General features: G+C 41.1%; 1 protein-coding gene across 4 annotated transcripts; it reads left to right on the forward strand.

Annotated features, from left to right (window-relative positions):
• Positions 1–25,199: 25,199 nt before the first annotated feature.
• LOC140765172 (uncharacterized) lies at positions 25,200–57,762 on the forward strand. Of its 4 annotated transcripts, none has more exons than XM_073104119.1 (5): positions 25,200–25,385; positions 26,126–26,217; positions 55,534–56,166; positions 56,280–56,435; positions 57,279–57,762. In XM_073104119.1, exons 3-5 carry the CDS (start codon positions 55,753–55,755, stop codon positions 57,489–57,491), a joined length of 783 nt encoding a protein of 260 aa, XP_072960220.1. In that variant the 5' UTR covers positions 25,200–25,385; positions 26,126–26,217; positions 55,534–55,752; the 3' UTR covers positions 57,492–57,762. The 4 variants fall into 4 exon arrangements, with proteins under 4 accessions (XP_072960220.1, XP_072960219.1, XP_072960217.1 ...); XM_073104118.1 differs by having other exon boundaries at positions 25,201–25,385; positions 26,126–26,227; positions 56,268–56,435; XM_073104116.1 differs by having other exon boundaries at positions 25,201–25,385; positions 55,516–56,166; positions 56,268–56,435.
• Positions 57,763–66,718: the final 8,956 nt, after the last annotated feature.

Consider the following 66,718-nt stretch of genomic DNA (forward strand, 5'->3'; position numbering starts at 1 on the left):
TTTGCTCATGCACGAGAAGGGGTTGGAGAAGGCTGGCTGGTCAAGTCGAATTTGCTTTGGCTCGTTGGTAGACTTCACATGTGCGGATGTAGTTCCGCACATCTTTCTTCGTGTGTTATGGACCGACTAGAGATGATCTGCAATAAGGAAGTGTAGGCATTGATTAGGGTGAATGAAGGTAGATGGAGAGGGTGCATGGAGGGATGATGGCGATGGTGATGGTGTGGAAGATGATGGGCAGCGATGGTGGTGATGAAGAGAGATTAATTTAAGTCTATTCTTAGGTTATCTTACTTTGACTCCTAAGATAAACTCATGGCTAGAATACTTTGCTATCGTTATCCTCGGACTTGATGACAATCACACGAGGGATGGCAGCAAGAGTAACCGGTGAGACTTCTACGGCTGGGGATCCACCACCGGCAACGACTACTCGACTACATGAGAGCACAAATCCACCACCGGAACCACCGACCCCACCGCCCTCAACATCTCAGCCAGAGGTGCTTCAATCTTTGTAATCAATACAAGCATTCATGGCTGAGATGGTGTCCGCTATTCGCTAACTCTGTGATGAATGGACTTCACGAGCACAAATAGAGAGGATTGTTGCGGCTCCCGAACCTATGAACGCGGAACCGATTGAAGAGGAGGATGTCGTAGGGTTTGGGGTGGACCCATCCCTTGGGCGTGCACACCAATGGACGAACCCACCAGGGTTACGCGCACGAGATGGAGTTCAGCGCATTGTAACTCTACCCCATCCAGCGGCTAGGGCTTGGTCTGACCCCACGGTGCCTAGGGCTTGGCTCAAACCACCTGAGCCTAGGGCTTAGACCGAGCCACCCGCAGCTAGGGTCTGGCCCAAAATAGAGTAGGGTAGACCCTAGCATGAACCGACTACACCAAGACCAGGGCTTGAGCAACTTGCGGCCAAAGATTGGCCCGAGCCACCTATGGCTAAGGCAAGCAATGGTCCAAACGAATGGGTCATGGAGCCGATGCGACGGTGTAGCCCCCCTCGACATGGTAGAAGGGACCCACGTGGGGAACAAGGACATGCCATCCATGAAGACGAGCCATTTGTAGGGGCTCAATTTCGAACCATATGACTCGATTTCCCCAAGTTCGTGGGAGGCGATCCACTAGACTGGCTCTATCAAGCGGATCAGTTCTTCACCTACCAAGGGACCCCAGACCATCGGAAGGTCCTAATAGCCTCATTCCACTTAGAGGATGTCGCGACCAAATGGTTCCAAGCGGCACAACGAACTCAACCATTTTTGTCTTGGGATGAGTTTGCATTCGCCCTATGTACTCAGTTTGGTCTGATTGAGTATGCAGACTTCCAAACAATCTTGACTAAGCTAACTCAATGGACCACAATCCGAGCTTATCAAGAATAGTTTGAGAGAATTTGCAACCGCGTACCTGATTGGCCAAACTCAACCCTCTGCAGCACCTTCATTAGTGGACTCAGGTCCGACATACAAGCGGAGGTCAAGGCCGTGAGGCCTAGGACATTGTTGGAGGCCTTTTCTACAGCGGTCATGATTGAGGAGAAGGTCAAGGAGCTATGAAGAAGCTCGAAGATGCCATGGAGCCCTACTGACTAGAGAGGATCCCGGCTGATTCCATCAAGCAATGCTAGATTTGGTCCTCCCACTTGGCCTCAAAGGGGAAGTCCCTACCACCTAGTGCTCCTCTCACCGACTTCAGAGGGCAATGGAACAGATTCTCCCAACGGCTAACCTCAGCACAAATCGAGGAAAGGAGGGCCAAGGGTTTGTGCTTCTACTGCGATGAAAAGTTTGCTATAGGCCACAAGTGTGGAAAACAACCTGCGATGATTATATTCCTTAGAGGGGATGAGGAGGGCGAAATGTAGCCATGGGACGATGAAGAGGAGGTAGCAGATATGGAGGCCGGGTACCACAAGGATGAGGTGCATGCCGAGTTGAGCTTACATACCTATTCGGGCTCACGAGCACCCCGAACCCTATGGGTAAAGGGTTCGATCAAGAAGCACCGAGTTGAGATACTAATTGACACAAGCAGCACACATAATTTCATGGATGAGAAGTTGGCGCGACAAATTGAGTTAGGGGTAACTCCAACCGTTGGATTCGATGTAGCCATCGGAGATGGCACACTCTTGCGGACCAATAGTAGGTGCGATAGAGTTGAGGTGCAGATCCAAGGTGAAATGTTTTGGTTGGACCTGCACCCGTTGGCGCTCAACGGGTTGGTCCTAGGAGTATTGGGCTTCAGGGCTTAGGCCCAATCATAGTTGATTTTGGCATGTGCTGATGGACTTCGAGTATGAGGGGAGACCAATTTGACTCGAAGGGTTGCGCCAAAACCCTAGGGCTAGCCTTCAAGCCCTAACTAGGTTACCACAAGCCGGCTGCCATGGCTTGTTGATGCAGTTGGTCTCAACCACGAAGGAACCGAACATAGGTTACACAATAGCCACCGATTTGGACTCACTTCTCCAAGGGTTTATCAAGTCTTCAAAGAGCCGCATGGACTACCGTCGATCCGATACCACGATCATCGGATCGAGATCACACCGGGAGCCAGACCAGCAAACGTGAAGCCTTACCGGTATCCACATGCCCAAAAGGATGAGGTCACACAGCTAGTACGAGAAATGTTGGACCAAGGCACCATCCAACCAAGCCATAGTGCTTACTTTTTGCCGATGCTACTAGTGCGGAAGAAAGACAACACATGGCGACTCTGCGTGGATAACCGAGCACTAAATGCCATCACCATCAAGGACCAATATCCAATACCGATTATCGAGGAATTATTGCACGAGTTAACTGGTGCCACCATCTTCACCAAGCTAGATTTGCAAGTCGGCTATCACCAGATTAGGGTCCAGGCATCTGACGTTCACAAGACAGCCTTTCGAACCCATGATGGGCATTACGAGTTCCTTGTAATGCCCTTTGGCCTGACTAATGCCCCGGCAAGTTTTCAAGGGCTGATGAGCGAGATGTATTTCGCCCACTCCTTCAACGGTATGTTTTGGTATTTTTTAATGGCATCCTCTTTTATAGTTGATTAAGAGAGGAGCACCTACACCACCTACGAACAGTCATGGAGATATTACAGGCACACATGCTGAAGGTGAAGAAAAGCAAGTGCCTTTGGGTGTAGCCACGAGTTGAGTACCTAGGGCACTTCATCTCTTTCGTAGGTGTGGAGGCCGATCCTGCGAAGGTGGCTGTGTGCTGGCCACGGTCGAAGACGCCCTAGGAGCTCCGAGGCTTCCTCGGCCTCATCGGCTACTACTGTCGGTTCATCTAGGGCTATGGGAGGATTGCAGCCCTGCTAATTGCCCTACTCCGTAAAGGCGAGTTCGAGTGGGATGACAAGGCAAAACACACATTTAAAGAACTCAAGCAAGCCATGATCGAGGCGCTCGTGTTACCCTTACCAAATTTCACCAAGTTCTTTGTTGTCGAGTGTGACGCATTTGGGTCACGGATTAGCGCAATTTTGATGCAAGAAAGGTGACCAATAAGCAAGGCCCTCTCACAACGGTCGTGCCAATTGTCGACGTATGAGTGAGAGATGTTAGTCGTGGTCTACGCTGTTAGCAAGTGGCGCCCATACCTGATCGGGAGGCTGTTCATAGTGCACACCGATCAAAGAAGTCTGCCCTACTTACTTGGGCAAAGGATCCACACTCTAGTGCAACAGAGGTGGCTCTCTAAGTTGCTCGGGTATGACTATGACTTGGTTTACAAAAAGGGTTCGGAGAACGGCACAACCGATGCACTCTGGCGCCAACCTAATTCCGTTGAGCTAGCCACCCTATCGATTCCAACCCACCCCTTGTTGGACCAGATCAGGGATGACACCTTGAAGGACCCAAGCCTAGTGGAACTTGAGGCTCAAGTGACTCAAGACCCATCAAGTCAGATCGAGTACAGCATGATAGACAAACTAGTGCTCAAAGGGGACCAGATCCTAAACCCGACTATTTCTTGTATAGAATTTCATAATCATACCCCAGCAATTTTGTGGCCAATTTTTGCTGTGCCAAAGTGTGTATACGCTATCCTATGAAAAGCTCTTTTGATCGGTTCGGATAATGAATCGCCTATTGATCAAATAAGGCCTCCACTTTGTCATCGCATATAGAATTGTCAACATCTCTCTCTCTCGTAAGTCGATAATTGCTGAGATTTTTGTGATAAAACCTTACTAAGAAAGGCAATGGGACGTCCTCCTTGCATTAGTACAACTCTTATGCCAACTCCCGATGCATCATATTCTACAATGAACTGTTTAGTGAAGTTCGGTAGTACTAAAATAGGCACCATTATCATTACTGTTTTCAGTTTTCAAAGACTAAAAGTGGCTTCATCTGTCCATCTAAAAGAGTCCTTCAACAAAGAAGTGAGAGGAGCAGCGATCTTGCCATACTCAGTGATGAAGCGACGATAATATCCGGTGAGCCCCAAGAATCCTTGCAATCCTGTGGAGGTAGTAGGAATCGGCCAACCAGTCATGCATGCTACCTTTTGAAGATCTGCCGCTACACCTTCTGTTGAGATGATGTGGCCTAAATTCTCCACTTGTGGTACTCCTCATAGGCAATTGGACTTCTTGATCTTCAGCTGGTTTTGCTTCAACAAATTCAGCACATCCTCCAAATATCACCAATGCTCCAATTCAATCCTACTATACACCAAAATACAGTCGAAGAATTCGAAAACATACCTTTGCAATAGAGGCCGAAATATATCATTCATGAGGCCTTGAAAAGTAGCTGAAGCATTGGTGAGACCAAAAGGCATCACCTCGAACTCGTAATACTCGTCAGGAGTCCGAAATGCAGTCTTGTGCACATCCGCCGAGTGAACTTTAATTTGATGATACCCAGCCTTCAAGTCAAGCTTGCTGAATATGGTCACCCCTACAAGCTCATCCAGCAGCTCTTCTATAATCAAAATGGGATACCGGTCCTTGACGGTGATAGCATTTAGTGCCCGGTAGTTGACAGAAAAACGCCATGTCATTCTTCTTTCGCACCAATAGCACAGGTGATGAGTATGAACTATGACTTGGTTGTGTGACGCCTTGCTCATGTCTTGGCTACCATCTTGGAGATGACTTCCTTTTGCAAATGTTGATACCAATATGGCTTCACATTCACCGGTGCAGCACCGTGCACAATCTCTATGCAATGGTCTGCCGTTCTCCTTGGTGACAACTTATTTGGTTCTTCAAACAGTCCAGCAAATTTGTCTAATAAATTAGACAACTCGATGGAAGTATTTAGACTCATTTGAGGCTCGTCTCCTGCTGGTCCTAACTGAAGAAGATAGGCCAAATCACTAGCACATGATAGCCCCACCATCGGCTGTATCGCAGGAATCGGCGAAGATCGAATGCCATCAAGCCGCACATCTTTGTTTCCATACTTAAATTTCATCCACATGCTTTAGAAAGTTCGTGTACTCCCGGAATCGATGAGGATGTGCACACAATGCTTTCTAACGAGTCCGTCTACCCATAACATTCTCGGCACGGAAGTACCTAAATATGCATGCATCGATATGTCAGCTTGGATATCTTCCTCCGCACCCTCCTCAACGACGTCCTCATGGACCTCCTCTAAACACTCCATCACCAACAACCTCATTGTCCTCCTTGAGACCGTCGACGGAACACCGATGACCGGGAGTGAAACGTTCATCTCATCGAAAGCAAAGGCCCTTCGTTATTTGCTCCTCCACCTGGGCAGGTGTGAGAGTTCGAACGGGGGCTCTTGTGCCTCCTCTAACATCGGAAGAAGGTCTCAAAGGTGGTCGTGGTCTAGTACTCGCAGCCGCTATCTTTAAACCCGCAGAATATCCAGTCGGTGTTCTAGGCGCAAATTGCCCATCTCGATTGCCCCAACTTATTTTTATTGCCATCTTGAGAGCCTTATGTTTTTGCTCCATCCTCACAGCCCTCTCAAAGGCCTCCTCAAGAGTGGTAGGACAAAGAGCACGAACATCTACTTATATCTCCTCCAGTAGCCTTGAAATGAATGTGCTCATCAATGTCGGTTCAAGCCAAGGTGGCTCACAACGACTGCTAACTCTTTCAAATTCAGCTTGGTACTCCAATACGGTCGTCCTCTAAACCGTCTTGCTTAATGTGGCAGCAAAATCTTCATATGTCGCTGTCCCAAATCTATATGTAATCCTCCTACAAAAGTCAACCCAACTGATAAATCCTCCACCATGAATAACTGATTGATACCAATGCAATGTCATTCCTTGGAGGTGAAAGCTTGCCATCTAGACATTTGCGTCCTCCACTGTCCCTTGACAATCAAAGTATTGTTCTACTTGAAACATCCAACCTGTCAGATCACCACCTTGGAATTTTGGGAAATCCAAGCGTGCAGTTCTCCCTCGGATAGCATTGTCGAGTTCGTGAAAGATCCTTGGTTCCGATCTGAACATATGTGCTTGTTGATCTCCTTCTCTAAATCCTCGAACATGTCCATCACCATCTCCGAAGGGATCAACTTCATCCTTAAAGTGCCAATCTTCCTCATCGACAAAGCACACTGGTGCTGCTCGCTTCTCGGGTTCCACCACCGCCGGTCTTGGGTTTTGTAACGAAGGTGGGGGATGATGTGTAGGCATAGGTAAAAGAGGATCATTAACACTAAAACGTCGCACCTGGACCTATGGGGTATCTGTTCGATGTGGTCCCACCGCTGGTCCTTCTTGAGGCATCGATCTTCGTCAAGGAGATGACGAAGCTGATCAGTTCATGACATATTCTTTTAAAGCATTATGATCATTCTGCATTACGTCATATTCACACCCATAGACGTTGGTTGACTCGGTCCGACTATGGTTGCTCTAAAGGAATTGGCTTCACGGTTAGGGTTATCATGGGTTGAATCTTCCCTTATCGGTGTTCTCTCCATTGGTCTCCTTATCAATGTCATCTTCCTTGTTTCAACCATTAATGGAGGTCTAAGGATCGCCTGGCTCTAATACCAATGATAGGTTACGGAATGATTCCTTCAAAATCTGGATTCATTGTAGGAAGCAGTCCGCGCAAACTAGGAAAAATATTCACCAAATACTCTTACATAGTCATAAAATTACTAAACCAAGTGGAATCGATCCGTAACTTTTTGATCTACATTTTTGTATTTACGCCCTTCGTAGATTCGAACTGAAATAAGGACGAAAATATGATATAGTGCGGATGATGGTGGTGGTGACAGGTGGAGTGGATGTTAGGGTTATGGATGATAATAGAGATGAGGGTGGATGTTTGATGTTGTTTAAGGGATAAAGACGAAGGGGAAGAAGTGGTCGAGATCCCAAGGAAGAGAGACGACTTGACAGACGAGGGAGATTAGAAATTAGGAGAGATCTTGCCAATGGTAGAGGTAGTAGGTTGGTGAAGAGGGAGGGGGGAGATTAGGGTAGAGAAGATAGAGAGAAGATAGGAGGCAAGAAACTAGTAATCCAATAGCATAATGATTTTGGCTACCATCCACACCTTTATAAAGGTTAGCCAACAAGCCAAAATAATAATTATTAATTATTAAACCTAATTCTAGAAGATTCCCGCCGATCGCTTTCGAACGCACAAAAGGCGTTCTTTGTCGATACAAACGCAATATAGGCATTTGAACGCCGCGTTCGAACACGCCTTTCATGTTCTCTATATTTGTGAACTTGATGCAGGCATTCGCAAATGCATTCGAACACGACCCCTTTTGCATTCGAATGCGACTTACAGAAAATTTATTTTAATGAAAATAAATAACTAATGCAATAAGAAAAGACCCTAACTAAGTGTATCACCTACTGACTTGATACAGCTGTTGCGGCCCGAGTTCTCTATGTTTCAGCTTTGCGAGCCCGTGTTGCAGCGGAGATAGCTGTTGCGGCCAACATACCCAATCCAGCCACACATGACCAAGAGCCCATGCCACTTCAGGTTCTAGCCAAGAGAAGGATTTGAGTAGATGGAAGATTGATCACACAAGTACAAGTAGAGTGGTCCAACGGGAGATCCAACTTAGGAATTTGAGTTCGAGTTGATGCAGTGCTTCCCAGACTTCTCACCTTGAGGACAAGGTGGTCTGAAGCGTAGTGGAATGATGTGATCTAGGTCTGATCGGATCAATTCACGAGGACATTGGGCTCGAATGATCAATCTATTTATCTTTTAATTATTTCATGATGTAAGCCTTTTAGGTAAGTCTAGTTTAGTTATGTGAGCCATTAAGGCAAGTCTAAATAATTCATGACAACACTTAAGTCATGTAAGCTTGTGTAAGGCAAATCTTAATTCAAGTCATGTCAGTCTTTAGGGCTAGTGGGACTCATTGTAATCGACCTCTATTTACAGAGGGGTTGAGCTCCTTTGTTAAGCATCTAAATATTGAGAAAGTATTCTACCCGTAAGTTTATCTTAGGAGTAAGAATAAGATAACCTAGAAGTAGAAGTAAATGCAAGGGACGAGCTAGGGATGCATTGTGAAACACCACAATCATAGCAACAAAAGGTAATGCAATTTCTAATGGGTTTGAATGAATCTTATAGTGCAATCCGCGGTCAAAATCCTCTTGATGAAACCTTCCCCCTCAGTTCGCGAAGCATACTCTTTCATTGCTCAAGAGGAGAAACAACGCCATCTAGGAGTTGCTTCCGCCTCCACCGAGCCGACCTCAGTTGCTGCCATGGCTGTCCGCAAGCTTTATCCACCATCACCAGGGAAGAACGAGAGTAGAGATCATCTTGATTCTAATCACAAACGTAATGGACCCGGTTCTGGAAAGGTGCGACCTCACTCCAAAAGTGTTACAAATTACATGGCTACCCCCCTGGCCATCCAAAGGCCAAGTCCAATCCGGGCTCAGGCTCTGCTCGGCCCAATTACTCTGCAGTCAACCAGGCGAGTTGTGAAGAAGGTGGACCCAACACCACATTCACAGAGGCCCAATTAAAACAAATTATGGAACTTCTCAATAATCAAGCAGAAGGTACCCTTAATCCTAAGGCAAATGCGGTCGCAAAACCAGGTTTGTCTCAATTAGCTCGTCGAAATTGGATTATCGATAGTGGTGCAACAAATCATATCACCTCATCATCAAAAATACTACATAAAGACAAAGGTTTCTCGTTATCACCCATATTATTACCTAGCGGAGAGAAGGCCAAAACTATTGCTAAAGGATCTATGCCTTTGAATTCTGTCTATAAATTGCATAATGTGTTATCTGTTCCTATATTCAAAGTTGATTTGTTGTCAGTAGGGCGATTGACAAAAGGTTTAAATTGTTCAGTGACATTTTTTCCTTATTGGTGCATTTTGCAGGATCTGGATACGAGGAAGATGATTGGTTTGGGTGAAATGCGTGACGGACTCTATTATCTGGTGGCATTAGGAGCAGGAAAGTCTACTACTAAACAAGCCACGTACTCAAACCAACCAACATGCAATCTCACCATCTCACCTACCGACCTTTGGCACAACCATTTAAGGCATGTATCATCTTCCCGTTTGAATTTTATTGCCCAAAATTTCTTAAATTTTTCTGCTAATTCCAATAAATCTTGCTCTATTTGTCCACTTGCCAAACAAAGTCGTTTACCTTTTAATGTCAGTAATACTTTCTCTATTAAACCATTTGATGTTATTCATTGTGATATTTGGGGTCGCTATCGACATCCTTCCTTTTCTGGTTCTCATTATTTTCTCACCATTGTCGACGATTTTTCATGTTTTACTTGGATATTTTTGATGCGACATAAAGATGAAACACAACTGCTTTTAAAACGTTTTTTCAGTTATGTTTCTACTCAATTTGAAACTCGCATCAAAACTGTTCGAAGTGATAATGGTGGCGAATTTATCTCTCTTCGTTCTTTTTTTCAAGATAACAGTGTTATTTTTCAATATTCTTGCGTACACACACCTCAACAAAATGGGGTTGTGGAACGCAAACACCATTACATTCTTCAAGTAGCAAGAGCATTAAAATTTCAAGCTAATCTTCCTTCCCAATTTTGGGGAGAATGTGCTCTTACTGCTGTTCATATCATTAATCGGCTACCTTACCCAATTTTAGCCGACAAAACACCATTTGAGCTTCTTTACTCAAAACCTCCTACTTTTTCCCATCTACGAGTTTTTGGTTGCTTGGCTTATGCCACAAACATTCATATCTCTCATAAATTTGACTGCCGAGCTACACCTTCCATTTTCATTGGATACCCGATAGGTCAAAAAGGTTACAAACTTTTTGATTTATTAACACAAAAAAATTTCACAAGTAGAGATGTCCATTTTAAGGAAGATATTTTTCCTTATTCTCCAGATAATACCTATTCTCTACCCTTTCCTTTGATCCAAACAACAAGCCCATCAAAGGGAGATGATACAAGTCCCATAAGCCCATATGACCATTCTTTTGAACCCAACTCAACCACATTACCATCATTTGAACCTAACCCACCCACCTCACCACCCTCCACCGCAACTCTACCACCACCATCACACATACAACCACCTGAAATTTGTTCACCCATGAACCTTCTCCCCTCTACTTCTTCCCCGCCACCACCACCTTGCCATACTACCACCATTCCCTCTACCAGAATATCCGATCCACCACCACCAACCAATATTCCTCTCCGTCGCTCCACTCGACAATCTAATCCACCTGTGAGGTTCAACGATTACCTTTGCTCTGCCGTCACGGATCCTCCCTCTGATTCAGTCACCTCCTCCTCTCCAGATTCGCGCAAACGGACAAGGTACCCACTGACCAATTACCTTTCTTATCATCGCTATACACCTGCACACAAATCGTTTATTGCTTCTATCAGTCAAGAGCGAGAGCCGACCTCTTACAATGAAGCTATCACCAACCCTCAATGGCGTGATGCAATGAAGCTTGAGTTAGATGCTCTTGCTGCCAACGGCACATGGAGTCTGACATCTCTTCCGGCTGGCAAGAAACCCATAGGATGTCGATGGGTTTACAAGATCAAACGTCGCTCTGATGGCACAATAGAGCAATATAAGGTGCGCTTAGTTGCTCAAGGATTCACCCAAATGGAGGGCATCGACTACCACGAGACTTTCTCTTCCACAGCAAAAATTATTTCTGTTCGCTGTCTTCTTGCCTTAGCTGCTGCCAGGGGCTGGCCACTTCATCAGCTTGATGTCCATAATGCATTCCTCCACGGTGACCTGACTGAAGAAATTTACATGTCTCCACCACCAGGGCTTCGGAGACAGGGGAGGAACATCTCGTCTGTCCTCTACACAAATCACTCTATGGATTGAAGCAAGCCTCCCGCTAGTGGTTTTCAAAGTTTTCTTCTGTCATCACTTCTGCTGGCTTTATACAATCACGAACCGACTACTCCCTCTTCACCAAAAAGAAAGGCAAGTCTCCTAATTTATGTCGACGACATTTTGATCACTGGAAATGATCCAAACAGTATTGCTGCCATCAAGAAGCATTTGCATAAAAATTTCAATCTTAAAGACCTTGGCGAGTTGAAATATTTTCTAGGAATAGAAATCTCTGCATCTAGGAATGGGATTTTTATGTCACAAAGAAAATATGCATTAGAAATAATCAAAGATGCAGGTCTATTAAATGCTGCTCCAGTGGACACTCCTATGGAAAGAGGCTTAAAACTGTCAGATATAGAAGATTGGTGGCCGCCTGATATATTTGACAGTTTCAAGACCTGATATCACTTATTCTGTTCATGTCTTGAGTAGATTCATGCATCAACCTAGAAGACATCATATGGAGGCAGCCTTACGCGTTGTTCGATATCTAAAGGGTGCCCCAGGTCAAGGTCTATTCTTTTCTTCAAAAAATGATTTGAAATTGCAGGCCTACTGTGATTCAGATTGGGGAGGTTGTCCTCTCACTAGACGGTCCACTACTGGGTATTATGTGTTCCTTGGGTCCTCACTAATTTCATGGAAATCAAAACGGCAAAATACTATATCATTATCTTCAGCCGAAGCGGAATACCGCGCAATGACAAGAGCTTGTTGTGAGTTAACATGGCTTTAGTGCCTATTAGGAGACTTAGGCCTTATTCACCATGGACCTGCTTCCTTATATTGTGACAACAATGCCGCTCTCCATATAGCAGCAAACCCAGTCTTTCATGAACGCACAAGGCACATAGAAATGGGCTGTCACTATATTCGAGACAAGATTCAAGATGGTTCAATAATTACCAAGCATATTGGCTCAGTAAATCAATTGGGAGAATTGTTAACTAAACCTTTGGGAAAGGAAATATTTTATACCTATGGTACGCAAGTTGGGCGTGCAAGATATCCACTCTCCAACTTGAGGGGGAGTATTGGAAAGAAATATTGAAAACATATTTAATTCCAACTTAAGAAGGGTGTTTGTTGGAAAGAAATATTGAAATCAGATTTGGTTCCAACTTGAAGGGGAGTATTGGAAAGAAATATCAAAATCAGGAAAGAAATTTCAAAATCAGATTTTATTACTATTATTATTGATTTGGTTAATCTGTTTGTTATTTACTTTCCTTGTATATAGCAACACTATCCTAATATGTTGGATAGACAAGCTTAATTATAGGAGAGATTGTTGTAATCTCCACTTATTTATGTACTTGATTCATCTTAGTGAAATACACAATTCCCTCATTCTAATCCTTTTACATTCTACTGTTATGATCTACTCTTAAAAAGATAAAGACAATTTAATGATTATAATAAAATATAAAGACGAGATAAGAGAAATAATTTAACTCGATGATCATTCCACGATTCTATCAACACATGACTAGTCCTATTTATAAGAGTAAAAATCCTAACGAATCAAATACACATGCAAATTATCTAATTTATTTGAAATTTAAAATAATAAAATAAACTAACTAACTAACTTAATTTAACTCGACTAGACTTTGACTGACTCAACTAATTTGACTCCCGTAGTCCGATCATAACACAGGTTGTATTGTATCTTATTTGTGTATTGATCGTAACTAGATAGTTTGTCATAGTGGTGCACATGGCGTGTCGACAAGTGGGGGCTTACAAGCCCATGGCCTTATACAATACCAAGAAGTCCCCCATAAATCCAATCCGCAATAGAGCACTTGATCAGTCACATCGAAATCACTTATTTGCATGGGTATGCACCCATGAAGGTGAATAATGCACACCACTTCCAAAAACTCATGCAACCCGTGATTACGTAAGCTTGGTGTGCACCCGCCCTGGTTAGTGCGCACGCATCTAGACAAACAGCAAGGAACCTCCTTTGCTATGTAGGGTCGATTCAATTGTGATCTTTACGGGTCAGATTAGTTTCGTACCAGAGCTTATTGAATCACATCAATTAGTATTAGAGCTAATTGGATCGCATCACAGCATCTCCCAACCTTCTAATAACATAATGCTTAAGTAATTTTTTAAATACAAACTGCTTGGTTAACTATCCTTTTGAAGAAGATTGTCTCTCTTTGGTAAGGACCCGAGCAACATATCGAACCTCAAATGCATGTGTCGATTGTAGTAGATTGTTATAAGCCGGCTTGATTCAATTCATAGCGGTTCTGGACAGATTTGATGATGTAACTTTCGAAGGGAATTCCGGAGGATCTAACTGTTCGTGTAACGCCCCCGCCCAGCACGGCACGTGCACGCCCACGCGGCCGCACGGCACACGCGACGCACGCGACAAGTCGGGCGGGGCCCGTCACGCACGGATACTCTCCTGTGCACATATAATCATGACATCATCAAATAAAACCTGCTAACCTATCCATGATTATATAATCCATCACCAAATAAATCATACTCTTAACCAAATAAACCTATTAACATATGAATATCAAAATCCACAATAATATACACTAGACCGCTACATAATCTGGCAGGACCCACACAGGCCACAACAAACCATCAAGATACAACTAAAATAACTAATACAAAAGTACACTATGATTCGACCTATATTATACAAATCATCGTCTGATACAATAAGGTACAAATATAACAAACAACGATACAACTCAATGTCTGGTTAAACTATCTTCTATACCATCTCGCATCAATAGCTCACCTCATCATCACTCTAAAATATCTTCCCAAGATATCTCAGGTCGCTATCATGTACCACAAATCTGAGGGGTTAGAAAAAAAATAAAGAGAGTCATGAGCAAAAGGCTCAGTGAATAGACCTTACCCCGAATCAGTGATGCCAAACAGAGAGTAAATCATGTACTGGATAATATGAATCAGAAAGAGTATCATGTCATGAATGAGTATATGAATGTATCCTCAATAATATATATAAATGAAAAGTAGATAACATGTCATAACTGATAAAAGTATATAATCCTCGACCATGAGTAAACAAATCTCCATGTCATATTATCATCATAACTCTCTCTCAAATATGACACATGATGCATGCCGACCATGACCATGCTATGATATCAAATGCAACCATATATGATGCATATTGACCACTCGATAATCAGGTATGTCAAATAATAATGAAATCATATGCATTTCTCAACATCACAATCATCACCGACATCTCGGTATAATATCATCATACTAGACCACTATGCACAGTCAACACCCGGTACCCGGTCTCAACATCATGCCCGAAGGCTCAGAGCATACTCTGTCATCCGCAAGGAGTATCTCAAATATAACCATACCCTGCCATCCGCTAAAGGTATCAACATCCATCCAGACCGGGCACCCCCACATAGTTGATAGAAACCTCGTGAGGATAACTCGCCACATATACCTTGGCGAACAGCATGTGTCCAATTATCTGCTGCGCACACAGACTAACGACCTTGGACGTAAGGCCAATAGGATCGCGACCATGTCGAGCGATCAATCATCCACGAAGCGCGTCCTAACCCTCGCGCCCACTCGGGTATCCTCACGCTTTCTATCAATTATCCTATCAATCACATTTCATGCTTTCTTTCTAAATGGCAAATCAAATGCATATATCCAGTACGATCACAAGTCAACGCATAACAGGGATTTAGGTGGAATAAGAATCAAGAGAAAATGATGCAATGTAGTCTCCAACTATATAGTCAACACATGCATACTCCTGCTAGTCTATCACATACACACTCATGCTAGAGATCATCTCGACATAAAACCATAACAGTATAATCATCTCCAACCATCTTTATTTATCATTATCATACTCATATCAAAGATCAGCCTAATTACATGCATGATAAAAATATGCTCGACGGTAATCATTTCTAGATAAAGTCATATAAGCATGCTGGAGGCCAAAACATGCATGTACATAATATATAATATAACCTAATTTGAGAAAGGGATCTAGGGGATAAGACTACTCACACTGATCAGAAGATACAAACCATGTATCCCTTACATCCGCCCATCAACCGTGTGACACTTCTCGCTAGCAAGGACAACGGGGTCTCAAATAAGGGATTCGGGATCTGAAAATGTTTAAGTAACATAAAGTTAGTTGTTTATCCCATTATAATCCGTTCGAGTAAAATATGATGATTTATTAGATTTTAGAATTTCTACTTATTTTTATGATTGGCTAGATTTTAATTATAAATAAAATATAAATATAGATAAAAACCTAATTATAATTAAATTTTATCTTGATTAATTAGGGACTATGTAGTCATTATCTTATTTGTTACAAAATAATAATGTATAATAAATTAATAGAATTACTTAAAATGTAGATCATAAGAATATTAGAATATAAATCTAATAATTATAATTTACAAATCTATCTATTAATCTAATAGATATGTAAATAAATAAATAAATAAATATAAGTATTACATATATTTATACCTAATTAATCATTAATTATAAAAATTATCATTAATAAAATTATATTGAAGGATATATAATATTATTAAAATAGTTCATGTCTAAATAATCTATTTGCATTAATTAAGAAGAAAAAAACCTAAATAAATAACATAAATAAACTAATTAATTAATAAATTAATCACATCTGCCATCAGTGCTGGGCTCGGCCCAGCACTGTCTGCTACAGTGCTGGGCCGAGCCCAACACTGTGCAGAAAGAAAGAGAAGGAGCTGAGGAAGAAGGAGAAAAAGAAAGAAGGAAAGAAAGAAGAAGAAGAAGAAGAAGAGGAAGAAGAAGAAGAAGAACAGAAGAGAAAGAGAAGAAAGAGAGGAGGTGAGGGAGGCGGTTGCGGACCCGGGCCGGCGGGGAGGGCACCGGCCGCTGCTGGCCAGCCAGCGGTCGGCCTCTCGCCGGTGGCTCGGCTCCGACGAGCCCACCCTTGGGCAAGAGAGAGAGAGAGAGAGAGAGGAGCTCATCGGCGCTCGTGGAGGTGGCGACGGCGACGACCGGCCTTGGCGAGAGAGAGAGAGAGATAGAGAGAGAGCATCGAGAGAGAGAGAGAGCATCGAGAGAGAGAGAGAGAGATTTAAAGAGAGAGAGGGAAGGCGGTATAGGAGAAGTAGTGGCGGCGCCGGGGCCCACCGCGGCCAGCTGGCCGCAGCCGGTTGGCTACGGCAGCGGCCGCAGGCGCGTGGCGCCCCACCAAGCTGCATGAGCAGCTGGCATGGGCACGAGGCCGGCCATAGTGTGGCCGGTCGCGTCGTGCCCATGAAATTTTTTTTTTTTGGATTGGGTTGTTACAGTTCGATCGAACTGAAATTTAGATTTTTGTCACTCTTAAAGAGAGCTTTCTAACGAATCCAAGATCGCAGAGTTTGGATAGCCAGATCTCAAGATATCGGCCATACAGTGACCGAAGGTCGGGTGAACCCTAGCTTGTTAGCCCTTCAATGGCTAGATAGGTGCTAGGAGAACTCATCTTTAGAGTGAAGGGAGAAAAGTTACTGTAGAAGAGGGGGAGTAGGAGTTAAAGGAGGCCGACTAAGAACTTGGGTGGTGGAAGAAAGTAGATGGGAGAGAGCACCGACGGCTAGAGCAAGAAGGAGGGAGATAAGGGCAATAATACCAATGCAATTATCAGATAAACTCTAATTAGGGTTTCCTCCATATATTTATAGAGGCTCACCCTTTTGATCCAAACAACCAAATTAAAATCCTACAAACCAAAAGTTCTCTTCGCGGTGCATTTGAATGCATCCGATCGCATTCAAATGCGCAAATACCGTTATTTATCTTTGTGAACGCATGCAGGCGTTTGAACGGACCCATGGTCGTTCGAATGTGCAATTTCATTCTCTATTTTTGTGAACACGTGTAAGCGTTTGCATGGCCCATTCGAACGTGAGTCCCTAGCGTTCAAACGCGCCCCGACAAAAGACCTTATTTCCTTAAGCAAAATCAAACTAAATAAATAGGTATGATCTCAATGAACCCAATGTTACGAGTGAATCCAATCTAACCGAATTGTATCATAGATGGCGATGAGCAATTTCAGCTTCTCTAATGCATATAGATCATCTTCAGTGGTGCTCAAACAATCAAACATATGTAGAAGCTCTATTCACTCAATGATGTAGCATAAACTCTGTGAGAGAAATAGAAAACTCTCTAAGTTGAGATTTGAATTACTTTGAGTTCTCATTTGGATGGATGTCTCAACCTTTGGCTCTCTATCCTTTAAGTAAAGGTGATGATCATCTCTAATTTGTGCTAGGGTAAACCACTAAAAGAATCTCTAAAGTTGTTTTTTATTTTGAACTTTCCATTATTATTCAACGTGTGTTGTTTGGATACTATTTATACTATCTGGATGCCACTAAAGTTTCCTTAAGCTAAGCATTTCATCTATTTGGATGCTATTAACCCTATACATTCTTGAAATCTGCATGCTGAATTCTAATTCCCTCCCATTCTACATCGATTCTTTTCACACAATTTGATCTTTCATAAGTAATGTAATTTGATCGTATACTTGAATCTAGTTTGTACAAACTTATTACATTTGAATTTTATTTATAAATTTGTTATTACAAAAATATCACACTTACGATCTTTATCAATTTTTTTTCTTATCCTACAATCAAACAGGCGCTAAGAATGTTTGGCGTCAAAAAGTGAGGAAAGTGAAGTAATTTTGAGAAGTAGAAATTCCTAGAGAACTTCTTTTCTAATAAAAACTTATTACTTCCTAATATTAGGTGAGACATAAAGTGTGAGAATGAAACTGGTTATATTTTTACTTTCGTTTGTTTGATTGAGAAAAGTGAAAATTAGAGGATTTGTTCACATCTATATACCTATAAAGTTTTTATTTTATGCATAACCTTTTAAATATTTACGTGTAAATCCTTGAAAACCATGGTTTTACATATATACTGTTCACGTTAGTTTTCAACAAATATAAAATATTATTAACCGGAAAGAGTGAGTAAAAACCAAAATAAGAGTATTTATTGTTCTATCCAAATTGATGAAATTTTCAATGATTAGTTTGCTCCGAAGGATTTATTCAAAGAAAGAAAAGTTATAAAATGTATCCATGAAAAAAAAACCGACAGGTCTAAGAGGAGATAAATATAAATATTAATTTTAGAAAGATGTACATGCAAATAATAGATTTTAGAAGGATATATATATATATATATGAAAAAACTTAAAATAAAATAATATGACTTATTTGAGAAACTCAATGATCACAGAATTAGTACGCCACAACTAAAATTAGGAGGCAAACATTTTCTCTTCCCAACTCACTTCTTTTAACAAAAATATTGAATTTGGCTAAAAATTAAAAAAATTCTATAATTTAGGAGAAGTCGGACAAGTCAGTCCCCAAGTCACTTTTTATTAAAAAAAACATAAAAATGAGATAGTGCTAATATTTTTTTTTTTAACAAGACAAATACTTTTATTGATTAGCTTTCCCGCTTACAAAAAGCCCGTTAAGATCTGAGGCATAGAATTGTAAAAGCTTAGGTGAGAAAGTTCCCACCCAGGTGCACCCATAGCCTTGAGAGCGGCCCAGGTTTGCAAGCCAATCAGATGCACGATTGGCCTCGCAAAAAACGTGAGTAATTTTGTATGCTTGGTATCTTTTTAATAGAAAAGTGATGTCTTCGGTGATAGTCCTTATCATCCATGGGGGCTTTGTATTTCCACATAGCATGTTAACGAGAAGCAAAGAGTCCATTTCAATCCAAACTCGATCAGCTGTTAAATTGATAATAGCTCAAAGCGCATCAAGCATGGCCATTGCTTTAGCCATCATAGTTGACCCATACCTGCCACATCGGTTTCCTGCAATCAATAGACCCCCATCAGGTTGCCGGGCAACAAAGCCCGTTCCACCTTGGTCCAGTGGACTAGTGAACAAACCATCAATATTGACCTTTATCCAAATCGAAGGCAGAGGTTCCCATCGAATCGTAGGTTTGATGGATTGGGGCTTTGCCAACCTATCAGCTTGCTGCTCATAATATTCTTTGGCTAGTCTAAGGGTATGTAGCCAAACCTTATCTGCATGCTTAGGTGGTGGTGTTATTAAAACATTTCTCATTGCGACACTTCCAGATATGCCAATGGGCAACAGCAACAGTGGTAATAATCAAGTCATGCAAAGGCCCATGGTAGGCATTAAGAATATGGATCCATTGAGCGTAGTCCCCAAGAGATCAAGTTGGATAGGTCAAGACTGAATTAAATCTCCATGTAAGCCCAGATCGCAGTTGCGAAAGGGCAAGAGTAGAATAGGTGGCCAATGGACTCATTTTGAAGGCCACAGTTGGGACACATGGCATTGGGCCCAATATTCATCGAGTGAAGAAAGTCGGAGGTGGGGAGACGGCCCCAACAGACTTTCCATACAAAAAGTTTAATTTTGGGCGGAATCTTAATTACCTAGATTTTCTTCCAACCAAGCCAAGGAGGATCAAGATCAATAGTTTTGCAAAGAAAGGAGCAGACAGTTTTAGCACATGGCATTGGGCCCAATAATTGGGCTTTTCCTCAATAGACAGATGAATAGCAAAAACCACCTTACACAGAGTGGGACCAAAGGCCTCAATGGTAGTATTCTCATCCCATTGGCCGTTGTTAATAAGATTAGAGACAAGGGTTGAATTTTTGAAAATTTTGATATTGACAAAAGTCGGTCAGTGGCTTAATGGAGTCACGGAGAGCCAAGGATCCATGAGCATGTTAGTGGTCTTACCATTTCCAATAGATTTGAATAAGCCAATCCGAATAGCCAACATAGAATCCTAGACAAGTTGCTAGCTCCAAGCCAAGACTTTGGGCCGAGCGACGGCCCAAGGATGTAAATTCCTATACTTGGCCTAACCAAACATCCTGAAGGAGATTCATCACAGTTAAGGACAGAGAGAACCTTTTTAGCCACAAAGGATAACCGAACGTTCAGAGGTCTCTAATGGCCATCCAATCCCTCTTGGACTTAATGACCTTGTCCCACCCCACTAGGTTAAGGCCAGGGCGGTTTTTTTATTTATCCCAAAGAAATCTTCTAGAGAGCTTGGATATCCGGTCCACGATAGCAAGTGGAGTCCAAGAGGAGGACAGTTGATAGACGGGCATAGAGTTTAGGACCAAGTTAATAAGGGTAACGCGCCTTACTTAGGATAGAGTAACATGTTTCCAACCTACTAACTTGGCCTCTACTCTAGCGAGGAGCTCCTCATGCTCATGGATTAGCAAGCATTTAGGAGATATCTTGGCCCCAAATACTTAAAGGGAAAGCAACCTTTTGCCATATTGAGAATGCGCAATAGGTCGTTTTTCATAGTATTGGGGACAATTTTGGGAAGAAACACTTCAGATTTATTGAAATTAATGCGCAAGCAGTGCTATCAAAAATTTGCATAACTTTGGTACAAGATATAACAGTAGCATCAAAACATAGAAGAAGATTATTAGCATACATAAGGTGGCTAATGGCATAATCACCAATACTAAAACGCTTGATAGAATTTTTGAGAATGGCCTCTCTAATTAGAGAGGAAAAATTTTCTGAAACTAAAATAAAAGTAAGGGGAAACGGGGTCCCCTTGTTGGATACCCCACTTACCCCTAAACTAGCCAAAAGCAGTGCTGTTAATCAATAGAGCAAAGGTAGGTGATGAAATACGTGCCAAAATCCAGTTCACAAATTTCGAAGGAAAATCCATATGATCCATACATCCAGTGATAGCCTCCTAGTTTAATTGGTCATAGGATTTCTCAAGGTCAATCTTGACCATAATGAACTTGTTTTTAGATCTGTGAGAATTAATGGATTGAGCAATCTCTTGTATAATTGCAATATTATCATGAATGTGGTGATCGGCCACAAATGCTGTCTGCTCAGGTCCAACAAGATTTTGAAGGACAAGTTTAATCCTATTAGCAAGGATTTTCGCCAGAATTCTATAATTAACATTACAGAGGGAAATTGGCTTATAATCTACAACCTTGGTAGGGTTATCATTTTTGGGGATAAGTGAGATATAGGTTTGGCCCCAAGTCCAAGCTAACTCATCAGAATGCTGGAATTGAATTACAAACTAAACCAGATCCTAACCTATAATATCCCAATATTTTTTTATAAAATTCCACGTGATAGCCGTCGAGATGTAGAGCTTTTTTAGCCGGCATAGACTATAAGACCTCTTTCACCTCTACAAGGTTAACCTGTTTGGTAAAATCATTAGCGAAGACAACATTAATATAAGGGATCGTAGGACAGTTATCGGATGGGCAAGGAAGCCCATCAACATCCTTATGCCATAAAGCCGTATAAAAATTAATAAAACTATTTTCAATCCCCTTATGCTCCTTGATTAAGGTACCATCCTGAGTAGTAAGGTGGAAGAAAGCAGCATTGGCATCCCTATCTTTGAGCTAGGTAAGCCGAGACTTGCTCTACCACTTGGAACAAGTTTGTCTAAGGATGGCCAAGCATTTACGGTTGAGAATGGCCAACCGAGAGCTCTCTAAAGGAGGAAGAATAGAAGTTTTTTCTTTGGCTTCAAGAGCAGTAATTTGGGCCTCGACCTCAGCCAAATTAAGCGAAAATTTATTCCAATGGAGAAGTGAATTGAGAAGACAAATAAGTTTATGGTTAAACTTAGAGGAGGGACACATATGGAAGGCATAGGTTGATTCCATATAGACTCAACCAAAGTACTAACCTTAGGATAGTTAAACCAAAACCATTCAAATCTAAAGGGTGGGCGCATCTTAGATTCAACACTAAGAGAGATCAAAAGAGGGGCATGATCAGAAGCAATACGAGGCAAATGGGTGACAATAACTTTAGAGAAAATTGAAAAAATATTTGTGTTACCAAAAGCTCTGTCTAAACGAACAAGAATACGAGTATCCCGATGGCGATTATTGCACCATGTATAAGGAAGGCCAGTATAGCCAAAATTAATCATAGCAGTTTTCCAAATAAAATTCTGAAAAGTACATATAGAGAAATTTGCCCAAAAAGGAGATCCGCTAATTTTATCTACATGGTTAATTTAGCAATTAAAATCTCCCATAACCATCTAAGGCAAGTTAATAGAATCTACATAACTTAGTATGGAGGAGCCGGTTAAGCAGCATTGGTGCTAGCATAAATAGACGATAGGAGCCAGGAGGGCTTACCTTCTTACGTGACTATACCATGAATGATTTGATTAGAGGAGAGAATGTGAGAAAATCTGGCCTTCAAAAATTTCTAGCATATCATGATATCTCCATTGGCTCCCGACCCCAAAGTGTAACACCCGTCCCAAGTCGGTCTTAGCCTATTAAGAAATAAGGTAGATCTGCGATCAGTGGTATGAGTTTCAAGTAGGATAACCATATCAGGATTATGTAAATTTAAAAGGTTAATAAGAGAGGTACGACCCTCCTTTTTGGCGAGCCCACGACTATTCCAATTTACAATCAACATAAACCAATCGATAAGGAGAGGGAACCAATGCCATGATTGTAACTAGAGTGGACTGGCCTCCTTTTCCTTTGTTCTTGGATAGACTATGAATCTTGATCGGGATAGGAGAAGGAGTTCCCTTTTTCCTCTGCTTTAGGAATGCTGCTAGCGAACCTAGTTCAAGGTTCCTATTTGGTAGTTCTTCCTACGTTGCAACATCAGGCTCTGTCGCAAGACGATGACCATTTGCCAGCGCCTGAGATGCCTGATCTATAAGCATTTCATGGTCACCACTCTCTTGGGCCGGGATGGCAAGGAAAGGAGGGGGAAAGACTTGAGGCACAAAGTAATTAACTGAGGTAGATTGAGAGGTATGGTTGGTGATAGGGTTATTGATTGAGAGATGTCAAGAGGCGTGGATAGGGATGGGGTGGAGTCCCCTAAGGGCATAGGTAGCAGGTCATAGGATTTAGGAGATTGTTTCTCATTCATAGTAGTGATAGGATCAACGGCCATAAGGTCACTCGGCCCAGTTGGCAGATCAACTCTGATAGGACTCGAAACAGCAAACACATGGCTCAAGGCTTTTTTGGCTAACAAGTAGCAATTTGAATTTTGAAACTTACCTCGATAGGGAGCGATAGAGCGGAGGGAAAAAAACCCCTCGTGAAGGGTCAACTTGGTGGCAATGCGGCGAGGCTCATCAGGAGCTTACATCCTACCACGTGTGACCGACTGCGATGCAAGCGTTAAGGAGGTGACAGGTTGGCGCTCCTAGCGAAATATACCAAGGCATCAGTTAGAGGAGGCATGGGGCACATGCCATTGGCTATCACTTCAGTTCTTAGGTGAGTAGGGTTACCTCCCTTTTCACCCATTACCGAGTTAAGGTCCTTTGCGGTATGCTTATCACTAGGTTTCATCACCATCTTCTTCACCCGAGGGGGCTCAGCACCACCGGCAATTCTTGGCCCAAAACCACCAGGCTGGCGCGATTTTTGCCCTTTCTTTTGAACCATAATCCAAGAACCAAATGGTTTAGGGGACTTGAGAGAGATGCCGACGATTGTCGTATCCATGTCCATTGATGGATTGGATTTAGGCCGGGCTGAACCACCCTATGTTGCCTTGAAAACATCCCTTGCCGAAGGACTAGCTCACAAGAGGCAATTTAATGGCTAATGCGCCCACACCGGAAGCAAATAGTGAGAAAGTTTTCATAGGCAACAACCTAGAATATCCTTTCCCCTGGCGGCCCTATCTCCGTGGATTGTTTCAAGGGGGCAGTTAAATCTATTTCGATGCAGACATGGGCAAAACGGCCCCCCGTTCTTGCTAAAGAATATCCATCAATTTTAAGCGGACGGCCTATGCCCGAGGCCACCGACAAAAGGAGATCCTCCGGCCAGTATTCTCTCGGGAAACCTAAGAATTGAAAATTACGTCTCCATGGAATAAGATTTAGAACCTTACCTCGAAAAGTCTAAGGACCACCAGTTAATACTCTCATCATATCCTCTTCGTAACTGAACTTGAAAGTGAATAAGCCCACCGCCATATCAATGACCTCAAGTTGGCCAGCTGGTTTTCATCTTCGAGCTGCTTCCTTGCTTAAGTACTATAGCGGTGGTGGTCTATCGAGGAATTTTCCAATAAGACTGAACCACCACTCTGCTTTATTATCTTTTTAGCCTTTCCAGGTCAATATTTGTGGAACTAGAGGTTATAGCTTGAATTTTCTGTAGGATAGTGCTATAGGAGGACTTAGATTTGGTGCCATCTACCAAGGTTCTAGCCCCTCGGAATAGCTATGCCCATGAGGTGGGGACATCGTCTTCTTTTTCCTTCAAGTCCCCACCCTTGTTGGGTGGTTGGGCCAAGGAAGATTTTTTATCTTTGGCTTGTTTTGATGGCGCCACATTAGTTGCTTCTAGTCGAGAGATGGCATTTACTCCATCAGGAGAGATAGCATTAAATTCTTTAAGCTAAGGGAAAGGCAAGGGTGGATCCGGGGGAGTTTTGATGGGTCCGTGGTGGAGCGAATCGCTGGAGGAGGTTCAGAGCTCATAACTGACGGAGAGAGATAGTGCTGATATTAAGTACTTCACTTTTTATGTTTCAGTTGTTTGATTTTTATCAAAAAATCTCTCCACTATCTTGTGTCCTCTGCTCAACCGGTCGACTCAAACCACCGATCCACTCATCTTTTCATTTTATTCTCATCTTATCTCATATTTTTTAAAAAACGAAAAAAAGGTATTTTTATAGATTAACATTGAGGTTTATAAAATGCTCCGTTATATCGAGACCAAACGTTGCAAAAGCTCTATTGTCTACTATCGCTCTCCCCTTCTATTATCTCCGTGACTTCATCCCTCTCCTTTTCTTCTCTTTTTCCATCCCACCCCAAACCCACATCTTAACTCTCCACCGGCCACCACCAACTCGTCTTCCCGACAGCGGCGACTATCCCAAGCCACCCAAGCCAAGGTACGCTCGTTTTCTTTTTCTCTCTTGCTTTCACCCCTCCTCCCTGCGCTCCTCTTTCTTTTCCCTTCTTCTTGCTTTCTTCCCTAGCTTAGTTACTATTAGAGCTGGCCTTAGCCCGGTCCATTGTCAGTGAACCTTTTTTTTTTCTTTTCGATTAAATTTTTATTTGCTTATTAAATTCTGGTTTTACTAATTATTCTCATGGACTTTTTCATTTAATTATTATACTTAGGTCTTAGGTTAAATAAAATCTGAGTAATTTGAATTTTGGAATTACGTTTTAGTTTCTAAATTCCTTTTTTAGGTAATATTTTTAGCTTCTCTGTATTGTTGGGTATTATTATTTTAAATTCTAAATTAATTAATTAGTATATTTCAAATTAGACGCAGCCTATGCAATTATATATATATATATATATATATATATATATATAAAATTTATATTCACATGTATAGACTTCCTAAATTTATATTCATAAAAACATGATAATCTTAATTACTTAGAAATATGTGTGGGATTGTTTAGATATACATATGTTATACACCTACACACATGACATTTACGGCTTAAATCTAGTTATAAAGTTATATATACATATGTCCTTGCAATTAGAAACCAGTTATAATCATAATTGTATATATATATAATATGATAAATACATCTCTCTATTGACCAACTACTAAATATCATAAAGAATTATAAGAAACCTACTAAATGTGTCCTTCTTTGTGTATTGCAGAGTCTATTATTTTGCAACCAGACTTGCGGAAACCCTGGAGCACACAGATTACTTACGAGGTCAACAGTAGGAGACTAGGCATCAAGACCACAGTGAGTAGTTGTACCTCCTGGATCCTTTCCCCAATAAGATGAATTATATATATATACATTTTCTTAGCTTCCAGTCCCAATTATATATGATATTGATATAATTGGAAATGTGCATGTGCATAATTTTCATTAGCTTTCCTTACTACTTAAATTCTTGAATTGTATGATCTATTGGGTGGCTGGGGCTCGCATTATTACTGCATATGCAGTGTATTGTTTATTGTGACCCACACTTGAGGTCAGTAGTCTATTGACCACATATAATCGAGCATGTTGTTCGCTTGTGCATGTGACATAGCAAGTTACCCCATGTATTTGCTATTAGCTAGAGTGGTGTAAATTATCTTGATTTATGATATCCTACATTACAGATTGGACTGATTTTGAAATGAGCCTTCATGCTGGATTGTAAGATTAGATATAGATAATGTGTACCTTGTACTATGTTTGTTGTTTAGTTGTCAATTAAAACTTATTTGATGAACAAGGTGTGTGAACATGCATTGGTTATTAGCTTGATACATCTCTGATTATCAAGTGGTTGTTGCACATAAATTGGTGCATTCGATACATGTACATGGCATGCTTAAATTATTTGTATTGCATATATCATGTGAGACATTATGATCTTAGATATATTACGCATTACATGTTCATCCATGACACAGTCCTATGCTACTTCTATTCCTATTATTTAGCACATGATTTATGCTCTGTTTGGCATCCTCGATTTTGAGTAAGATCTATCTAGTAGGCTTGTTGGCTCATGACCCACATTATTTGCTAACCCCTAAGATGTGGAACTTAATAGCAAACTGAGATATCGTGGAGGAGCATATTATAACAGAGATGGGGTATGCTAGGAGTTCCATTGTATAGATGATAACTTTTATATTGCATTAAGATTTCTTGTAGCTTTTGTATTTTTTTGTAGCACGATATATCAAACTTTTGTTATATGTATTTGTGTTGCTCTCGATGGTCCTGGTTTGCAGGTCTTCCTAGATCTTATAGTTGTTTAGTATTGCTCTGATGTATACAATGATTCTTTTGCTAAGAGGTATATTTGGATTGTAGTATGAGTTATCTCTAAAATAGATTATCTTGAGTATAGATTTTTTTCTATATTAATGCTTGTCTGTCCTGTCATGTGCATCGTGTGTGCTATGTGAGCACATAGGGTGTGTGTTGTTGATGGTAGAGTGTTATTTTAGATTGGTATTAGAGCTTAGGTTTAGAAGGATTTGGTAAAACCATCAAGTGGTACATGCCACCTATTTAGGTTTACTTAGACAAGTTCACAGAATGATATTGACTATTTTTGCTGATGACCGGTTTTGTAAAACCTAAGTATAAAGATAATCTTATGTTTTGATGGATGAAAAATTAGGTAATCAAAGGATATGAAAGTTGATTTGACTGATTTTAATTTCAATGTCACAAGGTTAGGAAATGGTCTTAGGTGGGAGTGTAGTCGTTCCTGAAATGATAGACCAAAGGAACTGATTTCTTGCACTTGAATTACTTGTCTTTGTCTAGTTTTTCACATGTTTTGTCTTTTTTTTTCAATTTGCAAAGATTTGCTTCTTGTTGTATTCATACTGTAAAGATTTGCTTCTTGAAAACAAGAATGATGAATTCTCTCTTTATGCGAATTGGTTTGCCGCAATCGACCAAGTACATGCATCAAACGAATGGAGATTTGCTGTGGATACTAGGCCCAAATAATTGATCATACATCGAGAGAGAGAGACTTTGATATTGATGATAGTTTAGTCTTTCTATATTAGGGTATTTTTGTATTTTTAGGGTTTGCCCATGTAAAGGTTTGCTACCTTTTTATTTGAGGTTAATAAATATTTGAGATTATCTTTGTTTCTTGTTGTTGGATTCCACGGGTTTTTTTTTTGTTGGTGGATTCCAACACCCTATAGGTAGATTTTGTGAGTTTGTTCTTTTCTATACCATCGTCCTATATAAATTTTACTATTACAGCCCGAGATCCTACTACTATTTTGATCATTGTAATTGCCGAGCTGCATGAAGAAATCGTACTCATCAAACAACAAGAGGACCGCATCGATGTTGTTGAACAACAAAAATAGATTTGATGGCCATCTTCTTCGGTTCTTCCATTGTCGCTGCTGCCTGACCTTTCACCATCTTCTTTGCCATAATCAATTTTTTTAAAAGTCTAATTTAAAGGAAAAAATGAGAGCCAAAAAAAAAAGAATACTAAAAAAAAAGAGAATGTCTCTATTAAAAAAAATTTGAAAATTTGAAATTCTTATTGTTTCCCTCTGTCTCTAAATTTTGAATTTTGATTTCAGAAGCTAAATTTAGGAGATCTGCACTTTTCTTAAATATTTCAACAAATCTTCTCTTTCCTTAACCCTCATTGAATCCTACAACACCAAAGCTATCCAAACCCATCAAAATTTTGAAAATTTCCTTTTCCCTCCAAGTCCACAATAATTTCCCTTCTACTCTAACTACTTTCCTCTTTTGCCTAAACCTAATAATTTCTCCATCGAATCTAAACTAACTCAAATCAGATCGACGCATTCAACTCGACCTAAACCATCCGACCCATTAACCTATTATCCACTGTTCACCGGACTCAGCCCATTGATTCTAGGTCACCTCACTCTCCTCACATGTGTCCAACTCTACTTGACCTAGTCGATACGTCAACTTCATCTTCCTTGCCCCAATCCCTCTAACCCTTAGCAGACTGCTTCCTACAACTTGATTCACCTTCTTCTTCATCGCACAATTGCTGCATTAGATCTTCGTCATAGTCCCCACTGTACCATCGCCAATTCTTCTTGCTTGCCACCATTGCCAATAGACTAGAACCACTACGATTATCAACCTTGTCACCGCACCACCACCACAAGTTTTCACCGTTGTTGCCATCGGGATCGCCTCCTCCTTCTCCACCTCATCGCCGCCATCATCTCATTATCGCCTTTTTGTTGGTGTCATTTCATCGCCATTTCCTCTTTGTTGGCTGCCTCCTTTTCGAGTGACAACACAACTGTCGCTCTGTTCTCCTCTACCACCGCAACCTCCTCTTAGTTGTCACTGCCCCCATTGTATCCAGTGGCATCATCAACGGTATCGACTCTCGCCGACTACTACTTTGCAGGAGTCTTTTTTGTTGCTACCATAGCTATTTCACCTAACCACTACTGCTGATGTCACTGATTGCTACAGTGATGTGCTACAATACCACGTTGATGTCACCTTCCATTTTGCCATTGTCTTTGCCACACTACATTTACAGTTTTCCCCCACGACGTGATCTCTAGAGGATTTGTCGAAATAAGTAAAATCATTCTTTGTTGGTGTTAATCATCTTTAATGGCTCTTGTCTTAAATTTTCACGTGGAATTATTCCTTTTGAACACTGATAGTTATAACTCTGAGCGCCTTTTTTGCCTAACTAAATTACTAAGCTTTACATTCCCACTAAAACACTAAACTCGATATTAGCAGTGTAACTAGCTTTATTAAAGGAGTTTAACATCTGAGTAACCATTTTGATTACGAGGCCGTGTACTATTGGATTGCGATTTATTTGCTGAATTTTGACATTCTTTCCATCTAGAAATTATTTGAGATAGAAAGGTTATTTAGTTGATTACTAATTAAGATTCATTATCTCTTTTCATATCATTACATCACTTGCATTAGTTGTATTTCCCTTTGCATTATCATTAGTGGAAATTCTTTTACATGAATCTACGTAATGGTCGAGTAATATCCAACTCTCAGTCGGTTATGCATCCCAAGGCTATAGATGACGTGAAAGTTTATTGAATAGTTTTTTGAGAAGTATGCCACTAAACTAGATGGTTCTAGTGCCTATCTCGAGGCTCTCGATGCTGATAGTGAGTTAGCAAACAGAAGTGTGTTGTGGTCCTTGATTATGAATAGGATTGGATTTGGCCAATCCACTTCGAATTGGATCATTTTTTATTTTTGTTTTTGATAAAAATAAGAAATTCTAGCTAGTGAGTTCGAACCCTAGGAAGTGCCGTTTGGGAACGCCTATACAGCGTTCACACATATAGAGCACTATTTTTGGTCGTTTTGAACGTGGCTACGTGGCGTTCAAACACCTCCACAGCGTTTGCACATATAGAGTGCTGTTTTTGGCTGTTTGAACTCGATCGAGGAGCGAATGCCTATTGGTTAAGTTGTTTCGTGTTAGGGTTTATTTCTGGTTTTTGGACGATTGGCTAGTCTTCAAATATGTGAAATAACAATCACTTTGGGATTATTGATTATTAGAGCATTTGTTTTGTGTTTAGGCTTGAGCTGACTTTCTCCTTCCTCCTTCCTCCCCTTCGGTATCCACCCTGAGCTTTTTTCCACGGCCGAGGTTAATCCTCCATTGCTTCTCTCTCCTCACTCCATCGACCAGCCATACCTGAAAGCTCCATTCTCCCTTCTCATCTTGTTTTAGATACTATTCTACCCACCACAGACATTATCCTCTTCCATAACCCTAACCTTAATCATATTACGAACTTCCATCATCCACATCTATCTAGCTATTCTTGACCTTTGGTTAGTATATCCACTATAACTTTTGACCTACCAATCCGGTCGACAAGATTTCAGTTGCATTGGATTTCTGACTTCTAGAGGAATAATATATCCGAATTTCAAGTCATTCCAACGGTTAGGTCGATCCCTATTGCCTTCGAAAGTTTTGTGTTTAGCTTTGCCTAGCACTATGACTTTGATCGCGACCACCTTCCTCGAGGGCCATTGCAATGAGCTGGTATCAGAGAGAAGATCCTCGGCGCGCCTTTGCAATGACACCAACCACAAGATGCATGGCGGCACGAAGGAGAGAAGAAGGGAAGACATCCAAATGTGTGGGAGAAAGGAATTCTACACCACTTGTAGACACCCAAAAGCAAGAGGATCGTGCATAAATAGCGTTGCCTCCTCCATCCTCCATTATCGACCCAAACATGGAGATGCTATCAAGGTTTATTAATGCTTTCAGACAGACTTTCTCCTCTATCCTTGCCTAAATCATCGAAACCTTGAGTCAAATGATCGCGCAACAAAACACCGATTTGTTGCGGGCGACCTGAGAATGGTCAATGAGGACATGAGATACCTCCCCATGATAGTCCCACCGGTTGGTCAAGGACAAAAGAGAGACCATGCCCGAGCCGAGGTTAAGTAGGCCTCGTCGGCGAGCGAGGTTTGGAGACGAAGATGATAATGATCCCTAGATTGAGAGGGATGATAAGGATGATCGAGAAGCCTATAGAGGATGTCGGAGGAATCATGTATAGCTAAAGGTGCACCCATCTCGGATTAGGGTTGGAGCAAGATTCAACCCAAACCATGAGATCGGCATCCGCAGGCTCACCGTTCGTTTGGAGTTTCCAAAATTCTGAGGTGGAGAATCAGTTGATTGGCTCTACTGTGCCAAACAATTCTTCATCTTCTAAGACACAAAGGTGGACTAAAAGGTGCTCTTCGCATCCTCCACCTCGAGGATGTGGCGTTATGGTGGTTTTGGTCGCCTACCACTTATAGGCCGATTGAAAAGTGGACAAAATTTCACCATTTAAGTCTACAAACGGTTTGGATTGTTGGGCTATGAAGACTTCTAGGCCATTTGAACAAAGACAGTTTAGAAGACGATAGTGAGAGCTTATCAAGAGAAATTTGAGTGAGTGTCCAGCCGGTGCGTTCCACCATGATTGGATATTTAGCTCAAATCCACATTCATCGTTGGCTTGCGAAAAGACATTCAAGCGGACGTCCGAGCTTTACGACCTACAGATATGTGGCAAGCCATAGAGCATCTATGCTCATGGAGGACAAGCATCGAGCACTTAGAGAGCACTCGAAGCAACCATGGAGTAGCAAGCTACAACTGAAGTCAACTCATGCACTCGGTTGCTCGGCTACTCGGGTTACCTACCGCAGGCTCCTATGGATGCAGTGGAATAGCGACCACCATATTGCACTTCCAGTGATGTGAAGACAGCCTCTAGGCCACCTATGCGTACTCTAACACCTTCCTAGGTGGAGGAGCGAAGGCCCAAAGGGTTGTGCTTTAGGTGCGATGAAACGTTCACCCCAGGGCATCATTGCGCACGGCAAATCAGTGTAGTGATGCTTATCGATGGTGAGGCTGAGGAGGATGCATATGAGGATGAGGTCGCTATTGGTGACGAGGATGAGAATGAGTAACAGCTAGTTGTCGAGGAGACTAATTCGGAGGAGATACTGGCAGGCATCTCATTGCATGCCTAATCTGGAGTTGCTACACCGCCAAAGACCTTATGGATGGATGACATCATTAGGAAGTATACTGTGCATATCCTCGTTAACACATGGAGTATGCACAACTTCCTAAATGAGCTGCTAGTTCAGAAGATCGAGCTGATAGTATTTGTAGTGCTATTCAGGTGTGAGTTCAAAGACATATTTGTCATGGATTTGTATCCGATTGCACTCTGAGTAAACATCGTCTTGGGGACATAGTTGCTATAGAGCTTGGATCCAGTCACATTAGACTTTAGAGAGATATGGCTCACCTTTAGGTACAATAGCAAGAGGGTGTGACTTGATGGCATTTGGCCGCACCAGGGAGCTACTTTGCAACTGCTACTTGGCTTGTCGAGCACCGCGGACCCAGCTCACTTGATGTAGCTAGGTCCTACTAAGCCCGAGGAGACACATAACTCAGGTATAGCTAATAATTTGGCTTATGTTATACAGGAATGTTTGGTCTTCTTTGAGGAGCCGAAAATGTTACCATCGGCGTGTGAGGCAGACCACCGCATAGAGATCATGCTTGGTGTCAGACCAGTGAACGTGAGGCCCTATTGCTACCCTTACGTTCAGAAGGAGATCTTTAGATTGGTGATAGAGATGCTGGACTAGGGTATTATATAGCCCAGTCAGAATGCATATTTTTCAGCCATGTTGCTGGTGAGGAAGAAAGACGGAAGTTGGTGATTCTGTGTGGACTACTGAGCGTTGAACTCCTTCACTGTCAAGGATCGATACCTTATTCTTGTAATTGAGAAGTTGTTGGATGAGTTGATGGGTGCTTCCTTCTTCAGCAAACTTGATTTTAGGGCCGGATACCACCATATCGTAGTGCACTCGGATGATGTCCACAAAACAACATTTTAGACTCATGATAGCCAATGAGTTTCGGGTTATGTTGTTTGGTTTGACAAATGCATCGATGATGTTCCAAGGTTTGATGAACAATATCTTTCGTACCTTGCTTTATTAGTATGTGCTCGTACTTTTTGATGATATTTTTATCTATAGCAAATCTTGAGATGATCATTTGTAGCACTTGAGAGGTGCTGAATTTACCGAAGAAACATTGAGCTCAAGATCAAGAAATCAAAGTGTTTATAGGGAGAGTAGCTGGTGGAGTATTTGAGACATGTGATTTCAGTAGATGGCGTGGCCTCTGACCCAACCCCAAGAAGATAGGTTGCATGGTGGAGTTGTTGAAATCGAAGAATCCATGAATTGCAAGGTTTTCTCGATTTGACGGGGTACTACTATTGCTTTGTTGCTGGATATAGAAAGATAGTTGGTCCACTAACCACTTTATTAAGGAAGGATGGGTTCTTATGGGGAGAAAAGGCCATGATGGCCTTTGAGGATCACAAATCAGCCATGACCATAATCCCTTTCTTGCCTTGTCGGACTTCTCCAAATAATTTGTCATCGAGGGATGCATCGGGGGTTGTAATAGGAGCGGTGCTGATGCAAGAAAGAAGACCAGTGGCATATTTGAGCAAAGCCTTGTCCAAGAGATTAAGACAATTGTCTACCTATGAATGGGAAATGTTGGCGATACTTAATGCGATCACTAAGTGGCATCTTTACCTCATTGGATGATGCTTTGTGATCCGTAAGGACCAACTAAGCCTCTCGTATTTTTTGGGGCAAAGATTGGTAGCTAAGTTGATGAGATACGACTACGAAATTGTGTACAAGAAGGGGACCGAGAATCAGGCTACTGGTGCTCTATCACTTAACCCGACGTCGGCCGAGCTTGGGACATTCTCTGCTCCTACCTTTCCCTTCTTGGAGGACTTGAAGAATGCAGGTATAGCTAACCAAGGTTATTGTGAAATGTTACAGGAGATCATGGTTGACCTAACACGACACCCGGAGCTTAAGGCGTGTGATAGGCTGGCTTTGAACCGTGGGTGCATTCGCGTGCCTACAAACTTGGAATAGCACCGTTGGCTATTGGAGCACTTCCACGACACTCCAACAGTGGGCCACGAAGGGGTGTTGAGGAACTTTCCTAAAGCTATATCTATATGGGAATGGAGGAAGATGTAAAACGCTATATCAACAAGTGCCAAATCGGTCTACAAGTGAAAACATAGTCTCTCAAGCTAGCTGTATTACATCAATCATTGTCGATTCTGGAGTAAATCTAAGAGGACATATCGATAGATTTCATAGGGGGCTACCTGAGGTTCAGGGGTATTTAGTTGATTTCATGGTTATTGACCAAATAAGCAAGTATGCTCCTTTTTCAGCTCTAGCACATCCATTTTTAACAAGGGCAATTGCTAAAATCTTTGTGAAGGATGTAGTAAAGCTTCATGGGATGCTAAGGATGATCATCTCCAACAGGGACTGCATTTTCAACAGTGACTTCTAGGCGGAGTTCTTCACACTGCAGGGGACACAGTTGACACTTAGATTGGTCGATCATCCACAAATAGACGATCAAATCGAGGTAGTCAATCAAGGCATTAAGTAGTATTTGAGATGCTTTGTGGCAGATAGATTAAGAGAGTGGTTGCGGTATTTGTCTTGGGCAAACTGGTCCTATAACATCACTTACCACAATATTCAGATGACTCCATTTGAAGCGGTATATGGCTGGACTACCCCCATGCTACATACATGTGATCAGTTGGCAGTCGCAGAGAGGACAGGCGGACTTGGATCTTATGGATGGCGATGAGACATTAAGACAACTTTGTGAGCATATCGCTGTAGCTCAAAGCTGGATGAAATAGGTCTATGATCGGGGAAATCATGGGCACGAGTTTGTAGTGAGTGATTTGGTATTTGTACGTGCGCATCCATATTGTCAAGTAACCTTGCGGCCCATGCAAAACTAGAAGTTGTCATATTGGTACTTTGGTCCATATAAGGTGTCGGAGCGTATTGGACCTATAGCATATCGCTTGGAGTCACTTGAAGGGACATGGGTACATCCAATTTTCCACGTCTCAGTTCTAAAGACTAGGATTGGACCAGATTTAACCATAGAGATTGTCTTGTCAGAGCCAGCTGAAGATCATTAGATGGATGAGCTAGTGTGAGTTATAGCCAAGTGGCGACATCGACACGACGGGCGAATAAAGACAGAGGTTCTCATGGAGCGGCTAGGATGATCCACAGATGAGGCTACGTAGGAGTTGGAGGATGACTTGATGGACCGTTTTTTCCACTTTGCACCTCGAGGACAAGGTGAGGAAAACATGGTGGGTTATTGAGGTCCTAGATTATGATACGGATTTGACATAACCAACTCACCTTGAATTAGACCATTTTTTTTGTTTTTGATAAAAATAAGAAATTTTAGTTTGTGCATTCGAACGCTTGCATATCGTTCATAAAATATGGAGCGCTCTTTTTGGGTGTTCGAATGCGGCCGTAGGGTGTTAGAATGCCTGCACAACGTTCACACATATAGAGCACTGTTTTTGGCTGTTTGAATGCGATTGAGGGGCATTCAAATGTTCATTGGTTAAGTTGTTTCGTGTATGGGTTTGTTTATGATTTTTGGACGATTGATTAGCCTCCAAATATGTGGAATAACAACCACTTTAGGATTATTGATTATTGAAGTATTTGTTTTGCATTTAGGCTTTAGCCGACTTTCTCCCTTCTCCTTCCTCCCCCTAGGTATTCACCTTATGCTTCCTTCCACTGTCAAGGTTAACTCTCCGTTGCTTCTCCCTTCTCACTCCATTAATTAGCCATACTTGGAAGCTCTCTTTTTCCCATTTATCTTGTTCAAGATACTATTCCACCCACCACAACTATTATCCTCTTCCATAATCCTAACCCTAACCCTAACCACATCATCAAGTTCTATCGTTATATCCATCTTGCCATTGCCTGACCTTTGGTTAGTATATCCACTATAACTTTTGATGTACCAATCTGATCGATGAGATTTCAATTGCGTTGGATTTTTGACTTCCTAAGGAATAACATATCGGAATCTCAAGTCATTCATTCCAATGGTTAGATCGATCCCTATTGCCTTAAAAAGTTCTGTTTTAGTTTTGTCCAGCATTGCGACTCGGATTACGATCATTTTACTTGAGGGTGATTGCAACAAACTGACGCCGAAGCTTCCAATATGGGAGTTGGTCATGTTGCTCATGATGTCGAAGCCCCTCGACAACAACCTAACAACCACCACCAAGTGAGAATTCCACAAAGGTTCGTGCAACATAATAATTGACGAAATGACACATTAGATTAGGGCATAAAAGGGTTGAGAAACAATACTACGCATAGAGAACTTAGAAATCTCAAAGATCAAATAATTAAAAATGTAACAATTGGATTCGCTAAATGGATCACTTCTTTTAGTGGTACAATTTATCTAAGACTTAATTTTGCTCCTCTGTACTTTAATCTAGTATTTTTTTACTTCCTTATACTATAAAACTATACAAATATCCCCTAGACTTTTATAAAACTAAAGTTAAATCCATCTATTCACATTCTATGAGTTAAAAATCACGTGCCAAGCATGTGAATGGTAAGTTATTTTTAGATAGATCAAATTACCCCCACACAGGTCAAAAAAATAATTCTTGGACAATTTTATGATAAGTTATAGAACGTTCTCTTCGATATTTGGATTGATTGTAGGAAGCAGTCTACGTAACCGACGGAAAATATTCACCAAATATTCTTCCATAGTTAGAAAATTATGAAACCAAGGGTGGTCGATCTGTAATTTCATGATCTACGGTTTTGGTATTTACGCTCTTTGCAGATTCGAACTGCAACCGTGACGAGAATATAGATGAGGGTGGATGGTTGATGTAGTTTAAGGAATAAGGATAAAGGGGGAGTAGTGGCTGAGATCCCAAGGAAGAGGAAGGACTTGACAGACGAGGGAGATTAGAAGATAGTGAGACCTTGCCAATGATAGAGGTGGTTGGTTAGTGAAGAGAGAGGAGAGAGATTAGGGCAGAGAGATTAGAGAGAGGATAGAGGAAGATAAAAACCAATATTCATTAATCATAATGATTTTGGCTGCCATTCACATTTTTATAGAGGCTAGCTAACAAGCCAAAATAACAATTGTTAGCCCTATATTAGTGGATTCTTGTCGATTGCGTTCGAACGCACAAAAGACGTTCTCTATGGATGCGAACTGATGCAAGCGTTCGCACGTGGGCGTTTGAATGCGTCCAACCGCGTTCGAATGCATATTTTGTGTTCTCTATTTTTGCAAACTAATGCAGGCGTTCGCAAAGACGTTCGAATGCGCCCTTTCTGCGTTCGAACGCGACCTACAGAAAGTTTATTTTTATGAAAATAAATAACTAATGCAATAAGAAAAGGCTTTAATAAGGTGTATCAGCCCAGCCCACCATGCTTCCCCTACCTTGTCCTTAAGGTGTAAAGTCAGGGAAATGCTCCAAGATATTCGTCTCTAGCTCCCATGTCGTCTCGTCGAATGATTTGCTAAGCCACTCAACTAGGACTTCCATCTCCAATTTACCTCATGACGTCGTTGGCGCTTAGCAAGTACATGAATTGGCTCCACAATCTTTATGTCGTCCAATGGCTCCGGTAGAACTGATCCAACGACCTGATAATCACCAATCCACTCCCTCAGCAATGAAATATGAAAGACAAAATGTGTTATCGATTCCTCAGGTAGCTCCAAGCGATACGCAACTGGACCGATATGCTCTAACACTCGAAATGGATCGAAGTTAGCAATGTGCTAACTTTTGGTTTCGTATTGGTATGGTTGTACTCTCACGAACACCCAACTGTTGATGTCGAACTTCTGCTCCCGATGGCTATGATCATAAACTTGCTTCATGTGGTTTTGAGCAAGTTTAAGATGGGCACACAACCTCCTCAATGTGGCATCTCTATCCAGAGCTAAATTCACTTCCATCTGATCTGCAGATGCCACTGGATCATAGACGCGTAATGTCGGAGCCGTGCGCCCATACACCACTTCGAATGGAGTCATGCCAATACTGCTGTGGTGGGTGGTGTTATAAGACCACTCCGCCTATAGTAAGAACTTCAACTATCGTCTCGACATCTCTCCACAAAGCATCATAAGTACTGCTCAATGCCTCGACTAAACACTTCGGTTAGGCCGTCCGTCTGTGGATGGTAGGCCGAACTGAAGTTCAATTGAGTCCCCTGCAATCTAAAAAACTCTATCCAAGAGTCACTCATAAAAATACGATCACGATTGGAGACAATTGTGCATGGCATGCCATGCAACCTAGCAACATCTCACAAAAATTTTAGCCATAAACTTGGTTGAGAATGGATGCGACAATGCAGAAAAGTGCGCATACTTGCTCAATTTGTCAACCACCACAAAAATAACGAAATAGCCACGTACTAGTGAAAGACTGTCTTTGAAATCCATAGAAATGTCTTTCCAATCACGGTCCGGTATCGGCAGAGGTTGAAGCAATTCGGTTGGTTTCAATGTGGTTGCCTTAGCCCTTTGATAGACTTAGCAAGTGCGGACAAAACTCCTCACATCTCGTCTCAGTCCTGGTCACGTGCAGCTCTGTGATATCCTCCTATAAGTCTTTAAGACACCCTCGTGACCAGCCTCTGGAGTTTGGTGGAAGTGCTCCAACAATTTCTGCCGCAATCTATCATTTGCGGGCACTCGGATGCACCCACAGTCCAGCAGCAAACCGTCTTGATTCTCCAACTCTGGATGGTGCTTCGGATCATCCAATACTTTCTTTAACAATCTCATAACATCTGGGTCAGATGTACATGCATACCTCAGCTCGTCAAGAAAAGAAAAGGTAGGAGAAGAAAAGGCTGCGAGCTTGGTATCGGGTTGGCGCGATAATGCATTCGTCGCTATAATTTCAGTCCCTTTCTTGTATTGAATTTAATAATTATACCGCAGCAATTTTGTGATCCGTCTCTGCTGTGCTGGAGTGTGAATTTACTATCCCATAAAGTATGGAAGACTCCTTTGATCGGTTGGAATAATAAATCGCCTATTGATCAAATAAGGCCTCTATTTTGTCACCGCATGCAGGATTGTCAATATCTTCCTCTCGTACGTCGATAATTGCTAGGATTTTTGTGATAAAGCCTTACTCAGAAAGGCTATGGGATGTCCTCTTTGCATTAGTACAACTCCTATGCTAATTCTTGATGTATCACATTCCACAACGAACTCTTTGGTGAAGTCCAATAGAGCTAGAATGGGCACTGTTGTCATTGTTGTTTTCTGTTTTTTAAAGGCTGTAGTGGCTTCCTCCGTCCATCTAAAAGAGTTCTACTTTAACAAAAAAGTGAGGAGCAATGGTCTTGCCATACTCGGCAATGAAGCGGCGATAATACCCGGTCAGCCCCAAGAAGCCACGTAATTCTGTAGTGGAAGTAGGGATTGGCCAAGCTGTCATGCATGCCACCTTTTGAGGATCCGCCGTCACTCCTTTTATTGTTATGATGTGGCCTAAATACTCCACTTGTGGTACTCTCTATAGGCACCTGGACTTCTTAATCTTCAGTTGGTTTTGCTTTAATAAATTTAGCACATCCTCTAAATGCCACCAATGCTCTATTTCAGTTTTACTATACACTAAAATGTCGTCAAAGAATACCAATACATATTGTCGCAGCAAAGGTTGAAAAATATTATTTAGCTGGAGCATTGGTGAGACCAAATGACATCAGCTGGAACTCGTAGTGCCTGTCTAGAGTTCGAAATACAGTTTTGTGCACATCCGCTGGGTGAATTCGAATTTGATGATATTCGGCTCTCAAGTCAAGTTTGCTGAATATGGTCGCTCTTGCAAGCTCGTCCAACAGCTCTTCTATGAGCGGAATGGGATACTAGTCTTTGACGGTGATAGCGTTCAATGCTCGGTAGTCGACACAAAAACGTTACGACCCATTCTTCTTCCGTACCAATAACACAGGTAATGAGTAAGAGTTATGACTTGGTTGTATGAGGTCTTGTTCCAACATCTCGGTCACCATCTTGGAGATAACTTCTTTTTGTATATGTGGATACCGATATGGTCTCACGTTCGCCAGTGCAGTCCGGACACAATCTCTATGCGATGGTCCGCCATTCGTCTTGGCGGCAACTCCTTAAGCTCCTCAAACAGTCCAGCAAATTTATCCAATAAATTAGACAAATCAACTGCAGTATTTGGACTCATTTGAGGCTCCTCTCCTGTTGGTTCTAACTGAAGAAGATAGGCCCAATCACTCACACAAGGCAGCCCCACTATCGGCTGCATCACTGGAATCGGCGAGGACTGAACGCCATCAAGTCGCACCTCCTTCTTTTCTTGCTTAAATTTCATCCACATGTTTCGGAAATCAAATGTAACGGGTTTCAAACTCCCCAACCACTGAGTGCCAAGGATAATGTCCGCTCCTCGCAGCGCCAACGGATAGAAAGCTATAATGATATTGTGTCCTTGCACCCGTATACCAACCCGGCAGCACAAGCTCTCCGCTTGAAGCTTCGTGCTGTCTCCAATAGCGACCTCAAACCTCGTAGTCGGTTCAGCATCCAAGCCCAACTTCCTCACCATCCTTTTGTCTAGAAAGTTGTGTGTACTCTTGGAATCGATAAGGATGTGTACACAATGCTTTCTAATGAGTCTGTCCACCCGCAATGTCCTCGGCGCGGAAATACCCGAATATACATGCATAGATATCTTAGCTTAGATGTCTTCCTCTGCGCCCTCCTCCACGTCCTCCTCATGGACTTTCTCTGTATACTCTCCATCACCAACAACCTCATCATCCCCCTTGAGACCGTCGATGAGCATCACACTTCCGATCGGTTTGGAACACTGATGACCGGGAGTGAAACGTTCATCGCATCGAAAGCAAAGCCATTTCGCTTTTCGCTCCTCCACCTGGGCAGGTGTGAGAGTTCGAACGGGGGAGTCTTGTGCCTCTTCTAACATCGGAAGAGAGTCTCATGGGTGGTCGTGCCCCAGTACTAGTAACTACTGCCTTTGAACCTGCAAAATTTTCAGCCGGTGTTCTCTGTGCAGATCGCCTATTTTGATTTCCCCAACTTGTTTTCGCTGTCATTTTTAGAGTCTTGTGTTTTTGCTCTATCCTCACGGCCTTCTCAAAAGCCTTCTCAAGAGTGGTAGGACAAAGAGTACGAACATTCGCCTGAATCTCCTCCCGTAGCCCTAAAATAAATGTGTTCATCAATGTCGGTTCGGGCCAAGGTGGCTTGCAACGACTACTAACCCTTTCAAATTTTACTTAGTACTCCAATATGGTTGTCCTCTGAACAATATTTTTTAATGTAGCAGCAAAATCTTCATACGCCGCTATCCCAAATCTATGTAAAATTATAGAAAAGGTTGCCCAACCGGTAAATCTTTCTCCTCGAATGGCCTATCGATACCAATACAACGCCGTTCCTTGGAGGTGAAAGCTTGCCATCGGTATTTTTGCGTCCTCCGTTGTCTCTTGACAATCAAAGTATTGCTCCACTTGAAACACCTAATCCGTCGGATTACCGCCTTGGAACTTTGGAAAGTCCAAGCATGCGGTTCTCCTCGGATAGCATTATCGGGCTCGTGAAAGATCCTTGCTCTCTTTCTTTGAATCTCGAACACGCCCATCACCATCTCCGAAGGGATCAACATCATTATTTAAGTGCTAATCTTCTTTATCGATGAAGCGCATCGGTGTCGCACGCTTCTCGGGTTCCACCACCGCTAGTCTCGGGTTGTGTACCGGCGGTGGGGGATGATGTGAAGGAATAGGTAAAAGAGGCTCATTGACATTAACATGTAGTATTAGGACTTGTGGGGCATCGGTTCGGTGTGGTTCTACCGTTGGTCCTTGTGGCATTGATCTTTATCGAGGAGATGACAAATTAGATCAGTTCATGATATATTTCTTTAAGACATTATGATCATTTTGTATTGTGTCCACCCTATGCAGCAATCATCGAGGAGATGACGAGTTAGATTGATTCATGACATATTCCTTTAAGACATTATGATCATTCTGTATTGCGTCCACCCTATGCAGTAATGTTTGGAACATGCCCCTGAGTTCATTTGCCAAACCTATGTTCACACCCATTTACGTTGGTTGACTCGGTCCTACCATGGCCATACCAAGGGAATTGGCCGCACGGTTAGGGTTTTCATAAGTTGAGTCTTCCCTTATCGGTGTGCTCTCCATTGATCTCCTTGATGAGGCCATCTTCTCTGCCTTCACCATCAATGGAGGTCTGAGGTTTGCTGGGCTTTGATACCAATGATAAGTTACGGAACGTCCTCTTTGATATCTGGATTGATTGTAGGAAGCAGTCCGCGCAACCGAGGAAAAATATTCACCAAATATTTTCTTGTAGTTAAAAAATTACAAAACCAAGGGTGATCAATCTGTAACTTCCTAATTTACGTTTTTGGTATTTACGCCCTTCACAGATTTGAACTGCAATTGGGACAAAAATACGCTAGAGTGGGGGTGATGGTGGTGGTGATGGGTGGAGAGGATGATAGGGTTATGGATGATAATGGAGATGAGGGTGGATGGTTGATATAGTTTAAGGATTAAGGATGAAGGGGGAGAAGTGACTGAGATCCTAAGGAGGAGGGAGGACTCGATAGACGAGGGAGATTAGAAGATAGATGAGACCTTACCAACGGTAGAGGTGGCTGGTTGGTGAAAAGAGAGGATAGAGATTAGAGTAGAGACTAAAGAGAGGATAGAGGAAGATAAAAACCAATATTTATTACTCATAATGATTTTGGCTGCCATCCACACCTTTATAGAGGCTAGCCAACAAGCTAAAATAACAATTATTAACCCTAATGCTAGTGGACTCTCGCTGATCGCGTTCAAACGGGGTCAACCGCGTTCGGACGCACAAAAGACGTTATCTGTGGATGCAAACTGATGCATCGTTCGAACGCACATTTTGCGTTCTCTATTTTTGCGAACTGATGCAGGCGTTCGCAAAGACGTTTGAACCCCTTCCCCGTTCGAACGCAATAAATAACTAATACAATAAAAAAAGACTCTAACAAGGGTCTCTTTCCTTAAACTAAACTAAACAAGGTTATACACCTCCCACACTGTCAAGTTTATCCTCTCCTTTTTCTCCTTGTTCAGCTCAAATTCACTAGTGTCGGCAACCCAAGCCTTTTATATGCCATGATCGACAAGAGCAGCGACCGCACCACATGCCTCAATTCACTAGACTATGCCTCTGGCAACCAAATTAATTTACTTTTGTTGTACTCTTCCCTCGTGGCAAAGAGAAGCAAAGTGGAAAGCATTAGTTTATACAACTAGGCACAAACCGGTAGCTTTAGATTTTAGCCTAGATGAGTTCCAAGTCAAATTCTCATTAACTTATCTCTAGCTTTTCTATTACAAAGATGAGATACACAATATATTGCCAAAAGAATGATTACACAACTTTCCAATCCAAACTTTTCTTGTCTCAACACCATCACCTAGGTAGAACCAAGGATTTGAGTTTCGGCCGATCCCGAGTGGGATCGACCAAAACGGATCGGGATCGGCTATAGCTGATCCCGATCCAGGCTGAAACCTGGTTTCGGCCTACTGCAGGCGGCTGCAGCAGGCAGGTGTTTGTTGACAGCAATAGCTGTCAGCTGTCAGCTACTGCTAGAGAGAGAGAGAGAGGGAGAGAGAGAGTGAGGGAGGGAGAGAAAGGGAGAGAGAGAGTGAGGGAGGGAGAGAAAGGGAGAGAGAGAGAGTGAGGGAGAGAAAGGGAGAGAGAGGGAAAAATGAAGAGAGAGAGGGAAAGATTAAAAAAAAAAGAGGGTATGAGAGAGAAAATAGAAGAGAGAGTGAGGGAGAGGGAAAGATTAAAAAAAAAGGGTATGAGAGAGAGGAAAAAAGGAAGAGAGAGTGAGGGAGAGGGAAGGATTAAAAAAAAAGGTGAGAAAGTGAGAGAAAGAAAAAGATAAAAAAAAGAGTGTAGGAGAGAATGAATACTTTAGATTAATAGTTAGAGGGATAGAAAAGAAGAGGGAGAAAAAGAGATTTTTACTTTTTAGGCTTTATAAGTGAGTAATTATTATTTCTTATTTTCTTATAATTTTTTCTAAATTTTTAGAAATTTCTCAACATTTTTAATAATATTTAGAATTATAATTAATTAAAATAGTCCGATTCGATACAGGCGGCCGATTCGGTCGATACAGCCAATACGTATCGTTTTTTCGGACGACTGATCCCGATTCCGATACCGATTTTTGGAACCTTGGGTAGAACAACAAATGAACTCACAAGTTAGCTGAAAGAGAAGAAAATCAGAAAATGTGAGGAAAATCTCACTTTTTCTTAATGAGGAGAACATGTAGCTTAAGTTTGAGCCACGATTGTCTTCTATTAATTGGCTCGACGAAGGCCATGGAAGCGGGATCGGGGAGGCGAGCTTGGGAGTTGCCAACGATGAGGATCCAAGATCCGTTTAGGATATCAAAGGCGTCGGAGTAGGAGAGGCGTTGGAAGCCACAGGAGCTAGAAAGGGAGGAGGGGGACTAGGACCAAGAAGGCGGGGGGGGGGGGGGGATCGAGTCCAAGAGATATGGTAGAGGAAGGGGAGGCAAGAAAAGGGAGTAGGGAGAAGGTAGAGGGGGGAAGTGGAGGTGATGGTGGGAATAAGAGGGTAGGAAAAAGAGATGGGAGATAGAGGAAGGGAAGTAAGGGGTGAGGTGGACACTGATGATGAAGGCGAGAAGAATGCGCCGGAGAAGAAGAGCATCTTGTTCCAGCTCAGGTGGTAGCCCACCATACTATGGGGATGAAGAGGATGACGTAGGTGAGAAGACCTCGAGCTGCGCTAGGGGCATCATAGTCGTCTGTCCTCGGATCTGAGGTGTAGGCTAGCAGAACGATAAAGGAAAGAGTTGTTAGGATCTCCAATCTAAGGGTAGATAGATAATTTTACTATCATCTAATAAATCCTAATATTTACTCTTAATTATAGAGGGATGGGAAAGTAATTTTAGAGTATTTGTTAATGGCGTATAAAGGGTTGTAGTTTTTGAAAAGTTTAAGAGGATATTTGTAAGCTTTTATAGTAAAAGTGGGTAAAATATACTAGGTCAAAGTATATGAAGCCAAAGTATAATTAAGCCTTTATTTAAAGATTGAAAATTAGGTTTGCTCCGATAAAATTAGTTGGTCATGCCAAACTCTTTTGGTAGAGCATTGAACAAATTTTGCATAAGAGGAATTAACCACCAACGATTGATTAGATAGAAATGAAGGAGAAATAGAAGGAAAAATATTTTCCTCATTCATATCATAGTGACCTATTGGATCAATGGAATAACCTTATATAAGAAATAAAGTCTACTTAGCTAAGTTTAGTGATGGAGACTGTCTTAGCTAAGTCTATTAGTTTGTCTTATTAGGTTTAAAATTCTGTTAATTTATTCTTTATAAATAGTATTTTATGGCTTGTATCTTAGGCATATATTGAATACATTGAAGCATTGAATTTATTTTTAGTCTTAGATTATTTTAGGAGTAAGAGTAACATATGAGTAACTATAATGTAATCTACCTAGCATCACCACCGTAGCCCTCGTTCTCTCTCCAATGTGCTCCACCACCTTTTTACCTTCATCACCGGTCATTGGCCATCGTTAATCGAAGCGGATCGATCCCTTGTCGAACCGTTAAGGCTCAGCCCCACCAATGGCTGGCCCACAAGACGGCGTGTCATTAACCAAAACCCTTGCTCATTCGACGAAAGGCTTGGTCTGATCAGACGACGCTTAGGACTTGGACTGAACCACATGTGCCTAGGACTTAGATCGAACCTCTTGCTGCTAGGATTTGGCTCAAACAAGAGTAGGCTAGACCTTGGCATGAACTAGCCCCACCAAGACCTTGATCAAACCACCCTCGATTAGGATTTGGCCTAAGACACCCGTGGATAGGGACCAACGTAGAGATCAAGGACACGTAATGAGACCATCGAAAGGTTTAAAAACCAACATGGACACCTTAAGGACAAGATGGTCGGAAGTATGGTGAAGTAATGTGATTTGTGTCTGATCGGATTGCTTTACAGGGACATTGGTCTCGATAGATTGAGTTTATTTAACTTAATAAGCTTATGTGATTTAGTTAGAATCCTAGTAAGCTATAACTTTTGTTTAATTAGCTAAGTTCTATATAGTTCTGAAAAATATTTATCAGATATTTGTGAGATGTCCAAATAATATGTAACTAGATGGATAAGATTAGATCATCTACAAGTTCCGTATTTGGAATTTCTTCCGATTCAGACTTTATTTGGTGCATAACAAGTAACAATCCAAGGAAGATATGGAGACGGGGTTAGCTAAATTTATTAGTTTATGTATTATTAGGCTCAGAAATATTTTGTTTTATTCTATACAAATAGAGTTTTAGGGCTTGTATCTTAGGTATACATTGAATACATTGAAGCATTGAGATTATCTTTAGCCTTAGATTATCTTAGGAGTAAGAGTAACATAAGAGTAGCCACAAGATATAGGAGTATCCATAATATAATCTACCCAACATCACTACTGCTGTCCTCTTTCACTCTCTCCACCATGCTCCACCACCTTCCACCTTCATCACTAGCCATCGTTCACCCATAATCGAAGCCTAGACCTTTGTTGCGGATCGACCCCTAGTTGGATCATAGCAGGGGGAGCTCTAGCTCAGTATGTAGTAGGGATGGGTGAATCTTTATGTATGATGGATTTGATTTGAGTATTGAGATATATAAATAGTATATCTTGAAGATGATGGTGTTTTGTGAACTATACTATTGATATGGTAAGTAGATATAATCTTACTACTATGTATGGTTTGAGGTGAGATTGAGAAGGGTGGATTTGATGTATTAAAATGTTCTAAAATATGACTTGGTTATTGGGATGCAACTAATCATTAGATGCATAATTTCTTGTGTTCAATGAAATAATAGATGTTTCATGTAAATTTTATAAGTAGCAGATATCATTTCATGCAAACTCAAGTTTTGTTGGATATGAGTTGAGATGCTCCTATCTGTCTTGATATCTGAATTTGTATCTATACCCGAATTAGTCTATGCGGATCTGGACATTGAGTGACTAATATCCGAATCAATATCTGCATATCATTTAGTTTAAAATATTATGAAAATAGTTGTGTAGAAGATATTTTTGTACTTCTATATGAAACTCTAATACAACTTTTGTATATATTTAACAATCATTTATAGATTTTAGTAATTCTATCACAAGTACTTATTTATTCGAACATTGAATTCACATTCATGTTTGTACGTAGTGGATATGGTAATTAAGTTTAGTATTTCACTATCTGTATTCGGATACATATACAGAGAAGAAGTATGTTTACTGATATGATTTTATTACTATTTGTTCCATATCCAATTCGTTCATCTTTAGAAACAGGCTACAATTATTATCCCAAAATGCAAGACATTTTGGAAGTATTTGTACAAAATTCAGTAACAATCCTATGGCCTAGATGATATATTGGTGCTTAAGATAGAATTTAAGGAGTCCTTGTTGGTGCAATAGATAAGCTTTAATGTGGATATTGTCTTAAATATCTAATAACATGAGCATTTTAAAAATTGAAAGCTCCTCCAACCCCGTAGGAAAATATTAAAATTATAAGGAAAGTGTGCTCTCGTATTGTTATGGATTGATTAGAGTTGATCTGCAACAAGGATCTTCTCCACTACCAAGTTACGATTTGAGAATATATTGAGAGGATCGACATCTTTTTTGTGATTACACCTTCCTCCATATGGTCACAATACCATCGCATCGGCGGTCTAAACTTTGTATAGAAGTTCTTGCAAAGTCATGTAAAGAAAACTGCTCTAGCTCTGTCATGTACTAATTTTGGCATAGAGTCGATCCACGACAGGTATCTAGGTGTTGGGTAGAGGTAGCCGATAGTGGTGATGAAGGTGGAAGGTGGAAGGTGGTGCAGCACGGTGAAGAGAGAACTTCATTTAATTATGATGCTCACTAAATCACAGTGTTTTTAAAGGTGGCCAAGGTGGCGAACCAACCGCTCCGCCATGTAGTTAGGTGGCCTGCTAGTGGCGGGCAAGTGCCATTTGTTTTCTGGTGGCCCGCTTAGTTGTCCAATTAAAAAAGCAGCTGCTAACCCTAACCCAAATACTCGATCAACCTCTCATCTTCCTCTCCTTCCCTTCTTGATTGATGGTAGCGAGCGAAAGCAGTAGCGGCAGCGAAAGCGGCGAGGACAGTAGGCTTTTTTCTCTTTAATTTTTCCCTTTCACTCGGCGTCGACGACGACAAGTGATTGCCTTCCTCTCTCTCCTTTGCTATCTGATGCTTGGAGTTACTAGTGATAGATTGAAAGAAAAAAAGAAGACAAATGTCACTCCTCTCTCTCCTTTGCTACATCAGCCTAGCATGCACCACTTTGACTAAATGACCAATAGTTGGCATGCACCAGACCTATTTTTATTAATTTTAAATCTTCCGTGTGTAAGGCATAAGCCATGTATATATATATATGTAAATATAAATTATGATATTTTGTTATTATGATTGTATATTACACTATTAAAAATTTTATATATACTATATTAATATATATATTACATTATATTTTATATAATTATTTATATTAGAAATACTAAACCACCTTAGCGTTCGTCTTCCTTCTTGGCACTAGGCGGTGGGGTGACTGCTCGCCACCTACTACCGCCTTTTAATACATTGCGAAATCACATAAGCTAATTAGATAAATAAACTCTATCTGTCAAGCTATATGTCCCAAGGTTCCCAATATCGGAATCGGGATCGATATCGGCCGTTCAGAAAAATATATGTATCGACTGTGTCGGTCGTATCGGTCATTCGTATCGGATTAGACTATTTTTTAATAATATAAAATTCTAAATATTATTTAAAAATATAGAAAAATTTAGAAAAAATGACAACAAAATAAGAAAACAAAAATTACTCACATATAATGTCTAAAAACTCAAAAAATGTATTAACTTACTCAAAATTTAAAACTTTGATGAATACCGAGCTGGTTCTCGTAAATTTTTATAGTTTTCATCATCATAATCACCATAAGTTTATAAATATTGATGTCTGGGACCTGATGTTTCAAAAAGTGATTCCATCATATTAGTTATATTGTATAGATCTTGTTGTGTGACTTGCATTTGAGGAGGATAATAACCAGCATTTGAATCTTATGCCTGAGAATACTGATGATACTGAGGATAATAACTAGCATATGGATTTTGTAAGGGTTCCAAACAATAAATATTTGATGTACCATAATCATAGGAACTAAAATGCATCTCATGACGACGTCGCTGATATGTATATATATCCTCAGTTTCTCTGTCTTCAATCCTTATACCTCTTTGACTTTCCTCAACAAATATAGATGGAACGATCTCACCACTATATATATCATCAGAACTATGACTAGTACTAATAGGTATACTGTCTCTCGCTGCTGAACGACTCATACCAAACTCTGTCTTCGTTGTGGTCTCTTCTAATATCTCATCTAACCATGGGTTATCTCTATCATCTAATAACCTGTCCTTTATTTCTTTGATCTATGGAGTTAATGGGTTTTCTTCATCAAAAACATGATTTAAATCAATCAATTGTTCATTTTCTGCCTTCTTAAATTTCTCTCCCTCAATCTTATATTATAATGATAAAAAACTAACTTCTCCAATCTTTTCATTGTTAATCAGTTGCGTATTTTTGTGTGCATTAAGGAGAAAGTAGTCCAATTTATTTCACTGTGATGAAGACACAGTTTGACTTAAAATCTTTTTTGCTATTGGCGTCAAATTTGGTGTCTCCTCTCATTCATAGATAGACCACCATTCAGCTGGAGTGTTATGAAATATAGTTGCAGCAATTTTAGCAGTACTGAATTGTCCAATTCTCAATTTATATCTCTCCATCTGAAATCAGAAATATATTATTAGTTTATTGCATACTAATTATATTGAAAGTTAAAACTTAAAACAAATAATAATAATATTATTTAATTGAATCATAATTCACTTCTTTATCGCGAATGATGTAAACATCTGCATAATATCATCCTTGTAGTGCATGATACTCTCAAAGGCTAAACAATGTGATGCAGAATAACATCTTGATTGTAGAGTTGAGAAGAAAAAGTAGGGAGAAATAATCAAACCCGAGGAATCCACCAACGTTGGAATCCACCAACAAATACTCAATAGGTAAAAGCTCTCAAAATATTCATTAACCCATAAAAGATGATTACAAGCCTTTATATAGGCCAAATAAAGTAAAAGACGAAAATAGCCCTAGAAGGTGACTAAAAGACAAAAGACGAAAAATAGCCCTAGAAGGTGACTAGTCACAACCCTCGTGAAGCCAAAGGGCCACGGGTGCAGCCCTTTTGTGCTTACGAGAATAAACGTGACGAAAAGTGGTGTCTCTACCAAAATGAGTGGCAAATCTAGTGATCCTAGGTCTGATGATCTCCCTACCATCAATCATTTGCTTGAGTAAATTAAGAACCCAACTATGGTTATATATAAAATTTGTTAACCTCTGACCTTCACGTATGACCATGTCAATTTTAGGCTCTTTTGTAATATCCTCTAACATCAGATCAATACAATGTGTAGCACATAGCGTCCAATATAAATGAGATCTTTTAATCATTAGTAAATTTCCAGTAGCTTTATAATTTGCCCCATTATCAGTAACCACTTAAACTATTATTTTTTCATCGATTTCTTGTATCACCTCATCGATCAACTGATAAATATAATCTGCATTTTTGAAATGAGCAGTAGCATCTACAGATTTCAAAAATATTGTCCCCATGCCAGAGTACACTAAGAAATTAATTATATTAATTCTGTTTTGCGTATACCTATCACACATCAGTGTACAATCAAATCTATCCCAATACCGTTTAAATGTGTCAATGTAAGTATGAAGTTTGTCTATCTCTGAGTCAAGATATTTAGTAGCAATATTATTTGAATTAGGAAGCGGAACACTAGGCCCTTCTGATTGTATAGCATCCACCATAGTGTGATAGTAAAGACTATCAGCTACATTGTAAGGAATATGGTTGTAAAAGAAAAATTTAGTGATAGCCCTACCAATGTGTTTCTTTGTATTTTTAATTCCTTTGAAAGCTATCTTGATGGAAATCTATGTACGACCCTTTTTTTTTTCTAAAGATATGTATCTATTGGTCTAATATTTTCAGACTTTGCTGTAACACCAGGAGTCCTATGGATAGAACTACTGTCCCCATATTCTCTCTCCTCGTATATTAATTGATTTAGATCTCTGAAAGTTATCACCAGTGTTTCTTCTCATCTCTTCCTCTTCTCTATGCATATTTCTGTTCTCTTTTATTGCCCTCCTCATCTGTCTCTCCTCCTCATCCTCCTCATCCTCCTCACTTTGCTCACTGATATTGTCACGACCCAAAATAGGAATCATGACCGGCCATGCATCTCAATATGCTTGAGATGCACGAAGCCTTAATAATACTCTCTATGTATACGATGACAAGATGAATAAATAAAAAGAGAATGTGCTTTATTAAAATTTTATTACTAAATGCAATTAAAATAAAAACAATGTTAATGTTTTTGAGTCTCTAAAATAAAATAAAATAAAATAAAATCTTCTAATCTAAAGCATAAAATCTAAAAGAGCGGAAAGGTAAATAGGTGAATCCTAAGTGGAGGTGGAATCCGGGTACATCACGCTCAGTCGCCCCGTTGACTATTACCTGAAATAAATAAACAAATACAAAAAAAAAACAAAAGAACCCGTGAGCCAACAACTATAGCTCAGTGAGTGGAATCCACTCACTAACCAAATAAATTTTAATTCATATAAATGCTGAATAAATTATACTAAAAGCAACAATATCCATCATAATATGCAATAGGCATGCTCTCTACATAATAACAATGATAACAATAGAGAAATATCACAACTTGTAACCTTACACGTTTTCAACATATTAACATCTTTTTGATATTTATACTGTCATATGTCTCAATGGGTCTAAACCCTGTGGATCCACATCAACTAGAAGTCACATCGAGATAACTAGAAGTCTAAACCCTGTGATTAACACACTCTGTCTTTTCCTCTAACCGTTGAGAGAAGTTAGAGTCACCTAGGAAATGCCTTCTTTCCCGCTTTGGATTAGATGAAATCCCTTCTTTTCCGCTGCGTACCGGAGAGGGAGAGGGGAGGGGCTGCACGTGCAGAGCACGTGCACCCTCCTCTCTCAACCCCTATTATTATTATTATTATTATTATTATTATTATTTTTATTTTTTTTATTCTGGTTTTGACAGATATCATCATCAATGTGTACAGGATTATGCATCAATTCTTCACGAACCATTGACTCTCTTTATTGTGTAAATTGTTTATCCTTCTTTTTGCCAATTAAATGAGCCAACATCTACTTTCTAATTTCCAAGGACACTTGAGTGCAAGCTGTTACATTTCCTTGCCTTCCAGCTAAATATTTTTTCAAACGGCTAATACCATCACTCATTTTCTTTTCACACCAATTACATTTAACATGTCTTTTATCTTGCCTAATAGTGCTGCAATGTTGCCACTCAATATCGGTATCATATGACTTCCCTTTTGGAGCCATTGATATTTTAACTCTGCAACTAAAAAATATAAATAAAAATCAAAATAAAATATAAAATAATTTAAAATTTATGAGGCATAACTTCATAAGCAGCATCAGCTGCAATAGGACCAGGTGCTGCTACCACTGCTGCTGCACGTTGTGTTACTGCACCAGCACCTGCAGACTGCTACACAATGAAAAAAAAATTAAAAACTGAGAAAAAAATCTTACCCATGGTCGCCGGAGATCGAGGTCATCGAATCTTCGTCGAAAAACGTCACCGGAGGTTGAGGTCACTGGAGATTTACCTAAGTCACTGGTGAGAAAGAGACCCGTGAGAAAGAGAGAAAAGGGAGAGAGGCAGGTAGGGGGGTGGGGGGGGAGGGGTGGGGACATCAATTATTGATGTCCCTCAGGTCGGATTTGGGTCGGGTCCGACCTGTTCCCACCCGTTTCGGTTGGGATCGGCCAAAACGGCCGAAACCCCAGCCAAAACCAGCAATGGATCGAGATTGGCTGAAACTAGAAACCATGATATGTCCCCCTGAGGCAAATCGATTGACCCAGATCTCACCATGTATCTTGGTTTCCTATCCTAAAAATTGGAAATTTCACTTCATCTTATTACGTTTGCCATAGAAGAATATCTAAGCAATTTATTTTGTTCTTTCAATGTATGTCATCACTACGGATATTATTGCACATTCATTTTTTTATCATAATTTTATTTATTTAAGATAGTAAACTTATGGATCTTATTAGAGATAATCATTGGGCCCTCCCCGTCCAAGCTTGGCCTGGACCTACCAGGTTTAAGTCGGGCTAAGCCTCGCCTTAGCCCATTTTGGGCTCGGGAGATAGGGGTGAAAACGGATCGGATACAGATCAGATAGTGCTCAACCCATATCCGGATCCGTATTTTTAGTTCGGATACGGATTTGGATACGGATATTGGACGGATAGCAAAATTTAAAACCATATCCTAACTAAACGGATACGGATAATTTTCGGATAAAGGATCGGATCTTAAACGGATATTGATTCAATTTAAAATAATTATAATATTTTATTTAAATATAATTAATACAAAATTATTAAGAGTTTTACAACAAATAATTTTTTTGTATGTCAAATATATAAAATTAGAAAAATTAATCTCTATAAATAATATATAACGTATTATTAGTAATAATATTAATATTTACTATTTAAATAAGCAAACTAAAAACTGTAAATCATTTAAAAAGTATGTGGGTAAACGGATATCCGATATCCGTATCTGAATCCGAAAAATATATCCGACCCGTATCCGAATTTTTGTCAAAAATTCTATCCATATTCGAATCCGAATCCGAATCGAATAGAAATTTTTTATCTGAATCCGATCCGAGTCGGATCGGATAGCGGATCGGGTCGGAGTTAATCCGACCCGTTTTCACCCCTATCGGGAGATCATAATGAGTGACATGGGATAGGCCTTTGCCTACCTAACCTAAGCCTGAAAGCTCGACTTGCTATGCCCGCCAATGGCCCAGCCTGTTATGCATGCTTATTCCCATAGTTTTTTGGTTCCATATTAGATATTTAGGAAACTAGATATTAATATATTTGTATGTTCTTATGAAGGATAACTAAAATATCTTCATAGAGGCCCATTATGCTTGGCCTGATAAAATATAATATATTTTAAATTCAGCCCGTTACGCTAGGCCTAAGCCCAAAATATTTCATCGGCTAGTGGACGGTAATGAATTATACTATGCTAGCCCGGCCTGAATTTGAGTGATTGGTGTGTCGGATTATGAAAAAATACTTAAGCTTGATGGGCTTGAGCTCAGCACAGCCCATTTGATGATCACCTCTATATCTTATAGGTTTTGATGATTTATTGTTAATGATTAAATATTAAATTAAGGGTATTTTCTCTTTTTTTCTCGTTGAAAATTGAGTAAACTTATTTTTCTTCTCTTTTATCAATTACATCTAATCAAGATGAGAGAGTTATTTTCTCATTATTTTTGTTCTCTTCTGTTCTTCTCTCCTATTCTTTCCATTCAAACAGAGTGTTAACCTAAGTTTGAAACATGTTTACTACAGCAGACCGAACACATTGTTCAACTTAAGTATATCATATGGAAAAGAGCACCTAATAATTGACTGAGTAGGCATTAATTTAGGAAACTATACTTTACTGATATATGATGGTGCTAATAAATAAGGCCTTATCCAGGTACCTCTAGAATGTCTTTTTGATTATATTTTCACTATTTCTTCTTCATATCTTTTCCTGTTAGTTTTATCTGTCATAATCCACATTGCTAGAGTTTTTGATTTGTGCAGGAAATTAAATTTGAAATTCAGATTCAATGACAATGTGACTTGGGGGCCCCTAATCCATTGGAACCCATAGCAAGGATTCTCTAATGACATTTTCCCTCACCTTATTTTCCTTTTTCCAGTTTTTCCTCTTTGAGATAATTAAAACAGGGAAACGAAAATGTGTTGGTAGAAATGTAGGAAAAACTGGGTAAACTAAACCATACCAAGATTTAGAGAAAGATGATGGTTTTAGCCGTTAATCACACAGTCTGTTCTATCCCCCTTGGTACTTGGCGATCCCTTCTTTGCTCGCACAAGAACCTTAACTTTCCCTTGAATGCCACGGGCATCTCCTCCTCTGTCGTCCACCCTTGCAAACCCTCTCTCCTCCCCCACTCAGCCTCTGATCCAATCAAATCCCCTTTCTCAGAGATCGACATCGAGGCTTCCACCAATGATGACAGTATTGAGATCGAGATCAAGAAGGTGGGGAAAAAAAATAGGCGGGTGATTTGGGCTCAGGTCCAGGTTGATGCTGAGCTGGAGACAGTGTGGGGTGTCCTCACCGATTACGAGGGCCTTGCGGACTTCATCCCTGGCTTAGCCATCAGCCAGTTGGTCGACCAAAGCAACAAGTTCGCTCGTCTCTATCAGGTGGTTTCCACTTGCTTCCCCAAACTTTTGTTTTGCAGTCCTCTTCTAGCTCACAAATTGAGTCAGTATGCACAAGAATTGATTATGAATATGTGGGGTAGGTTGGTCAGCAGGATTTGGCATTGGGTTTGAAATTTAATGCCAAGGGTATAATAGATTGCTACGAGGGAGATACAGAGATGTTACCATCTGGTCGGAGGAGGGAGATTGAATTTAAGATGGTTGACGGTGACTTTCAAACCTTCAACGGAAAATGGTCTATCGAGCAGGTGAGGTCACTTTTTCTATTGTTCAACACAACTGCTTGCTCATCTATTCTACATGTTTTTAAAAGGAAAAAGTGGTTATTTTTTCTCTCTTCCCTATCACGCTGACATGGGCTATCAATTATATAGAGAGGGGACCCAGAAAAAAAGAGATTCCCTGTAAAATTTATTTGGGCTGCAACATTGGTTTTGTTGCTCTAAACCTTTCTGCTATACAAAAAATGATACATTTCTATAAATTTTCTTATCCCTTGTGCATTACTGCTGCATAAAATGCTTTTCTACATCTGATCCTCCTAATATTTATTCACTGAATGAAGTTCAAAGTTACGTGCAATGTCCATGCTGTTATAGAACTTCACATTATTTACAGTTTATGAAGTCCTATCATTCTTCTACCGTTGCAAGGACTATTATTTACTTATTCAAAATATCCAGCTATTATTTTTATGGTTCTAGTTCAGCATATGACGCCATCTCATGTGGAAGTGCTAAATCACGAAGCAGAGATCTTCTGTTTAGAGGACTTCGCTTTGTTTAACAACTCCTAGAAAGTTTTCATTCTTACATAAAATGCCACCTGGATTTCTGCATTTTATTGATACCAATCAGAATATGAAATAAGTATGTTTGGTTTTGTCTGATGGAACCGATGGTTATTCCTTGTCCCTGTGGAAAATCTATTCTCGTGGGTCAGTGATATACAACCAGCAGGCATAGACCATGGAATGTCTGATGCTGTCATGCTAAACCTATGGAATAGTCAGCTGTAACAATTAAAATTCTCTGTATTAGTGATAATCTCTAGTGTTGTTTTTGGAGGAACTAACTTGTTACATTATGCAGACCGATCAGGATTTGAATGAAGATGCACAAATTTTGGTGAAGCAAGAATTTCAGACAACACTTTCTTACGTTGTAGAGTTAGAACCGAAACTTTGGCTGCCTGTGCAACTGCTTGAAGGGAGACTTTGCAATGAGGTAAAGAGTAACCTTGCCTCGGTCCGAGAAGAAGCTCAAAGAGTGCAAAGACAAGGAAGCGGCAGACTTCCTACATGACAACCTTTTACGTTTGCAGCAGAACTTTTGTGTTTTGCCGGCTGCTTGAGGGTGTATGGGTAAAAGATTTCACTGGCTAGACCTGATTGCTGCATCAAACGCCACTATCCCGCCAATGGATTGTAGGGTGGTTCATACATGGCTTTATGTAAGGTACTTTTTCTTTTTTCATTAAATATCTAAGGTACTTATAAAGCAATTTAAAATATTCTTTCAAAACGGTTTGCCCTAGAATACTTTTTCCTAAAATAAAGGTCACCTCTTTATGTCCCACCTCTGCTTCTGTCTAAAATATTTTCGTTTTCCATCAAAATTCGAAGCTATATATATATATATATATATATATACAATCTTTTTAGACCAAAGCTGAGGTTCTTCAATCCAAAAATGAATAGGCGATTCCTCGTGTGCACGTAACATCTAGATATGGGTCAATACAAAGGGCGAAGAGAGAAAGGAGAGGATATAAGAATTTTTTTTTGGTTTTCCTGTTTCACAGGGTAGTTATAAATTAAGCACGTTGAAGAACATGAACCCAGCAGCTAGAGCTAAGTATTTAGAGGGCAGATGTTGAGCATTATCAATTGCCACAGGAGATTTACGTGCAATTTAACATAATTCAACTACAAAATTGGTGCCGCTCTTATTTTACAACTTTAATCCATCTATTTTCTATAACGTAAACCCAGCAGGGAAGGAACTAATCAGCTGTCAATATTCAAAAGCCTATCCTCACGCTCCCACTGTGAGCCGGCTCTAATTTAGGCTCGGTGTAAAATTAATTTTGAGCTTAGTTTGATATTTAGACTCGGCTTAGCTCAACTCAACTCGAGTTGAGCCAGTCTGAGCTCAAGTTCAAGCTTGATTAGGAGGAGGAGCTCGATGGCGCAAAAGACAATGATGATTTGTTGAAAGAGGAGGCCGAAGGAGTATGAGGAAGATGACGGAAGAGGTCGGAGGAGGAGACGTTGGATACTCTTGAGGATGAGGACACTACGAAAACCCCTTTCTCCTTTCTCTTCTCATCTTATTATTCTTTTGCAATTTGCCCCCGGAGAGATTTTATGTGTGTTGACTTTTAGAAAATAGATTTAAATAAAGAAAATGAGTTGAATATCATTCGGCTTTTTATTTAAACATTAAAAAAAATAGTATAGATTCGGGCTTGAAATAGTAAAGAATTAATATCATAATTATCAATTATGGCAGTTGGAAGTAATTTTTAGCTACATAATGCTAATAATAAAAAATAGATTGAAAATACCTATTGACGTGACGTTATAGCCCACTTCACCGCTTGACCCCGTCCATTAAATGCAAGTATGCAGCCAATCTATTTGCAAGGTGTCTTGTCTCCCTGACAAGTGATAATATCAGAGTTTGACGGCAGTATATAGGCATAGCAATTAAAAAAAGTCTTCAAGCATTCCTAGGGCATGGTATTGAGACATGTAGACATATCATCCGGCGGGCGAGGCCGAATTTGGGCCGGATTTTTCGGGTCAATCAGGCTTAAGTATTTGTTCATAGCCCGACGACCCACCAATCACTCGGGCTAAGCCGGGTTTGGACGGGGCTAGAATAGTCTAGCTAGTTATCGCCTATCGGCTCGTGAGAGATCAGGCTGGGCCGGCCCAACCCACCAATCATTCGGCCCAACCCACATTTTAGCTATTTTTAGAATTTTTTTTACTATTAGCTTATTTTTTAAAAAAATATTTATGTTCCTCTATTTAAAAATAATAATAATAATAAATTAAAAAAAATTGTGTGCTTAAAAAAATGTAAAACAATATAGTACCAAAATTTTAGTTGGTTTTTACTATAGCAGAACGGGTAAATACTATAACAGAATGGGTAAATATTGTAGCAGGCGGGCTTCCAGGTCGGGTCGGGCGGGCAAAGGGCTGGCCCGTGCTGCGCCGCCCATGGGTAGTTCAGGCTCAGGCTAGGTCGGGCCTAAACCAGGTCCGAGTCGAGCTTAGCTCGGTCTAAACCAGGCCGGGCACCGGCAAGCTGGGCTGCTTGATCACGTCTAGACATACGAGTGTAAATGACTATGCGGAGATAAGCAACTCCAGATTAGACTCGGCTTAAAATTTAAATTAAGTCTCAAAAATAACCTCAAGTTTGGCTCAGCTTGAGCTTATTTTGAGGGGCTATGATGCGATTACCAAGGCTGGTTGTGATCGCAACAAGGACCGACTCTAAATATATTTGGAACTAAAATTTTGGAGGACAATGCCCAATTGATCCAACCATCTAAGAGATCTAAGATTTTGATAAGTTACTCTTGAAAGCCAGGAATCCAACACAACTGAAATTATGATGATCGGAGGTATAGATCAGAAGTTGTGGGGAAATATTGACCGAGGGTCAATAAGTGTATTACGAACCGGCTTGATCCAATCCATAACGATTCTAGACTAGATTGAGGACGTGACTTTCAAAGAAAGCTGCGGATAATCTAACCGTTGGATTTTTCTAAATTTTGGATATGTTGTCGCCCTTGAAAAAAGATTTCCAATGAATCCAAGATCACAAGGTTTGGATGGTTAGATCTTGAGATATCGACCGAACAGTGGCCGAATGTCAAATAAACCCTAGCTTGTTAGCCCTTCAATGGCTAGATAGGTGTTAGGTTAATTCTTTGGTGTGAAGGGGGAGAAGTTGTTATAGAAAAGGGGGATTAGGAGTTAGAGGAAGTCGACTAAAGACTTGGGCGGTGTAAGGAAGGAGGTCGGAGAGGGTGCCAATGGCTAGAGCAAGTAGAGAAGGAGATAAAGGCATAATGCTGTCTTCAATTATCAAATAAATCAAATTAGGGTTTCCTCCACATATTTATAGAGGCTCACCCTAGACTAAGTTAAAAATACTAACAAACCAACAATTTTCGCCGCGGTGCATTCGAATGTGCCCAATCATGTTCGCATGCAGAATTACGATTCTCTATCGTTGCAAACATGTGCAGGCGTTCGAACAATCGCGTTCAAACAACCCGAGTCCGTTTGAACACACAATTCGGGTTCTTTGTTTTTGTGAACGTGTGCAGGCATTTGCATAAAGTCGGATTTAGGCATCCAAGTCGCCTCGTCCATTGTGCGTCCTCACCACTCTACCAAAATCTTAGTCACCCACTCGTCTTAGACTCAAGTGTGTCGTCTGGCTAGGATCCGAACTGGAATAGGAGTACTTGGTTCGGCTTCTGACTCATCAGGATTAGTCCTTATTGACTCCGGTGGAACAGCTCCAATCGGCTCGGCAAGGGGAACTCAAGCCTTTAGATTTGAGACATGAAAAACTGGATGTATCCACGCCTCCTCAAGTAAGTCTAGACGGTATGCCACGGGTCCAATCCTCTCGGTCACCTGATAAGGTCCATAAAATTTTGGAGCAAACTTTTGATTAGGAATGGGCCTCACCGAGCTTTGTCGGTATGGTTGGAGCTTGATGTAGATCCAATCCCCGATCAAGAAGGACCTCTCTTGATGCCGCTAGTCATAGACTTGCTTCATTCGGCTTTGGGTAGCTGTTAGGTGCATCTTGAGTCTCCGTCATCACGATCTTGTAAAATTGCATCCACCTCAATTTGGTTGGCTCGAGCCGATAGCAAGTATGTATGCAAGGTCGGAGGCGGCTGACCACTCTACTAATGGCAAATAAGATAGCCACTGCCGTAGTCGCTCGCCGACAAAGCACCGCAAGTATTGCTCTAAGCATCGGTTTAACACCTCGGATTAGCCATCCGTTTGAGAGTGGTAGGTTGAACTCACACAAAAGGTAGTCTCTTGGAGAGCGAAGAATTTCTGTCAAAATTGACTCACAAATATAGGATCACAATCTGAAACAATTGACTTTGGCATACCATGCATCTTGGCCATGTCACGCACATAAACCTCTGTGAACTTCCTTGTCGTGTAGGGATGCGCCAAGGCTGAAAACTGTGCATACTTGCTGAGGCGATCTATCACCACCATGATCACAGAATGTCGTCTGGCGTTGGGTGGACGGTCGATGAAATCCATGGCGATATTCCCCCAAACCTTCATTAGAATCGGAAGCAGTTGTAGTAAGCTAGGTTTTGCTGATTCCGTCTTCGCTCTTTGACACACCTTGCAAGCCTTGACGTAGGCTTGTACATCCTTCTTCATTCCAGCCCATGTGCAACTTTGGCTCAGCTGTTTATAGGTGCGCAACACTCCATGTCTAGCCATAGGGGTGTCATGGAAGTGGTGCACTAACTCCAAGTGCAAGCGGCGGTCAGCTAGAATAATTACCTTGCCTTTATCCACTAAGAGTCCGTCTTTCACCACAACTCCTTGCATACAGCTGGGATCTGCAGCAAGGTCGTTCAGCATCCTCATGGTGCCTGGATCCTTCTTGTAGGCCTCTTATAGCTTCTGGAAAAGAAAGGAAAAGCCAGTGTCAAAATTGCTAGATTCGGGTGCCTTGATAAGGCATTGGTGATGCTGTTTGTGTTGTTTTCTGTCCCCTTCTTGTACACCAACTCGGAGTTGTATCCAAGTAGCTTGGACACCCATCTTTGTTGGGCTGGTGTGTGTATGTGCTGCCCAAGGAAGTAAGGCAAACTCTTTTGATTGGTGCGAATTGAGAAGCAGCCTAATGAGATAAGGCCTCCACTTGGTGATAGCATGGATGATAGCAAGCATCTCCCTTTCGTAAATGGATAGTAGTTGTGAATGGTTGGAAAGAGCCTTGCACATGTAAGCCACGGGTTTGCCCTCTTGCATCAAAATAGCCCCAATGCTGACTCCGGACGCGTCACACTCAATGGTGAACGGTTTGGTGAAATTAGCTAAAGCGAGAACTAGGGCTGAGATCATTGCCTTCTTCAAGGCTTCAAATGCTTCCTTTGCTTTGTCCATCCATGTGAATACACTCTTTCGCAACAAGACCGTGAGGGGAGCCGCAACCTTGCCATTGTTCATCACAAACAGACGATGGTAGCCGGTTAGGCTGAGGAAGCCGCATAGCTCTTTGGTAGTCATGGGTGGCAGCCGTTCCACCATTCTTTGGATCTTCTTAGGGCTAGCTTCCACGCCATCCTTCAATATGATGTGGCCCAGGTAGTCGACCCTTTTCTACCTCGATGAACACTTGGAGTCCTTGGCCTTCAATTTGTGTTGTCGCAATAGGCTAAGTACGTTCTGAAGATGTTGCAAATGCTTGTCCCATGTGCGACTGTATATTAATATATCATCAAAGAATATCAGCATATATTGTCTCAAATAAGGCCTAAAGATATCATTCATTAAGCTCTGAAAGGTGGCGGGAGCATTGGTAAGACCAAAGGGCATAATAAGAAACTTGTAGTGCATATCATGAGTTCTAAATGCCATCTTGTGCACATCAGATGGTTCTACTCTGATTTGATGTTATCCTGCCCTCAAATCCAGCTCTAAGAAGTAACATGCACCCGCCAATTTATCTAGCAACTCTTTAATCACCGGTATAGGATACTGATATTTGACAGTGATGGAATTGAGAGCTCGATAGTCCACACAAACCTGCCACAATTCGTTATTCTTCTGCACGAGCAAGACCAGTGAAGAATAAGCACTTCAACTTGGTCTTATCACCCCGCTAAACAACATCTCTTGGACCATCCTTATTATAGCCTCCTTTTGGATGAAGGGATAACGGGATGGTCTCATATATGCTGGACCCACCTTGGGCATGATCTCAATGCGATGGTCTTGTGTCCTAAGTGGAGGCAATCCATGTGGCTGTTGGAATACATATTTAAATTCCTGCAAAATAGCCTTTAAGTCAGCGGGTAAGTACATTGGATCGTTCACGTCCTTGGCCCCTTCAATGAGTTGCATGAGGAACTCGCGGCACCCGGGTTTCGGCAACCCCTCTAGGGATTGTACAGGCTTCCTTGCTTGATGCGGCTAGTAGCTGGATCGGTTGGCCTTCATGACTGAACTCCATTGCCATGGTGGTGAAGTTAAAGGTGACCGGTCCAAGATTTTGAAGCCATTGCCCTAAGCACCAAATCGGCTCCTCGTAGAGCCAACGGATATAGATCAATTCGGAAGATATGGCCCTGAATTTGCAGCTGGACCTTGCAGCATATGCCCTCCGTTCTCAACATGATGCCATCACCAATAACCACATCGAAGCCGTTAGAAGGCTTCGACTCCAATCCCAAATACCTCACCATTTGAGAATTCACAAAATTGTGGGTGCTTTATGAATCAATAAGAATTAAGACTTTATTCTTCTTGATCATACTTTCGACCCGAAAAGCTTTCGGAGTCAACTCTCTGGCGAAAGAGTGAAGGGAGAGCTTGGCTTGGACATGAAGCGGGTTGTCCTCTTCGATTTGGCCACCTTCCTCCTCTTGCTGCTCCTCAAGATCTTTAATAGGATCAGCCTCGTCATTTCCTCCATGAGCATGATGGTAGTGGGCTATTTAGAGTATTTGTGTCTCGGTGTGAAGTGCTTGTCACAATAAAAGCATAGGCCCTTCGAGCGCCGATCTTCGATCTCTACTGGTGTGAGGCATAGTTCCATCATCCGTGCGTGCGATATGCTGCTTGAAACCATCTCACTGCTATGTCTTCAAGGTGGAATGAGGCTAGAAGCACCTTTTGGTGGTCAGGTGTCCCTTGATAGGTGAAGAATTGCTCCGCCCTATAGATCCAATCCAACGGGTCACCCCCGCTAAATTTAGGAAAATCAACTCGAATGGTGTGGGGTTGTAGCATGTGGTCACGTCCGTTCTCACGTCCTCGGTGAAGCGGCTCATGTTGTTGGACCCTTGGTTGATATGGGGGGCTCTTCCCACTCCTCCTAAGGTTCTTCCTCTAGGTATGGGGCCATAGGTGCCCTCAGGTGCAAGGGTGGTAAATCGATGTGGCGCCCTTACGATTTGTCGCATTGTTGCATTGGTGCCTCCAGGATCGGTCCTCGCCGGATCCTATCTCGTGATAAGGGATGATCCTCTTGTCTTCGATAAGGTTCATGAGGGGGAGGTCAACGATCTGGTGGGACAGCAACGGATGGTGGAGCCATAGAAGCCGCAGCCATGGCTGGATCTTCCACATTGTTTCTAGGCAAGATGCCACCTTGATTAAGTTCCCTACTATTAATTTGCTCAGGGGAAGCCTTTGGTTCATGTCCTCAAGGGTTGCCTTGATCTCTAGCATTGTTTGTTCCATGGAAGCTATGGCTTGAGGTAGATCGGCTAACCCGCTAGGTACTCCATGGAATCTCGCGAACGAGGTGTGGATGACGACCTCGACGAAGCCATGTTGTCCATCTCCAAGCCTTGGTCGCTTATTTGCCATGCTGCCTTCGATCTTGTGGTAGCCATGACGGTCCAAGGAACGTTGGCTTTGGTACCAAATTGTTATGAACTGGCTTGATCTGATCCGTAACGGTTCTAGATTAGATTGAGGATGTTACTTTCGAAGGAAGCTGCGGATAATCTAATCGTTGGATCTTCTTGAATTTTGGATATGTTATCGCCCTTGAAAAAGATTTCTAATAAATCTAAGATCGCAGGGTTTGAATAGCTAGATCTTGAGATATCGGTCAAATAGTGGCCAAAGGTTAGAAAAACCCTAGCTTGTTAGCCCTTTAATGGCTAAGTAGGTGCTAGGTTAATTCCTTGGTGTGAAGGGGGAGAAGTTGTTATAGAAGAAGAAAATTAGGAGTTAGAAGAAGCCACCTATTACACTCAAACTCTAAACACGTGCATGGCACGAGCCCACACGGCACGTGCGTAGCACCTGACCATTTGGTTAGATACAATCAAATAAACCTGTAACAACATCATAATTTTATCCACAATATCTAAACTAAGAATAACTCAAGTCTAACTGTCAACAGCATACAAATAACCCTACATGGGCCTCACACAGACCACAACACATCATCAAGAGCTTTTCACAACTACATATACACAATGGTGGTATATATATAATTATTACAACTACATATACATAATTATACAAGTACAATGCCACCTGCTAAAAATATAAGACAAGGATATAGATACACTTTGGAGGATGTCCACTATTACATCAGATAAGATAACTCATCTGGCATATAACACTAACCACACTCTACTCCTCACTCACCGGCAAGACCTCTAAGGGAGTATCCTGCTCCTCTCGTTCACTTGGGTTTTTGGAAAGGAGAAAACAAGAGAGTTATGAGCTAAAGGCTTAGTGAATATACCTTACCCCGAATCAGTGAAGCCAACTAGAGAATAAATCAAGTACTGGATAATATAAATCAAAAAGAGTATCATGTCATAAATAAGTAAATGAATGTGTCCTCAATAATACATAAATGAAATATAGATAACATGCCATAACTGATAAGAATACATAATCCTTGACAATGAATAAACAGGTCACCATGTTATATGATCATCATAACTCTCTCTCAAATATGATATATGATGCATGCCGACTATGATAATGCTATGATATCAAATGCAATCATATATGATGTATATTGACCAATCAATAATCAGGTAATTAGATGATAATGAAATCCTATGCATTTCTTAACATTTTAGTCATCAATGTCAACTCTATATGTCATCATCATACTAAACCACTGTTCATAGTCAACACCCGGTACCCGGTCTCAACATCATGTCTGAAGGCTCAGAGCATACTCCGCTACCCGCAAAAGTATCTCAAATATAACCATACCCCGCCATTCGCTAGGGTATCAATATCCATCCAGACCGGGCACCCACATAGTTGATAGAAACCTCGTAAGGATAACTCGCCACATATGCCCTAGCGAATGGCATGTGTCCAAATGTCTGCTGTGCACACAGACTAACGACCTCAGACGTAAGGCCAACAGGATCGCGACTATGTCGAGCGATCAATCATCTCCAAGCACGCCCTAACCCTCGTGCCCACTCGGGTATCCTCACACTTTCTATCAACTATCCTATCAATCATATTTCATGCTTTCCTTCTAAATGACAAATCATATGCATATATCCAGTACGATAACAAGTCAATGCATAATAGGAATTTAAGTGGAATAGGAATCAGGAGAAAAAGGATGCGATGTAGTCTCCAACTATATAGTAACACATGCATACTCATGCTAATCTATTACACGCATACCCATGCTACAGATCAACTGGACATAACCTTACAATAGTATAATCATCTCTCATCATCTCTATTTATTATCATCATACTCATATCCAAGATCAACCTAAT

Source organism: Typha angustifolia, chromosome 8 (genome assembly GCF_048772165.1).
Source record: "Typha angustifolia cultivar Huaian chromosome 8, ASM4877216v1, whole genome shotgun sequence".
NCBI classification, from domain to species: Eukaryota; Viridiplantae; Streptophyta; class Magnoliopsida; order Poales; family Typhaceae; genus Typha; species Typha angustifolia.

Bases quoted from the DNA above. Each gene is read 5' to 3' on its own strand.
- LOC140765172 (XM_073104118.1), top strand. From the start codon at position 55,753: ATGATGGTTTTAGCCGTTAATCACACAGTCTGTTCTATCCCCCTTGGT. The intron at 56,167-56,267 runs GTGGTTTCCACT...TATGTGGGGTAG, and splicing joins AGTTCGCTCGTCTCTATCAG to GTTGGTCAGCAGGATTTGGC. The intron at 56,436-57,278 runs GTGAGGTCACTT...TACATTATGCAG, and splicing joins GAAAATGGTCTATCGAGCAG to ACCGATCAGGATTTGAATGA.